General features: G+C 37.3%; 1 protein-coding gene across 4 annotated transcripts; it reads left to right on the top strand.

The window, feature by feature from the left end:
- The first annotated feature begins 3,085 nt into the window (after positions 1–3,085).
- On the top strand, positions 3,086–8,805 carry LOC120077568 (uncharacterized). Of its 4 annotated transcripts, none has more exons than XM_039031498.2 (9): positions 3,086–3,207; positions 3,437–4,099; positions 4,923–5,072; positions 5,369–5,521; positions 5,675–5,860; positions 5,948–6,046; positions 6,131–6,382; positions 7,281–7,618; positions 7,865–8,805. In XM_039031498.2, exons 2-9 carry the CDS (start codon positions 3,598–3,600, stop codon positions 8,564–8,566), a joined length of 2,382 nt encoding a protein of 793 aa, XP_038887426.2. In that variant the 5' UTR covers positions 3,086–3,207; positions 3,437–3,597; the 3' UTR covers positions 8,567–8,805. The 4 variants fall into 4 exon arrangements, with proteins under 4 accessions (XP_038887426.2, XP_038887429.2, XP_038887428.2 ...); XM_039031500.2 differs by having other exon boundaries at positions 3,125–3,207; positions 3,525–4,099; XM_039031501.2 differs by lacking the exon at positions 5,369–5,521.
- Positions 8,806–63,776: the final 54,971 nt, after the last annotated feature.

Genomic DNA, 63,776 nt, shown 5'->3' with positions numbered 1-63,776 from the left:
AAGAAGAAGGAGAAAAAGAAGAACACAAAGATGTAGGTGGTTTGACAAACAAAGACCTACATCCACGGGAAGGAAAAATTCACTTTGAAGCCTATTTACAGATGAGTTTTCTTTTTACAGATTTCTTATTCTCCAACTCTTTTAGTTTGAATGAATCTCCTTTTAAATGTAAAGAAGAATTTATGGATTGAGTTAGTGATTTTTAAAAAAAAAATGTCGTTGGAAGCAATTTCTTCAATTCTAAATAAGGATTTAAATTGATAACACTTATGAAAGTCTAGAATTTAAATTAATACAATTATTTAGTTTAGCTTTAAATTGATATGACCCAAAGTCTATGAAGCACAAACACAGTATACAGCTACACGATACGGATATGATTGGATATGGCGATTTGTCAATTTCTAAAAAAAAATTAAGATATGAATACGTTTAAGGATGCGTCATTTTATATATATATTATTTTAATATATATTTCTAAAAAACGAGGATACTGATATGTTGAAAATATATTTTTTTTAATAGAAATCTAGGATATAGATAAATTTAGCATACAAGTTAATAATAATAGCACAAAATAGAATACAAACACTGAAATACAATACAAAAAAAAATAACATCTAAGATGTTGAAGTATAATAGTTAATAAAATGCAATAGAAAAGTGACTCATATGACAAAGAAGAAGAAGAAGATTAGAGGGAGAAGTATGAACATAAACGAAGAATTTCTTCATTGAATTGTTGAAGATATCCAAATGGTTTATATTTTGGTGGACTTTGTAGGGAATCAAATGTGAAGATGGAGACTAGATGATTCTAGTCTAGGGTTTGGTCCGTTATTTTTTTTTTCTTTTAGTTTTGAACTCGAGTAGTGAGCTTTTTAAATAGGTTGCCTAGTTTTATATTGAAAAATATTAGATGAATTACTTGTCTTTTTTCTTTAAAAAAAGTACGCGCAGAAATAGATACGTCAAATCGCGTGTTAAATATGTATCTGAGAAGTATCTGGAAGTATCGATATCCGATATGTGTCTGATACAGATTCTTTGTCTCACATGAAATATCTGGAAGTATCGATGTCCGATACGTGTTTGATACGGATTCTTTATCTCACATGAAGTATCTATGTGCTTTATAGGTCAAAGTTTAGGGTTATGAATTTGATGTTTTTCAAAAAAAAAAAAAAAAAAAAAGAACAAAACAAAAATAAAAATCTATTACTTTCGATCTATTCAATATTAAAATAAAATGACAACAAATTGACTTATAAAAAATTGCTTCTATCCATACATGTGTGAATTTGTAGAATTTAAATTCGTTTCCAAAATTGAACTTTATATATTTATTTTCTACTAATAACTTCGAAAAGTTTGATTCCACTTAGGTGAAGAAATGTCGGTGTAAATTAAAAGATGAGGGTGTTCATTATATATATTATATATACATTCTTAAAGTAAGATACAACTTGAACCTTTAACTTTGTTAAAGAAAACACAAATGAATGATTAATTGCTTCACTCTTTTAAAAGCACACCAACAGCATAACTCATTCTCACGAAATTAGATCATGGCTTCAAATCTAAGTTGCCTAACCAATACAAATCTATTATATATTTTCTTATAATTTCGAATCATCTCGTTTGATAACTATTTTATCTTTTATTTTTATTTTTAAAAATTAAGTCTATGACACTACTTCTACTTCCAAATTTCTTCCCTTTGTTATTTACTTTTCACTGATGGTTTAAAAAATCAAGTCAAATTTTAAAAATTAAAAAAAGTAAAATTTTAAAAAGTAATTTTTGTTTTTGAAATTTTGCTAAAAATTCAACAATTGTACTTAAGAAATATGCAAATTGTTGTAAAAAATGTGAATGAAGTAGGCATAATTTTCAAAAACAAAAACAAAAAACAAAATAGTTATCAAATGAGACCTTAATTTTTTTTTTTAAATGGTTAATATTTTATCATAATCTCTACCATAATGTTCAATATCTAACTATTGATGTCTTGAGTCTTAACTAAATTTCAAAATAAAAAATAAGTAAAAAAGAAAAAAATCAAAACTATTTGGTTAGATTTTTTTTTCAAAGGTATTTTATTTTTATTAAATTGCACCTCTTACACAAAGTTGGAAACCCAACACAGTAAATGAAAAAAATATCATTTGAGTTGTATCTCTCATTATCGGTTAGAATATCTTAAATTTGTTAATTGGTGCTTTGGAAGAAGTAAAGATTATTCTGAACGATTCTCCCTCTACCTCATGAATATAGTTAATATTAAGTTAATAAATCACGTAAATCTATATGTTGATTTTATCGTTTATGTTTTCTATTTATTTTTTTAATATTGATTTGTAACAAAAACACATTTGCCACAGCACGAGCCTTCTTTTACATGGTTGCCCCAAATCAACATTGCAAGTTTATAGAATATCTATATTTGTACTTTTTTTTTTCTTTAATAGTTAAAGATAAGTACAAACATATTGTCATACGTGATTTGGATCTGACTAAATAAGTCAAAAAATATCAAATAAGATTTAATCCTAGCTAATTTGGATTAAAAAAAAAACTCATATCTTAATCTTAGAAGATTAAGATAAATCCTATATCAAATCTCTTATAAATACATCATCATAGCTTCATATGAGGTAATTAAACTTTTGACTTCTTTTCTCTTTTACAGTACACTATCTCTAACTGGACATTGGAGTCATTGTTCTAATTTGTTTTGTCTCTTTTCTACAAATTACAAATTTACCATTGTTATCGCATTCATATTTTGTCATCAAACACATATATTATCTAAAAATCGATCAATGCCTTTTTTTTCTTTCTTTAAAATTTAGCGTTCATCTAAAAGGCTAATTATTAGCCTTAAGAAATGCTTGAGGTTGAAGAAGAGAATTTTTGCATAGGTCGAAAAGCACGATTCTAAATGTGATCTTGCTTTTTCTTTTTAGATGTAGACCCAAATTTGTAAGAGTCCTATAAATAAATTTGATAGAAAAAGAAAGATAATGAGAATAAAGAATAATATATAAAGCACAAAGCATCCAAAGTATAGGAGACATGATGGTAACATATCTATCTATAAATACAAACCAAGCAAGGCCTCGGGTAACTAAGATATCCAAACCTTTTTCTTCGAGAAATTAATCAAATCAAGTGAGGAGATCAAGCTGGGTTGGAATATAAATGGTACATGACTCTTCATTTAAAGTTACATCCTTTCAATTTCATGAGTTGAATCCTTTCATGAACATATATCTCTTTTCAAAACTATTCAAATATCCAAGATCTAGTTTATAAATACGTCTCTTCTTCAAATCTTTTTTCATATTCATTTTTCTCGCATGAAACTTTATCCCTTTTATATGGTCGATGAAGTTCGATTTATATATAAGAAAGATAATTTGTTCTATTCTAGGGAACTATTACTCTCTTAAAACTCAAGCACTAGTGGAATGTGAAGGGTGAAGATTCGTGTATATTGTCTAAAGGTTATAATGGTATAGGAATCAACCGAAATTTAAGGGTATTAATTTGGGTAGAAAGCTAGATCGTTGCATCGGGAGATCGAAGAAGAAGATGAACAGGAAAGAAATTTTACGAGATTTTCTATACACAAACGTGAAGAGAAGGAATTGGGCGGAAGTGATAAAGAAATGTGGAGAAGAAATAGAAGCTTTGTCTATGATGCTGACACAATCAAAGGACACGACGTTGCATTTGGCTGCGTATGACAATAATATAGAAGTTGTTGAAACGTTAGTGCGACTGATTTGTAGCTCTCAAAGAGAGGAAATTTTTAAGAGTAAAAATGAGAGAGAGAACACTCCTCTCCACGTGGCGGCGATTATGGGATGTGCTAGAATGTGCCACGTCATTGGTTCGGTCAATCGGAAGCTAGTCGATGAGAGGAACATAGACGGTGAAACGCCGCTGTTCTTGGCGGCGCTGTATGGCCACACCAAGGCGTTTTATTGCCTTTACGACTTTTGTAAAATGGATCTCAATCGAGCCCGGACCAATTGCAGAAGGAAAAATGGAGACACCATTATTCATCGTGCTCTTAAAAACGAGCGATTTGGTTAGTTCTTCTTTCTTTTCTTTTAAGAGCATCCTGCCACTTAAGTTACGTTCATGTTAGCTTGTTCTTTTTCTTTTAAACATACTTTTAATAAAAACTATTTAAAATAAAATCTTTTCATGTATTTGACAACTCTTTTTAAAAAATATTTTTGCTCATTGTTTGAGGTGGTGAAGGTTGTCACTGGAGTTGGATAATTTCAAATAATTTTAAATAGTGGTCCCCAAAGTTAGTTCTTTTTTTCTCTTTTCTTTCTTTTTTTGATCAAAAAATGAAAATATGTTACATTTACGGTCTGTTTGGATTAATTTAGGAAAAAAAAATATTCATTTAAACACTTTTGACAAAAAAAAGAAACTATTACAACAAAAACACTCGTGTTTGGTAACTTTTTCTCAAGAATGTTTTATAAAATAATGGTCGTCGAAGTTGGTGACTACAATTGGTCTGTGATGGTGGCGGAAGTTGGAGTTTACTAGTAGCGACCAACAACAACATAGTACAAGTGATATAGATAATTTTTAGGGCTTTTTGATAATTTTAGTCATTATATAAATTAGGGAGAGATTTGATTAACCATCAAACACTTGTCATTTTTTTAAAACTCGAATTTTGAAGTGTTTACCCCAAACAAATTATTTTCAAAACTGTTTTGAATGGCTACTGAACATTTGAATTTTTTTACTTATTTTTTAAGTTAAACACTCGAAAAGATATTTCAAACACACTCTAAATCCAAAATTTATATACGCAAAATCATATATAAAAAATGAGTATCGAATAGATAGAAGGTTGAGTTTGGGTTAAATGTTTGAGGTGACAGATATGGCATTTCAATTAATTAACATGAACAATGAGGCTGCTACCTGGGTAGATACAGAAGGCTACACCCCTCTCCATGTTCTTGCAACTAAGCCATCTGCCTTCAAAAGTGGAGCCAACATCGGCCTATTGCAACACATCGTCTATCATTGTGAGCAAATACTTTTGAAAATTTTCATTTATTACGTATTGTGACAAAACTGTTCTTCAAGACATTCTTAAATTTTTCATACTTCCTCTGTTTATTATATATATACTCTTTCATCTTTACGTGACAAAACTGTTATGCTCAGACAACCGAGTGTGGGTTAAAGTACCTATATTATGTTATTTTTCATATAGAAAATGGAGAATTGTTCAATTCATTTTTCTTTTTCTTTTATTTTTAATTCGAACTCATAGTATTCTTTTTTTCTTTTTTTCTTTTTTTTTTTTTTAAAAAAAAAGGTATTTCTGTGGATGAACTAAAGCCTGGATCAGCAGCAGCTTGTCACCAAGCAAAAAAACCAACCAAATCAACGAGAGTTGCTTCTTTTTTTCCAGAAAACTACGCCACTTGCATTGCTCTTCTTACAAATTTGTGGGACGGATTTTTAATGAGTTCGTAATCCATACCTATTAATTACAAATATATAAAACTTAGATTAAACTCTCCAAAACTATGAATAATGGAATTATCATTTATACATTGTGTTATATTTGCAATTTTTTAAAACTGTAGCTAATGGTAGCAACCTCCTCGAATGATTTCAGTAATCACTTCTAAACCAGCATGGAAGAAGAAGAAGAAGAAGGAAGAAGTGAATCCGTGCGATTACAATAATGAAGCTAAGGGCCCAGATCTCGAGAAAGATGCTAACGAAGAAATTATCAGAATCCATGAACCAGACATTCCCTTAGATACTCATCTTCTCAAAAGATCTGGTTGTCATGAATCAGGTATAAAACAAGCTAGATAAAACCATTAAGAATAACAATAATATATAATAAGTATGGTATTTATGTATTCGTTGTTGATTATTGCAGACACGAAGCCCCCAAGTTCCATTTTCCCACAAAATTATGATACGTGTATCAACTTTTTGCAAATTTTTTTCTCAGCCATCATGATCATTCTGGGATTTGGTAATCAATTAAAAAGATCAGTGTAATATTGAAATAAGTTAGTATTGATTGATTAATTAATTAATTAATATGTGTTTTTGTTAGGATCTGCTAAAATTAGAAAGCTACGAGAGAAGAAACAAAAGAACAGATGGTCAGTTCAAGTGATGGAGAAACTTCTGGAATTGGCTCCACCAGATAAATATGGACAAAATGGGGATACTCCCATGATATTAAATGTACAATCTGACGAAACGCTTCCTTATATTGTTCGAGGAGATTCAATTGGCTTCAATGAAGAGGGAACAGATGATCTAACTAAGCCAGACAACAAATCCAAACCTAATAACGTCCCAGGTAATTAATTATTTTTATATAGAAAAAATAAACTACATGTTTGTGTGATTTTGAAATAATTGAAATTACTTTTGTTATTTTCAAAATCGTCTTATAAATAATCTTAATCATTTTAAAATCACTTTTCCAAACACGATAAAAGTGATAAAAGTAACATGGTAAAAATGACTCTTAACCATTTCAAAATTACTCTTCTAAACATGTTTGACTATATATATATATAATCTCGAGTACTATCCCAACGAAATATTACCCTTCAATAAATTTTTGTGCTACTTGGGCACATCAAACTCAAAAATATTAAAGACGAGAAGAAGCTTAGGGTGCGTTTGGGGTCCCTATTAAGGAGGGATAAAAGTGAAGTACGTTCATAAAAATCAGTTTCTTGCAAGCTTTTGAATTCTACTAAAATCATGTGCAATTTCTAATTAACTTTTAACTTTTAATTTTATTCTTTAAAATTAAGATTTATTTCATATGTTTATTTCTTTCCCACCTAATTAAATCTACATTTTCCAATCTTAAAACAATTACACCATATTCAAGTTTCATGTTTAAATTTATCAAAAACCAATTTACTTTATTTCATAGCCATAAACATAGTTGTTAATAATTATTTTAAAAGCTTATAACAATCTCAAATGAAGTCTTAATTGAGTTAAAAAAAATGTGTGCACCCGAAGATGATGCATGCAAGTATTTCTTATTCAACTAAAGGGTCGTATCGGTTATGAATAGGATTAATATGTAGACAAGAACGAAAGGGAAAAAAAGAACGTTTTGAGAGTACACATGATACATGAACTAAAATAACTAAAATAGAATATTATTTGAAAATTTCGTTTGTTTAAAGTGTATATAACATGAGAAATTTGAATTGAAAAATGATTGAGGACAGAAAATAAAGTGCATAATATTGCAAAAGAGACGCCGATGTTATTAGCAGCAAAGAACGGGGTGGTTGAGATGGTGAGAAGATTGTTCGAACATTTTCCACTGGCGATTCGTGATAGTGATCCAGACAAGAAGAATGTGGTTCTTTTGGCTGCAGAGTATCGGCAACCAGATGTATACAAGTTTTTACTTAAGAAAAGGAATCATCTTGAACCCTTGTTTCGAGCCGTGGATAAGAACGGTGACAGTGCCTTGCATCTCGCCGCTCGCCTCAAAGCTCATAAGACTTGGCGCATCAAAGGAGCCGCTTTGCAAATGCAGTGGGAAGTTAAGTGGTATCGGGTAATTAACCAATAACCTTTTTATCCTATGAGTTTTATATTCACTTTTAATTATAATGTCTATTAATTAACGAAAAATTTTACATTATAATTATTTTTAAACTAGAAAGTTAACATCAAAGATCGGAGATTGAAATTATAAAATATGAAGATTTAAGGACCAAATGAAAATCAGACTTAAAACTTATGAACCAATTTTGTTTTCCTTGAATTTATTATTAAATATGTATGATGGGATGATTAACAGTACGTGAGGGATTCAGTGGAACCCCATTTCTTCGCGCAATACAACAACAAGGGAATAGTTGCAAAAAGCATTTTCCACACCACCCACAACGAGCTAGGGAAAAAGGGTGGGGAGTGGCTAACCAGCACCTCCGAGTCATGCTCTTTGCTTGCTGCCCTGGTTTTGACGGTAGCCTATGCTTCAGCCACCACCGTCCCTGGCGGCAATGGGGATGACGGGACTCCGCCATTCAGACAGGAGACTGGATTTTTTATCTTCTCTCTAGCTTCTCTCATCGCTCTTTGCCTTTCCACAACTTCAGTGATCATGTTCCTATCAATTTTGACCTCGAGATTTGATGAAAAAGACTTCGGCTCGAAGTTGCCTGGGAGATTGTTCATTGGCCTTTCCTCACTTTTCTTATCCATCGTCGCGATGTTGGTTTCGTTTTGTGCTGGCCACTACTTTCTGCTCAGCTATCGCCTTCCAAAAGTGGCGGTTTTAATCTATATTGCAACTTCTCTCCCCGTTGCATTATTCTTTGTTATGGTGCAACTTCCTCTTTTCTCTGATTTGCTCTTTGTCATTCTTAGTAAGACTCCTAAAAGGAGCAATGACGTCATCTTAATGGATGACTCAACCCTACGCGAGGTGGAGAATCCAAAGAATGAGGAGGGAGATAAGAAAAAAACCAATTACCTAAAAGGAGACAAGGTCCTTTAATCCTCGAACCCGACTCCTCTCCCGCTTCCATTTTACTTTTTTGTTTCCTTAAATACATATATAGACATGTTATGTTTGAATCATTTGTGGTTATGGATGATAATATTTGAATTTAAAGTTTTGTTCTTCAATGACTAGATTGTCAGAATAATGTGATATATTGGAACCATACTTTGAACTCTTATATGTGTATAATTAGATGATTTTATATGATCATTTTCTTTTATGCTTTTTTGTTAGAGGATTGAACATTTTCTCTTTGAATGATTGAGATTTTTATAAAGAAATTATTAACCATTTAAGTGAGATTTTTTGGTTTGTGAATTAAAAATTGGAAATTTATTTTGGAAAGAAAAAAATCAAATAAAGAATAGTTTTACCACACTACTACAAAATTTGATATAGACTATGGTCATATGACTGTGATTTATAGGATTAGATTATGGGTTTGCAACTATTATAAAAGAATATAGACAACAAGAGATAGTAGAGAGAATGAGGCAAAAACTCGATAATAGTACCATTGCTTCCGACAATATTTAAAGGTAGATAGAGTACCACATGGCAGGCACGGATAAGGATAGAATAACAGAAAAGAAATAAAGGGAACGAAAAATCAAAATAGAAAAGATTATGAAAATAAAGGTAAAAATAAAGAAAAGAACAGTAAAAAAAAAATTAATTCATTCTATCATCCCCTCGCAAGTGAAGTAAGGGCTGAGGCCACAGTGAGCTTGATTCTTAGGCTGTTAAAGCGAGGAGAAGGGAGAGCTTTGGCAATTTTATTAGCAAGCTGATCATCAGAAGGGACAAACTTAACACAGAGTTGTCCTCGGGCAACCTTTTCACGAATGAAGCGATGATCGATCTCAATGTGTTTTTGTGATTATGAAGCACCAGATTAGCAGCCAAGAAGGTGTTGGGTTTTATGTCCTAAAACTCGTGGTATGTAAACAATGAAACTTATTCTGAAAATTCAATAAAGGTGTTATTGAATAGATCTATTGCTTGAATAGAAATCCAATAAACCTAAAAGTCCCTTGACTATTGGATGAGTACTTGAACTTTATGTGGAGACATAAAAGTGGATCAAGTTCGAGTAAATAGTCAAAATGATCTATAGTATACGGATAAGGTTGTGTACCTTATTCTGGTAACACTATTAAATGCGGTCCACTGTGTAGTTGTTACAAGGAGTTTTAAAGTGCTACAAATGAAGTGATCCTAATTCGTTCATATTGGACATGAGAAGTGCGGGTCTCCTTGTTCAAAAGAGTTTGTATAAGATCGGACCACGAAATGAGGCATTCTTACTTTATAACGTTGTTTACTGTTTAAAACTGACTATTTGAAAGCGATGACTTAGGCAACTTGACCTTAATCCTGAGCTAACTATGAACTCCTGTTTATTCGGGATTGCCCTTAGATTTGCATAGGTGAGGGTTGGCTCAACAGCGCAGCTCAATAAGACTCCCATTTCAGGGATAAGACCGGATATATAGCTGGGGACATAGGGTGCAAGAGGGAATTCACTCCTACCTGTTTTAGGGATAATAGAGAGGTTGTTCCCTTAAGTGTTGTTTAGGGCTTGAACAAGGGATCTCGCCCTCTCATTTGAGAGGGATTCGGTTTTGTTGATTGGATCACAAAAAAAATTGATCATTAAGGGATCAGTGGGGACTTAAGGAACAATAGGTAATTTCGGGGGTAAAATAGAGATTTGACCCAGCCGTTATTACGAACAATCTGTGAAGGGTTAACTTACTAATCATGGTTATATCGAGTGGACATAATATATCTATAGTGAGGAGAGTTCAACTATGGGCTTTAATGGAGTGACTCATTAGTTAATGAATAGGGGTTAGATCGTCTAATGAGTTTAGTCGATTAATCTCAGATCGTTGGAGCCCATGATCTATAGGTCCACAAGGTCCTCCTACTAGCTCAGAAATGGATTAGCTCTAGAGTAGTATGATAAGTTAATTTGAAAAGTTCAAATTAGAATCAAACAGAATTGGAGAGAATATATTTAAATATGATTTAAATATATGAAGATGAATTTGTGTAAAAATTAATTTAATATTTTAGAATTATTTAAATAATTATTTATTAATTTTATTAGAAAATTAATTTATGAAATTAATTTGTAAATTTAATAAATTTTGATTTTAGAAATAAAATATTATTTTAAAATCAAAATGAATTTTGGAAATAGAAAATTACCCAAAATTGAAAAATGGGTTTTTTTCATGTTCATCTTCAAAGTAGCTCAATAGAAACCCACCTCTTCCTTCATTAAACTCCAAGCATGAGTTGTATCCCATGCAGCAAATCTCTTTGCATGATAGTCTATAATATATTGAAGAGACTGGAGTAAAGTGAAGGTGATGAACCGATTGATTTTTTCCTAAAAAAATCGGATGAAGAAGGTATTCTTCATTTTGGGTTGTTGCAGTGAGCTATCTCCAAATTTCCTTTGATTCCAGCTTATTTTGTGTCCACAACTCAATTTAGAGCACCAAAAGGATAGTAGGGAAGATCTTGTGGTGGTCTACACAAAGATTTGGAGAATTTAGCAGCTGGAAATAGAGATTTTAATGGTTCAACCAAGGTATGTTCTTGAAACCCATTCAACTCTGTTTTAGCATGTTTCTGTTTATGCCAAAATTAATGAATTAGAGTGCTTATGGATCCTGAACACTTTCGTTACGTGCTGGTGTCGATCCAACAGAAGGTGGCACTCACATTGTCACAGAGCAGCAAAAAGGGGAGGAAGATTACATAAGCCAGTTTCAGATAAAAGAGACTGAATTCATAAAAACTCAACAGCGACATTCGACAATCCCCTATATTCTGCTTCAGTGCTTGAACAAAAGATAACACGCTATTTAGAAGAACTGAAAAGGATCAAACTTGTGCTAAAAAAAACGGAAAAACCACTTGTACTACGTCTGTGATCTGGGCAACTAACACAATCTGTTGGGGTTGATGCCCTAAAGTCTCATGTCCTATAGTTTGTAAATAGTTTGTACGAACACTTGTGATGTATAATATATGATATTTTACTTCGCTTCTTGATTTTGCTCAGTTGAATGTTTTATTTGCTTTACCACAAACCAATAAACCTAAAATTCCTAGTTATCTTTATGTATCTTAAGCATGTATGTGGTGACTACTTGAACATGTTTATTTCATAGAAAAAAGTTGTTTATGAGCGAACTTAAAAAGATGACTTAGACTAATATCAGTAGCCAGATTGTCTAGGTTAATGAACCACTATGTAGAACATTTAGTGGAAGGTAATTAGGGCATATGATGCTTCATTTAAACCTTTCACATTTCTTCTATATAGTACACACCATGAGATCTACCCTCGGGCTCGTGGCACCCTAGAAGTGTCCCCTTAAAGGATGGTGTTTGAATAGGTCAATATCAAGGTGGATAGAGAGAGTGTTCATAGTAAGTGTATCCCACAGTCTCCTTCGTTGGATTGAATAAAGTTTCTGTGCATCGCCTCGAGGCACCCTGGGAGTGTCCCCCTATAGGATGGCAGTTTTGAGCATTTCTTTATTTGATCTCCTAAAAGAGGATAAGGTTACTTAGTCTCTTGTCCTAATCTACTTCTTCCCTATAGTGGGCTTATTAGGGCGAGACTATGGCGCCGAAAGTGGGGGGTCAAATTTATGCAAAATTGTTAAAGGTTAACAATTCTGGACCAAATAAATGGTGGTTGTTAAGTTAAGTTCAATTGGTTGATTCTGCCTAATGGTTGAGAAGGTCTCATCTTAGTGAAAAGGCATTTAATCACCCTACCGATGACGTTTGTCCTACCTCACTGGGGCATCATTGCAAAATAGAAGTCTTTAACACTTAGGGTACTTGGAAACTGTTTTGCAAAATTAATTGGTTAAAATGTGGTTTAGAAAAATCTTATAAAGTTTGTTCATTTTTTCAGCAACAAGTTTTTTGAAAATGGCCACAGCCACTTAGCATTGCTTAGCATCGAGAAACTAACTGGCAACAATTTTTCAACATGGAAACACATTATCACGACTATTTTAATCATCAAGGATCTCATGTTTGCTCTTACGAAGGCCTGTCCTCCTATTCCAACTCTGAATGCCACTTGAAATGTTTGGGAGGCATACGAGCGATGGACACGGGCAAATGAGAAGGCCCGATTGTATATCTTGGCAAGTCTTAATCACGTCTTGGCCAAGAAGCATGAGCCCCTGGTCTAAGTGCGTGAGATCATGGAGTCCCTGTGGTGAATGTTTGGACAACCGTCTGAACAGCTCAAGCATGAGGCTCTTAAGTATATATTCAACTCCAAAATGGAAGAAGGCACCTCTGTTTGTGAACATGTGTTTAACATGATGGTCCACTTCAATGTGGCGGAGTGGAATGAGTCTACTATCGATAAAGGCAGTCAGGTTAGCATAATCCTGTATTCTTTGCCGGAGAGCTTTCTGCACTTTGTTAGTAATGTGATTTTTAACAAAGTGAAATACACCCTTACAACTCTCCTCAACGAGTTGCAGATATTCCAATCTTTACTGAAAATTAAGGAGAGGAAGAAGACTGAGTTAAATGTTTCTTCATCTTTAAGGACGTTTCATAGAGGTTCGACCTCAGGAACGAAGTTTGTACCTTCTACTTCTAACTTTGTAAAGATGAAGAAGAAGAAGGGTGGTAAGGGAAAAGGGAAGGCAATTGCTAACCCACCACCTATCACCCCAAAAAGGCGTCCACCGTCGGTTGAAAAAGGAAAATGTTTCCATTGCAATCAAGATGAACACTGTAAGAGGAACTGTCCTAGCTGGCTGAAGTAAAGGAAGGTCGCTCAGGCTAAGGCCAAGACAGATAATGGTAAATATGATTTACTTGTACTTGAAACATATTTGGTAGAGAATGATGATTCTGCCTGGATAATTGGATCGGGCGCCACTAATCACGTTTGTTCTTCTATTCAAGGGATTAGATCCTGGCGACAACTAAAGGCTGGTGAGATGACGATGTGAGTATGCACCAGGCACGTCGTCTCAGCTGTAGCAGCAAGAAGGATCTAGTTATCTTTACAGAATAGGTTTCTAGTTTTACATGATGTATATATTGTTCTAGAACTTAAGAGGAATCTTATTTCTGTAAAGTGCTTGCTGCAATGTAAATACACTCTTTCTTTTAATGTGGATAAACCATTTATTCATAAAGATGCTGTTAATATTTGTACAACGTATCTGGAAAGTAACTTGTATGTGCTAAGACCGTTAGTCATAAGTTCCCTCCATAACACAAAAGTTTTTTAAAATTGTCGTTACTCAATTTAAACGTCAACGAATTTCTCTAAAAGAAAATGTCCAACTTTGGCACCTTCGATTAGGGCACATCAATCTCAATGGGATTGAGAGATTGGTGCAGAAGGGACTTCTAAGTGAATTAGAATAAAATATTTTACCGGTTTACGAATCTTGCCTTGTGAGTAAGATGACTAAAAAATCTTTTATTGGAAAAGGTTTTCGAGCCAAAGAGCCTTTTGAGTTAGTACATTCTGACCTTTGTGGTCCTATGAACGTGCGAGCCCGAGGTGGTTATGAGTATTTTATCAGTTTTATTGATGATTACTTTAGGTATGGGTATGTTTATCTTATGCAACGAAAGTCTGAATCCTTTGAAAAGTTCAAAGAGTTCAAGGCTGAAGTTGAAAATGCATTGGATAGACGGATTAAAATACTTCGATCGGATCGAGGTGGAGAATTTTGGACTCATTATTCCAAGACTATTTGATAAAACATGGAATTTTTTCTCAACTCTCAACGTCGAGTAAACCTTAGTAAAATGGTGTAGCGGAGAGGAGAAATAGAACCTTGTTGGACATGATTCGTAGATGATGAGTTACGCTTCCTTACCAGACTCGTTTTGGGGTTTCGCAGTGGAGACCACGGTATATATACTCAATTGTGTTCCTTCTAAGAGTGTTGCAAGAACACCTCTAGAGTTGTGGAACGAGCGTAAATCTAGTTTACGTCACTTCCGCATTTGAGGTACCCTGCCAATGTGCTTGAAGAAAATCCCAAGAAGTTGGAACCACTATCGAGATTATGCCTCTTTGTAGGCTACCCCAAAGGTACACGAGGGGGTTAATTTTATGATCCATCGTAAAATAGGGTGTTTGTTTCCACGAACGCTACTTTCCTAGAGGAGGATCATATCAGGAAGCATAGTCCACATAGTAAAGTTATGTTGCGTGAGCTTTCCAATGAAACGACTGAAACTTCAATAAGAGTTTTTGAAGAGTCTGTTTCATCAACAAGAGTTATTGATGGTAGTTCATCTAGTAGGTCGGATCCACCTCAAGAGTTGAGGGAACTTCAATGCAGTGGGAGGGTTGCGAACCCACCCGTTTGCTAATGAAAATCTTTGCTATGGTAGTAGATGGCGATGTTGAGAACCCGTTATCTTATCAGAAGGCAATGGAGGATGTAAACAGAGATTAATGGGTCAAAGCCATGGATCTCGAGATAGAGTCGATGTACTTCAACTCAGTATGGGATCTTGTAGATCAGCCTAATGGGGTAAGACCTATAGGTTATAAATGGATCTACAAGCACAAACGGGGTGCTGATGGGAAGGTGCAAACCTTCAAGGCTCGACTTGGCAAAGGGTGATACCCAGGTAGAGGGAGTTGACTATGAGGAGACTTTCTAGCCTGTTGTCATGTCAAAGTCGATCTGCATCCTCCTGTCCATTGTAAATTATAATTCTATCACAATGACCGCAAAGTGTTAATATCTCGTTATATAGCACCGTTCATGACAGAGACTTCACTTCACTGGGATGACCATAGGTAACATAACCTGAATCCTGAATGAGTTGAGAACTCTTGCCATTGAGGGCGATCCTTTGATTTGCATGGGCACGAGTGACCAGGGTGTCGATTCAAACCTACCACTTTGGGGATTCATCTGATTTGGGAGCTGGGAACTCAGCTACACAAGATAGAATTCATTCCTTCTCTGAAGCATGGGTAAGTAGATAGATAGCTCCCTTGAGGGCTGATTCCAAGGCATGAACAATGTGGCACCACACACCTTCTCTTGGCCCGAGAGGTGTTCACACATAGTTGGACTATGTTGTGTTGTTCATTAGAGGAATCAGCGGTACTTAAGGAGTGAGATGTAACTATAGGGGCAAAACGGTAAATTGGCCCAGCTGTACTTACAATCATCTATGAAGGGTTATCGTACTCATGATTCGTTATATCTGATGGACACAGAAATATATCTGTGGTACGAAGAGTTCATTTATTGGTCTTTCGTGGAATGTCTGGCAGTAGGGTAAGTTGGTAGTTCTTTAGGAAGTATTTTTAATTATATTTAAGAAGTAATATTAATTGGGAATTTTTCCTTACAAACAACGATAATGGTAGGGAAAAAATACGAAAGAGGAAACTAGAAAAACAGTGAGTGTTATTGCGTTATAGTTTCGATATATCGTGAGTGTTATTGCTTTGATAAATAGATGCATAATAGGAACGTTATTATGACTTGACATACTGTGAAGTCTTAGTAAATAAATGTATAATAAGATGTTATTATGGCTTTGTTACGTACTGTTTATATGATATAACATATCTTGAGTAGTGTATAACTTTGGAACGTTTGCTGAATGTATACAGCTTTAAAGCATGTTGTGAATATTATATCATATAGCTTTGATAAATAAAGAAGATTCTGAGTATATATACAGTGTTGATAGTAAGGCATATAATGAATATTTATTTAACTCAATACTTTGATATAGCAATATAAGCATAAGTAGATGTAAAATATATGCTTTTGGTGATATGATGATTGCCATGATATTGTTTGTGTGGTGACTATGGAAACTGAGATTATGCCCGGGATATAGTTAGCATGCTTAACAAAAAGGTGCTTGGCGGGAAAAAAATAGTCAGCTTCGGTCGGCGGAAAAATAATCTTCTTCAGTCGGCGGGAAATAATAGTCGGTGACGACCAGCGGGAAATATAGTCAAGTACCTAAGCATGTCTAGCGGGATAAATAAAAATAGTCAGTGTGCACATTGGCAGGAATTGGGTCATAGAAAAGTTTCCATAGATGATTTTATTGATTAATGATATGATATGCATGCTACGTGTAGCTTTTGGGATAAAGATTACTAGTTGCATGATTATATCTTTGACTGTGCATGAGTTATAATGCGAGTGTTGGCATGTGATTGATTTCCCAAAAAAAATGATGATTTTTAAAGTGAATTCCATCTTAAAAGAACCACTCACTGGGCTTAGTAGCTCACACTCTTCAAATGTTTTCTTACCCCCCCCCCCAAGCATTCAAGGAAGAGTCCATTACCCACCACCACCAGCTAAGAATTTGGTAAACTCTCGGGGTACGACTCAGACCATAAATAGAAAGAAAATTTAATTATATGTATAGATAGATAGGGGGAATGTTGTAAACTTATTAAAATTTGTAATAAATATGGGGGGAAATATTGAACATGAGTATTGTCTTAGGATGCTATTCGTTACCCTCACGCTCCCTTCCCAGTCTTGGGGTTTAAGGATTGGGAGGGAATGTGACAACTTGGTATCAGAGCAAAAGTATACATAATACCTGGGAGGAGATTGAGTATAAAAATTTAAGTTGATACCAACTGGGTATCAGGGCAAAGGATTACGTAAAACTTGGAGAAAAATTAAGAATAAAAATTGAGTCTAGCCTAGGCATAAATAAATGGGATCTAGAAAAATAAGACAAAAATATAATAGAGGGGATAAGTTTAGAGCCACAACGGTCTCAGGAAAAGGCTTACCTAAGGTAGGAAAAGCCAAGTAATAAAATTTAGGATAGGTCAACACTTGGGTATGATAAACTATATTAGGAAAACCTGATATAAAATCGAAAAGAGGTTAAGGGAAAAGGAAATAATAGATGGACATAGGAAATCTTGGGGAAAAAAAAATAAAGGGGAGAAGTGGAAAATGACTAGTAAGTAGTAACCTGAAAAATGTCTACTGTAGGAAATGGATCTGAGCAGAAGAAATTGGTAGGGGAACGACTCCAGAATGCAAGATGGGACCCGCGATGCTAACCCAGGGGATAACCCTAAAAACTTTGAGAATAACATAAATAATAGTGTCATCACTGTAAACAATACAAATCTTGTGGTATCCCGATCTAGCATGGGATGTCCACGCTGTGGAAAGAAACATGGGGGAGTATGTTTGAGGGGAACCGGATATTGCTACGGTTGTGGCAAGATAGGCCACATCTGTAAAACTTGTTACACTTTCCAAAGAAGATCGCGAGAAGCGAGATACCGAGGGGAGCTAACCGGCGGGTCAGGTTCGGGGAGTAGCCATGTATTGCCTGAACTAACAACAGATCAGGAGTGGGACTGCGCAGGGAAGCAAGATATTTCGCGGAGGATCATGATAGAATTTGAGGAACAAACCCCTTACAACTTGCAGGAAGAAGGAATTTACCAATTCTACATTTTCTGCAAGCAGCTGCGGCATGTTCAGGAAAGGTGTATGTGGAGAAATGAAAGAATCCAACAAACCTTTGACAACCTAGGATTATCTAGAAATCCATAGACCACTGGAGGAAATTTACCGCTGTAAATAGTATATAAATCCAACGACTGTTTATGAATAAAATTGTATGTTAGTAACATGTGTTTAATCTAATATAGGAATAAAAGTAGAGAAAATGCTTAGAAGTGGGAAACGTAGAACAGGGCAACCTTCCGGAAACGAGAGTGAAAGTGCCTTGAGCCATCTAAGGGAAAAATCTAGAGAAGAGGAACAAATGGACAAATTCATACAAAGACTTCAAGTAAGCTTAGGAAATATACAACCTGATCCCAAAAAGAAATATGGGATAGAACGGTTAAAAGCTTTGAGAGTCACAAATTTTGAAGGAACCAAAGACCCTTCAGACGTAAAAGCTTAGATGAACCAACTAGAAAAATATTTTCAGGTGATGAGATGCCCTGAAAACCATAAGGTAAGTCTTGCCACATTCTTACTGCAAAAACAGGCAGAAGATTGGTGGAAGCTACTAAAGAATAGGAGAGGCAACCAAGAAGAAATATGTTGGGAGGAGTTTTGAAGAGCATTTTTCGAAAGATTGTATCCCCGATCATACAGGGATATGAAGCACGATGAATTCCTACAGCTCACGCAAGGAAACATGACTGTAACAGAGTATGAATTAAAGTATACAGAATTATCTAAGTATGCTTTAAACATAGTAGCGGATGAAAAGGAACGATGTCGAAGGTTTGAGACAGGATTGAAACAAGAAATTCGAACTCCTGTTATAGCAACTGCAGAATAGGGAGAGTTTTCGAAACTTACAGAAGTTGCAATGCGAGTAGAAAAGAGTTTAACGATGGAAGAAGTAGGACCAGAAAAAGAATCCTTAATGAGTTGGTGGTGGAAGGAAGAATCAAGAAATTTTTCCCCTAGGGTGGAAAGTAGAAGTATACGAAAAAAGAAAGGAATTGCAGGTACGAGAGGGGACTCCGAACAAGAAAATTTGATAAAGAAGTCGATGACAAGTGTAAACCAGAAACCTAGATGCACGATCTATAACCAGTATCACTGGGGAAGCTGTTGGGAGCAAACCCAAGGACGAATCCATGCATGTTATAATTGTAACAAACCATGGCACTTTAAACGAGAATGTCCCTAGTTGATGAATTTGGAAGTCGAGAATATACAACAAAGAAACAACCAGGGAATGAAGCCAACAACTACGAGGGAAAAAGGTAGTGTTAGAGGAAGAAGATATGAAATGGGGAAAAAGATGATTGGACAAATATACGGAATAACACAGACCAGGAAAGAAAATATGCCCGACACTGAGAAAGGTAAAAAGAAAATCTTAGCGGATTAGAGTAGAAGCTAGGTATGTAATTGTACTTAATAAAATGTGAGTATAAAATATTGTCAGTTCAGATTTCGAGGATGAAATTTTATTTAAGGGAGTGGTAACAGAATACCCTAACCCTAATTTAGAAGGCATAGGATATTAATATAATTAAATTATGAGGAATTTAGACGTAGGAAAACCAAGATAAATGAATTATGAAATAACGCAATGGTTTAAGTACTGTCTACGTACTGCGAAGAGCATGCGGTGATGGAAACATTGAACGAAACAATTGTCCTACGCGTGATGCCAAGCGAGAGTGAAGAGAAAATGGGAGAGAGCGAGATTGGTTTGAGCAAGAGAATGGGAGAGAGCGAGATTGGTTTGAGTGAGAGAATGGGAGAGAGTGAGATTGGTTTGAGCGAGAGAATGGGAGAGAGCGAGATTGGTTTGAGTGAGAAAATGGGAGAGAGCGAGATTGGTTTGAGTGAGAAAATGGGAGAGAGCGAGATTGGAGAAGAGCGAGAGTTTGAGTGAGAAAGTAGGAGAGAGCGAGATCTGCCAGCGAGAAAGTGGGAGAGAGCGAGATCTGCCAGCGAGAAAGTGGGAGAGAGCGAGAGCCGCAAGAGCAAAGCCAACGAGAAAGTGGGAGAGAGCGAGAGCGAAGAGAGTAAGACCAGCGAGAAAGTCGGAGAGAGCGAGAGCCATGAGAGTGGAGAGAGCGAGATTGAATAGACAGACGCATTTTCAAGGGGCTAGATGCGTTCATTAATAATTTGGATAATTAATTCAAAAATTAAGCGGTTGATGTGGCAAAGGGAGATTTCATGCAGGAAGCCTTAAGAAAGTAGTGTATGGCTAAGATTACATGCAAATTAAGGTAATTTTGGTTGGTAAACTCAAAATTAGACAACTCAAAGCTCGGTTAGCCCAAGTTAGCATGGGTAGCTTAAGGAAAGCCATTTATATGGTGAGTTGTCGCACAGAAAGGAGTTGGGAACAACTATAAATAAGAGGCCCCGACTGAAAGTTAAACTCATTCCAAAACAAATTCCAGTAGTAAAAATCCTATAGAGAGAGTGAGTGTTTTTATAGGCTTCCGTTGGTCATGAAGGAAGGAAATTCGAAGGAGGTGCTACTCAAATTCAAATTTGGTCTAAATAGGGTAAGCTGGTAGTTCTTTAGGAAGTATTTTTAATTATATTTAAGAAGTAATATTAATTGGGAATTTTTCCTTGCAAACAACGATAATGGCAGGGAACAAAATACGAAAAGGGAAACTGGTAAAATAATGAGTGTTATAGCGTTATAGTTTCGATATATTGTGAGTGTTATGTTGCTTTGATAAATAGATGCATAATAGGAACGTTATTATGACTTGACATACTGTGAAGTCTTAGTAAATAAATGCATAATAAGATGTTATTATGGCTTTATTATGTACTGTTTATGTGATATAACATATCTTGAGTAGTGTATAACTTTGGAATGTTTGCTAAATGTATACAGCTTTAAAGCATGTTGTGAATATTATATCATATAGCTTTGATAAATAAAAAAGATTATGAGTATATATACAATGTTGATAGTAAGGCATATTATGAATATTTATTTAACTCAAAACTTTGATATAGCAATATAGGCATAAGTAGATGCAAAATACATGCTTTTGGTGATATGATGATTGCTATGATATTGTTTGTGTGGTGACTATGGAAACTGAGATTATACCCGGGATATAGTTAGCATGCTTAATAAAAAGGTGCTTGGCGGGAAAAAAATAGTCGACTTCGGTCAGTGGAAAAATAGTTAACTTCAGTCGGCGGGAAATAATAGTCGGTGACGACCGACGGGAAATATAGTCAAGTACCTAAGCATGACTAGCGGGATAAATAAAAATAGTCAGTGTGCACATTGGCGGGAATTGGGTCATAGGAAAGTTTCTATAGATGATTGTATTGATTGATGATATGATATGCATGCTACGTGTAGCTTTTGGGATAAAGATTACTGGTTGCATGATTATATTTTTGACTGTGCATGAGTTATAATGCGAGTGTTGGCAAGTGATTGATTTCCCTAAAAAAATGATGATTTTCAAAGTGAATTTCATCTTAAAAGAACCACTCACTGGGCTTAGTAGTTCACACTCTTCCAAATGTTTTCTTAATCCCCCTCCCCCCAGGTAGCAAAGCAGAGCGTTCAAGGAAGAGTCCATCACCCACCACCACCAGCTAAGAATTCGGTAAACTCTTGGGGCACGACTCAGACCATGAATAGAAAGAAAAGGGGGAATGTTATAAACTTATTAAAATTTGTAATAAATATGGGGGGAAATATTGAACATGAGTATTGTCTTAGGATGTTATTCGTTACCCTCACGCTCCCTTCCCGGTCTTGGGGTTTAAGGCTTGGGAGGGGGTGTGACAATATTGGTGAAACAAGTTACGGCAGGAATGGATGATTTTGACAATACAATCACATGACTAGCTGTGCCTTTCAGATACCGAAGAAGACGTTTAGCAACTTGCATATGAGTGGTGGTTGGAGCATAAAGAATTTGGCAACGTATACCAACAGTGAAGCTGATGTCTGGCCGAGTTAAAGTGCAATATTGTAAAGCACTAACCAAACTCAGATATTGTGTTGGCTTGTCAAGGAAGTCACCATCGTGGAGGGACAGATGCACACCATAGGCCATAGGAGAATGAATGGGCTCGCAATCAATCATGTTTGCTTGAGCCAATAATTCTGTAACATACCTTTACTGAGACAGATACAAAACTGATTTATCACACAAGACTTGAATGCCAAGAAAAAAGGCTAAGTCACCAAGGTCTTTAAGAGAAAAATGACTATTTAAGTAAGAGACAAAGAGTTGAATGAGAGAACAGTTGTTACCTGTTACAATAATATCATCCACGTAAATGAGAAAAATAATTATGGAACCATCCTTACGATAAACAAACATGGAAGAGTCAGATTTGGCACTAAAGAAACCCCACTGAAACAAACAAGAACTGAGCTTAGAGAACCAGGCACGAGGAATCTGCTTACTGCTATAAAGAGCTTTAACGAGGAATCTGCTTATGGCTATAAAGAGCTTTAACGAGAAATCTGCTTATGGCTATAAAGAGCTTTATGAAGTAAAGGCACATGATAAGGATACTTTGAGTCAATGAAGTCGGCTGGTTGTTTAAGATAAACTTCCTCGAAAAAGTCACCATTAAGGAAAGCATTGTGCACATCAAGCTATTTAATAACCAAATTGTGAGACAAAGCAATACTTAAAACAATGCAAATTGTTATAGGTTTAACAATTGGACTGAAGGTCTCAAAATAATCGACACCATACTCTTGACTGAATCTTTGAGCCAAAGCCTAGCCTTATATCGATCGATTTCACTTGATTGCTTTAGTTTCAAACGGAAGACCCATTTACTACCAATGAAATTGTGATTTGGAGGTAAGGGTACCAAAGACCAGATGTTGTTACAAGAATCGTCTCATACTCCTTAGTCATAGCTTATTTCCACTTTGGGTGCAATAAGGCATCCTTATATGATTGGGTTTCACTTTTATCCAAGTCCACAACAATAGAGATCCAAGCCTTAGGTTTGAAGATGCCTGCCTTACATCTAGTAATCATAAGATGAGCATTTTATGGTGGAATAGATTGGCAGATAGGGGATGTGGGGTCAGAGGAAATGGTAGTGGTAGGAGATGGGATAAGACTAGAACTATGTATCGATGTGGGGGATAAAGTGGAGGAAGGAGAAGAGATAGGGGAAGGGAAAAAGTGAGGAAAAAAGGAGGAGGTTCTAAAAACTAGGGAAGGGTAAGGGAGGCGGTAGATACAGGGAAGGGTCAGTAGATGAAGGTGAAGATGGAGAAACGTGGTGTTGAATAAGGGTGTCATTGGTTTGGGCAGAACCATGCCCTACTAGAAGGGAAGAAGAGGGAGGAGGATCAACGAAAGTAGGGAGACTAGAAAATGGTATAGACAAAGGTGGAATAGACTAAGAGGCAAAAGGAAAGACCAATTCATTAAATATGACATGACGAGAAATGTAAATTCTTCCACTTTTGTGATCCAAACAAAGATACCCTTTATAGGCAGATCTATACCCAAGGAACACACATTCATGAGACCGAAATTGAAGTTTATTATCGTTGAAAGGTTGAAGAAAAGGAAAACAAGCAAAATTCGAAAGTTTTAAGAAGGCGGTAGTCGGGTTGTTTCTTGTATAAGACAGCATAAGGAGATTAATGGTGTAAGGTATTAGTTGGAAGTCTATTAATAAGATGAACAATTGTTTGGAAAGAAAAATGCCAGAATTTGTGAGGGACATTGAAGTGAGCTAGAATTGAGAGACAAATCTCAATAACATGCCTATTTTTCCTCTCAACACTACCATTTTGTTGGGGAGTATAGGGGCAGGACATATGATGTATAATACCATGTTTATTTAGGGAATCAGATAGTGAGTGAAATTCCCCACCTCCATCGGTTTGAAGAATTTTCAAGTTTGTTGAGAATTGATTCTTAACGATAACTAGAAAATGAGTGAAGGTAGCTAATACTTCAGATTTTGTTTTCAAAATGTAAATCCATGTGAATTTAGAATAAGCATCTACAAATAAAAGAAAATATTTATTTCCATTGATGGAGGGAATTGGAGATCGGCCCCAAACATCAGAGTACACAATTTCAAAAGGAAAATAGACATGGTGAGAGAATTTTGAAAAGGTAATCTATGACTTTTAGCCATTTGAAAAAAGTTGCAAAAAGGTAGGGTATCACTATGTTTAAATTTTAAAGCACATTGAGACAACACAAGTTTGGCAACATGAGATGAAGGATGTCCAAGTCTACGATGCCAAATAGATATGTCCTTAAGAGTGGAAAGAAAACCAACAGGCCTACATTGAGATTGAAAGTCTTTAAAATGAGTGGAAGATAAAGATAGCTTGTAGAGGCCACCATCAAGCCTACCCTTGAGAAGAAGTTTCTTGGTTTGAAGATCTTTCACAAGAAAAGAGTCGTGGAAAAACTCAACATAAGCATTGTTGTCATAGCATAATCAACTAATACTTGTTAAATTATAAGATATAGATGGAGTAAGAAAGGGAGTATGAATGGAAGGAAGAATTATTGAACCGATATTAGATATAGGTAATGTCTTACCATTGCCAATGACAACCTGTTCAGCACTGTAGTAGAGATGAGGGTGTTGGATGTTAGCAAGAACAAGAGTTAAGTGATGAGTAGTACCGGAGTCCATATACAAACCTTCATATGGATGTGTAGTATTGGAAATGAAAGCTCAATCTGAGGGAGAAAGGAGAGGTCCAGGACCAGGAGAAGACTGAGCAAAATGAGCTTGAGGAGTAGAGGAGACAGAAGATACTCTATACCTTAGATTATCAAGGTTGTAGCAGTTAAGGGCAGTGTGTCCAAGCTTGTTGTAGATTTGACACTGTGGACGATTGGTGGGGTGGGGTGAAGGTCATTTATTATTACACACAGGGGCTCAAGTAGGGAGAGAAGAAAGCAGAGTAGGGGAAGAAAACATACCTGTAGAAGAGAAGTTGTTTGGAGGGATAAACGGACGAGGATCATTAGGCTTACCAGATGTAGGCCAGGCAGGATGACGAGCATTCTATCCAAATGAGAGGTTTGTAAGATGAAGGATCTTGTTTTGTGGAGAATCTTTGCGGAAGCAAATCGTCCAAGCAAACATTTACAGTCAACAATACAGATTATGCATCAAAACATAAATTACAACATGCTTTTGAATAAGAAACAAGAGTTTAGAGATTATATCTTTGAAGAATTTTTCTTCAAGTGAATCCCTCATACTTCCACGAACACTTCGAACAGCACGAAGACTCCAAACAGCAGTAGAAACTTGAACCAAACGGAGAGGACACTACCACTTAGTTACCTTGGTATTCTCGGGGTGAGAATCCAAGAGTGGTGGGCTCTGGCTATTTTGGTTAGGAGGGAGTTTGTGGTTTGAAGGAGAAATACGATTGAGGAAGGTAAAGCTATCGCATAGCAAAGTGATTCAATCATGTAGACTAAGTGTCTATCGCATAGGCTCTCTAACTTGATCGTATAGATTGTCTCAAAAAAATGTGTAGATTAGTTAGGAAAAACAAAATCTTATTTCATTTATCCCAAAAGCCATAAAAAACCACTTAATTTCCCACTAAAGTGGTTAGAGAGAAAAAAAGGATAATTATCAAATAATTAATAATATAAATAAATATGATAACCAACTTATCATTTCATATTTATACCCTATAGATTTAATATTGCATCATATACAATATAAACTATAGATCTTTTTCTTATTTTATGGCATTTAATATAAATCATATTTATATTAAATTTAACAATTATTTGAATCTCATTCAAATATTTATTCCTCCAATTAAACTATATTGTATCAAATACATTATGTCAATTATATCATATATAATTGAATTAATTGAATTATATCATATATAATTAAATTCCCTCTTATTAAACATTTCAAATTAACCCAAAAACTGATTCTCAACTAAATCCTTTTGAGTTACCAAGGGGACCTTATGGACCTGTAGTTTGAAACTCCAACAGTACGTGAATAATTAATTGGACTCTTTAATTACAATATCCACCATCCATTAACTGTCGAGCACTCCACTAAAGACCGATAACTACACTCTTCACACTACATATATATTTTTTGTGCCCATTGGATATAACCAATCAATAGTACGATGATCCTTCACAAATTGCTCGTAAGTACAGTTGGGCCAAATTACTATTTTGCCCTTGTAGTTACATCTAACTCCTTAAGTACCACTGATCCCTCTAATGAACAATAGATCATAGTCTCACTATGACTAAATCCTTTTTTGGCCCAGAGAGGGTAAGGCCACATGGTTCAAGACCCGGAATCAGCCCTTAGGGGAGCAATTTATCTACTTACCCCTACTTCGGGGAAGGAGTGAATTCCATCTTTTGTAGCTGAGTTTCCAACTCTCCAATCAGACGAATCCTCAAAATGGTAGGCATGTTGAGTCGGCGATCTGACCACTCTCACCCATACAAATCAAAGGACCACCCTCATAGGCAGGAGTTCACAACTCACTCACGATTAAGGTCATGTTACCTATGGTCATCCTCGTGAAATGAAAGTCTTAATTATGAATGGCGTTATATAACGAGACTAAATATTTCATGGTCCGGTCTTATACAAACTCCTTTGTATAGAATATCCCTGCTCGCATGTCTAATACATGAATGATCAGGATCAGATCATTTATAGCACTTTACAACATTTGTAACACCTACAAAGTGGGTCATACTCGTAGTGTCACCAAGATAAGGTACGAAACCTTATCCATATACTGCAGACCAGTTAGGTTATCACTTAAACATGATCCACATGTATGTCTCCACATATATGTTTAAGTTACAACGATAACCTTGGATGTTAGTTTATTGGTTTATGGTTAATGAAACTAAAATATCATATATTTCATAAACAAAGTGAATAAAATATCTATTATTAATCACAAAAATATTTGTTCATATAAGGTTTACAAATTATAGGACCCTATGAGATTTAGGGAATCAATCCCAACACAAGGTTGGTTAGGATCAGATTTAGTTGGTCTGTAGCTGTTTGCTTCTCAAAACGGGCCTTATAAGCAACTAGCAGACTTCGAACATCTGTAATGGAGGGGCGATCAGTACGATTTTGAATCGAGGTAACAAAAGCATTATACTCATTTCCATGTCTTCAAGAATTTATCCTAGGTGATCTCAATAGGATAGTGGTTCCCCAATGGCAGAAAACTTATCAACTATATCTTTAATCTGAGCTAGATACTAGGTTACTGAGAATCCATCCTTTTTAATTCTTTGGAGTTGAGCTCGGAGACCCATGATCCATTTTTGCCAAGTAGAGAAGTAGGGATTTACCTGAGTATGCTGAGGATCAAGGAACTTTGGTGGCTAAGGCGATGTCCCATCGATAAAACTCTACAAGTCATAGCCCATGATAAGATTCAATAGTTGTTTTTCAACAATAAGTAGTTTGTGTCCATCAATTTTATGGTGATCTCTGGGCAAGATTTGGAAAAGAAGCTACTGACGGCTAAGAGACGAGGTAAAGGGGGATATTATTGGGAGTGGATATTACAGGCGAAGAAAAATGATTTGGGAAGGGTATAGTCTTTTGGGGAAAGTAGTTTTGAAATGGTGGAGCATTAGGTAAGAAGACTAGAGTATAAAAACTTGATGGAGTTATGGTGTTGTAGACATTGCGATTTGGATGATGTGGAAGTTGTTGGGTAACCCATAGAGTGAAGGAAGAGTTGACTATACTAGTAAGTGTAAAGTTAAAGACATACCTATGGTGGTCACAAGAAGTGTAGCCATTTTTGATGGAATAGTTTCCTTACTAGAAGTTCCTGACATTGATGCCATGGAGAAGAAAAAGAAGGAGAACCTTACAGCTCTGATACCATATTATAAAAGAATAAAGACAACTAGAGATAGTAAAGAGAATGAGGCAAAAACTCGATAATAGTACCATTCCTTTAGACAATATTTAAAGGCATATAGAGTGCCACATAGCATGCACTAATAAGGAAAGAATAATAGAAAGGAAAGAAAGGGAACAAAAAATTAAAACAGAAAAGATTCTGAAACTAAAGGTAAAATAAAGAAAAGAACAGTAAAAAAGAAATAGATTCATTCTATCCACAACCTTGGTGTATTCTAGCATCGTCTATAGTATATAGCATGGTTAACATTGGTCGTGGTCTATATTATGCACCACATCTAACGTCAGTCATGGTCTATGGTCAATAAACCATGGTTGAAGTTAGTTGTGGTCTATGGTCATAGACTATGGCTGACATTAGTTGTTGTCTACAGTATAGACCACTGACGTTAATTGTTGTCTATAGTACAGACCATGACTTACGTTAATTATGGTCATTATTGATAAAACTAACTATAACTATAGTCTATATTAATAAACCACAAAAAAAAAAAAAAAAAAAAAAAACATATGGTCTATCACTACAAACTATGGTTGACATCAGTTGTGTTATATACTGATAGTTCATCCAAATTATATCAATTAAATGAAATCTTTAATTCACACTATTCAACTTTAGTAAACTAAAATCCAATCAAATTATATACATAAATAAAATATAAGAGTACAATAACTTAAAAAAGCACTATTGAGCCAATTAAAACTATTATATATCCGTTCTCTACATAAAAGTATTTTTTAAGAAACTATTTCCACTCATTGTGTACTTTTGAAATCTCAACATGAGCATATATTCTTCTTTTTCAACCTGATAAATTAGAAAAAAAAATAAAAGATAATGTTAGAACATAGAACTTTAAGTTGTCATAATTATTTTCATTTTCTTAACCACAATTATGAAATTTAAGGGTTAAGTGCTCACAATAAGTTTCAGTTTAACCTTTTGAAATGTCTTCAAACGAACATTTTTTAAATAAACTTTCAATTTAAAGTAAAAGATTAAATGAACTATCAATGTACACCATACTACTAGAGATTTTAAGATTAAAATGGATGCTTTAAAAGTGATACGATGAATTGTTATTATATGTTGCAAATCTGATAATTAATTATTTTGGTCCTTGAAATAAAGAAAAGTTACAATATTCTAATTCTTACCGGAAGACAAACAAACACATCATAACAAGTTACCATATTAGAATAAATAATTGAAAGAAATAAAGAAAAGCTACAATATTCTTATTCTAACTAGAAGAAAAAAAAACTAACATTATAAAAAATTATTGTATTAGGATAAAGAAGAAACTTTTGAAGGAACTGTGAGGTCCATTGTGGAAGTAGGATCTTTTCCAATTTCGAAATTTCACAGAATTAAAAATACAGAGAAACCAATTATGCATTTTACATAATCTATAGCATGTTAAAGAATTAACAAAGAGAAAAAGATCTGGATCACTTACCCTTGAAGAAAAAAGTCTTCACAAATTTCCTCCTTGATTTGATCACGAACACCTCGATCTCCAAAAAGAACCACAACAACCAAATGACCACCACCACAATAGAATCTCTTATATTCTTTGTAGGGGTTAAGAATTTGCAGGAATGTGTGTGTTCTACTAGAGGGAGATAAGATTTTCTTAGAGGAATGAGAGTTTTTACAGAATAATGCTTCTTTAAAATTACAAAAAAAAAAAAAAAAAAAAATCTAGACTCCCTGTGAACACCCACTATGAAGAAGATGAAGAAGATAAAGAAAACTAAACAATCACACCTCCACACACGTCTGATTGAGAGAAAAGGAGGGGAGGGAGTTACAACTCCCTCCTAAATTAATTTCAAATTTTAATTTAATTTAGTTCAAAATAATTGAATAAATAAAAAATTATTATATATATATATAACAACCTTATCATATAGTATATATTAAACTATATGTTATATCAAATATAACACATAACCTATAGTTTTATATTGTATCAAATACAATATAATCTATAGTTTATATTTCTCTCAATAATGCATGTCATTTAATATAAATCCAATTCATATTAAATTTAATTATATGAACCTTATCCATACACTTAGTATTTGAATCATACTCAAATATTTAATTCCTCTCAAAATAAACTTTATATTATAATGTATCCAATTCATTATATTAATTATATCACATATAATTAATTCCCTCAATTAATTTGAACAATTCAAATTAATCCAAAATTAAATCTCAATAATCCTAGTTAAGCTACAGAGGGGACCTTATTGACCCATAAATTGAAGCTCCAATTGTATTCAGATAATTAATTAAACTTTTTAATTAAATTAGCCAATATCCGTTTACTGTTGGTCACTCCACTAAAGACTGACAGCTGCACTCTTCGCACTACAGATATATTTTTGTGTCCATTGGATATAACCAGTCAATAGTGCAAAGACCCTTCACAAATTGCTCTAAGAACAGCTGGGCTAAAATTATTATTTTGCCCCTATAGTATATCCAACTCCTTAAGTACCACTAATCCCTCTAATGAATAATAAGTCATATTCTAACTATGACCAAACCCCTTGGCCCAAGAGAGGGTATGACGCCACATTATTCAAGCCCCGAAATCAGCTCTTAAGGGAGCAATTTATCTATTTACCCCGACATTAGAGAAGAAGTGAATTCTGTCTTGTGTAGTTGTGTTTCCAGCTCCCTAATCAGACGAATTCTCGATTAAGTCAACGATCTGGTCACTCTCACCCATACAAATAAGAGGATCACCTTCATAGGCAGAAGTTCACAACTTACTTAGGATTCAAGTCATGTCACCTATGGTCATCTTGGTGAAATGTAAGTCTCTACTATTAACAGCATTATATCTGAGATTATTCATTTCGTGGTTCGATCTTATACAAACCTTTTTGTATAGAACACCCCCGCTCAGATGTCTATACATAAATTATCAGGATCAAATCATTTATAGCAGTTTACAACAATTGTAACATCTACAAAGTGGGTCGTATTTGTAATGTCACCAGGATAAGGTATCCAATCTTATCCATCTACTATAGACCATTTAAGTTATCATTAAAATATGATCCACCTGTATGTCTATACATGCATGTTTAAGCTATAGAAGATAACTTGGATGTTAGTTTATTGGTTTTCTGGGTTAATGCTGCCAAATGTTGAATAAAATACCTAAGAGTTTATTAAATAAATAAATCATTTGTACATTATAATTAAAAACCACAGGACCCACGAGATTTAGGGCATCAACCCCAATAATCTTCCACTTGTCCTAAAGCTAGTGGGGTGTACATCATAAAGTCACACTAATATAAAAGTACACAAAACAATAAACTAGGGCATAAAAGTGTCCAGTACAATATTTTTCACTTGTCCTACACTAGATGTGGCATGTTCCGTAGACCCATACTCTTTAAGTGATCTTCAAACACCTTAGCCGTGAGGTCTTTTGTAAATAGATCAGTAACTTTGTGCGTCGAAACTATTTGCGTGACGATCACGCCCCCTTGATGGACAATCTCTCGAATGAGATGATACTTCCCCTCTATGTGCTTCCCACGCTTGTGACACCTAAGCTCTCGAAAATTAGCCACAATACCACTATTATCACAATAAAGTGTGATGGGCTTTGACATGTCTGGAACCAATGCCAGATCAGTTAGAAACTTTCTGAGCCACATAGCTTTCTTAATAGCTTCACAAGCCATCACATATTCAACCTCTATAGCAGAGTCAGCAATGCACCATTGCTTGGTGCTCCTTCAGACTACTGCCCCTCCATTAGGAGTGATCAAATCCTTAGAACCATAAACGAGCGTGTAGTCCCTCATTTTGAACAGCGTTCTAGTGATCATATCCCGGATTAGACTTATATCTACTGATTATTCCCACTACATAGTAGATGTCAGTAGAGGGAAAGAGGAAAGAATGATCGTATTCAACGACCAAGAAAATGGGAGAGTTTAGAGTCTTATCATATAGACAGGTGCTTGATTGTTTAGAAAAGGTGCATGATCGTTTAAGTAATCGGGTATCATCATTTAAACGATCGTTTAGGTAATCTCACTCTCGCGTGCGATCGCTTAGTAAAAGCTACACGATCGTTTAGTAAACTGCGCATGTACATGATCGTTTAGGAAAAGCACTTAAGTTGTCATGTAGGCTCCCGTTAGCTAAACGATAGACAATGTACAATTTTGTGAAGCAATTATCCAATTCTTTAGCAAAATAAAAACTATTTTTATTTTATCCTTCAGTTATGAAAACTGAATGCAACCTCCCACCTTCACGCACGGTTATGGAGAAAGCCACCAATAATATCTCATAATTATTTTGAATTATAAATAAATATAATAACTAACTTATCATATTATATTTATAACCTATAGTTTTAATATCACATCATATGCAACATTTAAACCATAGTTATTTTCTCCTTTACTTGATATAAATCATATTTATATCCATTTTCCTCCAATTAATGTATCTCATACATCATGTCAACTATATCATATATAATTGAACTAGTTTAATCATATCATATATAATCAAACTCCCTCTTGTCAATTTGAACACTTCAAACTGACCCAAAAACTGTTTCTTAACTTGAATCCATTGAGCTACTAATGGGATCTTATGAACTTGTAGCTTGAAGCTCCAACGGTACGTGAATAGCTGACTAAACTTTTTAACCACGAGATTGACCATCCGTTAACTGCCAGGCCCTCCACTAAAGAACGATAGTTGCATTCTTCTCACTACAGATACATTTTTGTGTCCATCGGATATAACCAGTCAATAGTACAATAACCTTTCATAGATGCTCGTAAGTACAGCTGGGCCAATTTACTATTTTGCTCCTGTAGTTATATCTAACTTCTTAAGTACCACTGATCCCTCTAATGAACAATACAACATAGTCCTACTATGTGTGGACACCTCTCAGGCCATGAGAAGGTTATGACGCCACATCGTTCAAGCCCTAGAATCAGCCCTTAAGGAAGCAATCTATCTACTTACCATTACTTTGGGGAAGGAGTGAATTCCATCTTGTGTAGTTGAGTTCCCAACCCTAAATCAGACGAATCCCCATAGTGGTAGGTTTGAGTCGGTAATCTAGCCACTCGCACCTATACAAATAAAAGGACCGCCCTCAAAGGCAGGAGTTCTCGACTTACTCAAGATTAAGGTCATGTTACCTATAGTCGTCCTAGTAAAGTTAAGTCTCTATCATGAACGACGTTATATAACGAGACTATAATACTTCGTGGTCCGGTGCCCCCTCTCCCCCCTTTTTTTTTGCGATCATTATCACTTTTTTTTTATGTAAGTTTACTAACTTGTCCCCCTTATCTTTTGTAGGAGTTAAAACACAACTCAAGGGAACACAATCACATTTTTCTTAGCCAATCCGTCAATAATCTTGAAGGGTGGGTTTCTCTTCTTCTAAGCTTGGTTTTGTAACAATAATTTTTTTCTCTATTTTTTTGTTGCATAAGGATGACCTTGGTATGGTCTATCTACTGCATGCTCGTTCGTGCTTTCTAATCGTTAGGGGGACCTGCAAAGGCTTATGACCCCCTCATTCGATCACCGACTATCTTCTAGTGTCGTTCGTGTATCTTGACCGTCATGGGAGGGGCCTAGCAAGGCTTACAACTCTCCCATGCTTTTACCCTAGGGAGGATCCCGATAAGGTCTACTTTGTAGCACCGTTCGCATATCCTGATCGTCCTGGAAGGGGCCCTGCCAAGGCTTACAGCTCTCTCATGATTTCACCCTAGGGAGGATCCCGATAAAGTTTACCTTGTTGCACCGTTCACATATCCTGATCGTCGTGGGAGAGGCCCCGCTAAGGCTTACAGCTCTCTCATGCTTTCAACCTAAGAAGGATCCCAATAAGGTCTACTTTGTAGCACCGTTCGCATATCCTGATCGTCGTGGGAGGGACCCCGCCAAGGTTTACAGCTCTTCATGCTTTCACCCTATGGAAGATCCCGATAAGCTCTACCTTATAGCACTGTTTGTATATTCGGATCATCGTGGGAGGGGCCCCGCCAAGGCTTTACAGTTCTCCCATGCTTTCACCCTAGGGAGGATCCTGATAAGGTCTACCTTGTAGCACCGTTCGTATATACTGATCGTCGTAGGAGGGGCCCCACAAGGCTTACAGCTCTCTCATGCTTTCACCCTAGGTAGGATCCCAATAAGTTCTACCTTGTAGCACCATTCGCATATCCTAATCGTCGTGGGAAGGGTCTTGCCAAGGTTTACAGCTCTCCCATGCTTTCACCCTAGGGAGGATCCGATAAGGTCTACTTTGTAGCACCGTTCGTATATCCTGATCGTCGTAGGAAGGGCCCAACCAAGGCTTATAGCTCTCCCATGCTTTAACCCTAGGGAGGATCTCGATAAGGTCTACCTTATAGCACCGTTCGAATATCCTGATCGTCATGGGAGGAGCCCCGCCAAGGCTTATAGCTCTCCCATGCTTTCACCTTAGGGAGGATCGTGATAACATCTTCCTTATAGCACATTTTTTTTTTTTTTGCAGAACAATAGTTTACTTCATCGAGCACGTCTCATCTGATGAGAGGCACCTCGAGATTCTTAAGTCAGCCCATGAAGGAAGGACTCAACCTTCTTGTGGCAAAATCGTTAGTCGGTTCTTTCACTGATCGCTGGCCAAGTTTAAGTGACAACATGATCCTTTCCAAATTATCGACGGAAGTACCCTTGACCCGAAAAGAGCGTGCATGGATCCTGCGATCTTCTATTCATGAGGAAACCCCTAACCCAGATCGGGTGTTAACTCTCGGACGTCGCATAATTGAGGATCAAGCTCGCTGAACCGTTGTGACAAAAGTCCCTGGAGAATTCGGCTTCGTTGACTGTTACTGGGAGTGGCTTGAGGTTGTAATAGGTCAAAACGAGCGATTCCTTCGTGACATTAATTTGCTTGGTGCAGTGACAGCCTCCCTGTACACATATGGTCGCAATGGTGACATAGTTCGAGCTTTCTGTAAAGCCTGATGCCCTTTAACCAACACTCTTCATACTGTAGCGGGCGAAGCGTCAATTTCCTTATGGGACCTCTGATTGTTCAGGGGCCTTCCAATCATAGGAAGCTTTTATGAAGAAGTGATTCCCACCCTTAAAGAGCTGTCACTGTGACAAAGAGAAGTACTTGGCGAAAATGTGCAAACACCTTTTTCGAACGTATTTTTTTTATAGTGTGCTCGCAGAGAGAAAATCACATGACTCCTATGAAACATGATTCCTCGGTGTCTATCAGCACATGGATCTCTTTTTGGTTCCTGGGGGATCACAAATATGACAAGCTCGTTACAAAGAAGCAAAAGAAAGCCTCTCGGTCCCGGTCCACGCAAAATCTTGACGGTACGCAGATCGCGTTTTGAGATTGGTCGAGTAGGGAGATAATGCTATTTCCGGAGCTAGAGGTAGGAGACGAGTTGAAGGACAAGACCTATCTGACCGCCTTTCTATCTTGCTGGTTATGCCTTTTTGTATTTCCCCTGAAGGGAGGTTATCTTCGCCCCAGGTCTTTAGAATGGCTTGCTTGATGGCTCATGGAACTGTTTATAGTCTCGTTGTTCTGGTCCTGGCCAACATCTATCACGGCCTAGGGTTAGTAGCAGAGGCTTCGAACCCCATCGAGCGTCTGGACTTTCACTTCCCCATGCATTATGTCCATGGTTGGCTGGCCCATTACTTCGACACACATTACCTCATTCCTGCAGATGTTCGAGTTCCCAAGATGGCCTATTTTTCTGGTGAAGATGGCTCGATTTACTTCGACGAGTACGAGGCACGAGAATTTATCTAAGTGGCACAAGTATTCAGTGGCATGCAAGCATTCACAATAGGAGCAGGCAGGAACGCCTAACTGATAGTAGAGACCTACCATTCTCAAAGTCCAGTTATTTTTCCAGCATGCGATAAGGTTACTTATCCTTATTATAGAGTGAGGATGTCCGAATTATAGAGTCGTATAGTCTCTTTTGCTTCGATCAAAACTTTGGCTTCCATCAGGACATTCCAAATGATATAAGGGGAATACATCCCGCCCTTAAGCTGAAAAACGTTTTATATTATTGAAGAGTGTGTATGAGACGCAAGCCATTGCCTCAGGTATTTCTATCGGCCCGTACATTGGATCTGCACACCCATGTTACCTCGCGATTTCAAGGATTGGAGGTTAATGAAGCATGGTAATTCCTTCGAAGAGAATCTTCATCTATTAGTGACCAGTGCTATTGTCACACCCCGCACCAGATTACCCTCCTAACCTGGACAGAATAGTGACTGCAGCAGTTACCAACCTTTTTGCTGGCACTTACTGCCTATTTTACTTCTTAACTAATACTCAAACCCTGAATACATATATATTAACTCAGAACTTAATACATTTACACTACAGGGTTCCGTAACATTTATTATATATGGATATTACCACCTAGTGAGCCCTATCAAGAATACTAGTCACTAGACAAACACATGTGTACTAGCTAATATAAGTCTTCAATTACGTTTCCCTCAACCTGTTTCTTTAAGTGGCAGAGCAGCAACAGAAAAGACTTCTGGGAACTGACCGCTACCTGGAAAAGAAAACATTTGAAAACGTGAGCTAGAAGCCCAATGAGTGACTTAATAAAACGTAAAATCTCATACTTCAACTGAAAGCTTGAAAACATAATGCTGGAACTTAAAGTATACCAAGCAGACGTGTACTTAAAACCTTTTAAACCAATGTATCTGAAACCTTAATCTTAGTTGAGAATGAACATTCACTGCTCTAATTCCCAACATCAAGCCATGGCTAGATGAGAACTCTACTTCAACCTGTTCACATTAAACTATGGCTAGAAGAGATCCCTACGTTGATCTCTTTAAATATACCGATGGCATCTCAAGAAACATCCCTAAGACATAAACGTTGATAACAACTTTTATACATCAATAATCATCATTACATCCTGGTTGAGAATGAGCATACACCGCTCTAGCTCCCACCGTCTATTACCGACCAAAACACCTAGACCTCGGCCTCTCATTCAGACCTGCCTACATACACACAGAGTTTGTTACGTATCGTCAACACCTTAGGTACATCTATTCAAATACCTTCCCTACCAGTATCCATACTCATTATGTTTAGAAATACCAACGAATGTACTTTGGCAACTTTAGGCATTTAAAACATAGTACGTCAAACTTCATTCAACCATAGCTTTAACCCTAACACATGTTTCATATTTTATGAAATAAGTTGGATTAAAACATATTAAACTAGCTTGTAAAACCACTAGCATGCGTTAGACATGAAAAACATACTTAGAAAACTCATACATTAGTAAACATCAAGCATTGATAAACATTCACAAGCATTAGAAATTTCAAACTATCCTTCTAGCCTAGAAGAATATATGACTGCCTTTATCCTTAGTTGAGAGTGAACTAATAGTTCTAACCCTCAACGTCAACCTTAGTCGGGGAGAACTCTTTTGCTCAATCCCTCGACGTCATAATACCTACGTGCATGTGGTTATAACTGAGTACCGTCGTACCTTATGTACCTGACTAGGATACCTTCTCATTGTCCTTCAGTATCCTCAGGTTTTTGCTCAGATACCTTCTCAAACATCCTTCAGTATCGAGCTGCTAAGATACCTACTCATATGTCCTTCGGTCTCAATTTAGCCGGACACCTTCTCAAAAGTCCTTCGGTATCAAATTGGCCAGGTACCTTCTCAAGTGTCCTTCGGTACCAAATTGGTTAGATACCTTCTCATATGTCCTTCGGTATCAATTTGGCCGGATACCTTGTCAAAAGTACTTCGGTATCAAATTGACCAATTACCCTCTCAAGTGTCCTTTGATACCTCGTTTTATGTAAAACTAGTCATACACATTTAATTGAAAGGATATCTTCTCATTGTCCTTCAGTATCCGTTACGTAACTAGTCATAACATTCAGTTGAACACTAAAGATTAGTACTCAGATCATCATACTAATTCATCCATCATACTAGTTTATCATAAAAATAAAGTTACTTAAACATGTTGAAAGCATTTGGAAAAGATAACATATCTAAATCATATCAATTCCATGGAAAACATGCTTTACATAACATGAGAGACAGTTCGACAGTTACGTTGCTTGGCACTTCCTCTATATACTTAGCATAAGAATAACTTTAAAGAAATCATAATTTCTAAATCATTAAAAACATTAATTCATTACATAGTTACTCACAGCTTGTTGGTCTCTCAACGGGTTACATGTTTCTCCTAGCTCTTCTTGGCACAGACGGCTGTACTGGTGAGATCCCCATGAGCCACACCAGTGAGATCCTTTAGAGCAACACCAGCGAGATCACCACAAGCGACACCAGTGAGATCACCATGAGCGACACCAGCGAGATCACCTGAGCAAGACCAACGAGATCACCTTAAGTGAGACCAACGAGATCACCTTAAGCGAGACCAGCGAGATCACCTTGAACGAAACCAGCGAGATTACCTTGAGCGAGATCTCATTACCAGCGACACCAGTGATACTCAGCTCCCCAGCGATACTAGCGATACTCAGCCACCCGCAACACTAGCGATACCCACTCACCAGCGACACCAGCAATACTTGCTCAATTCCCCTCTAGAGCGAGATCTTCTTCACAAAATTAGCGAGATCTCTTTCATTAGCGAGATCCTCTTCACTAATTCTCGCTATAATCTCCACTGTGAGCTGTTTGCTTGTTCTTCCCAAGCAGTTGTCTGCTTATGCACAGGTTCCTTATTACAATTTTAATAATTCATAACTCAAAATTCAGACCTCTTTCGAAGAAACTTCCTTCTATAAACATGTTTAGAATTGAGTTAACTTTCTTACTTTAAAATATTTTAGCTACAAATTCCTTATAATTTGGCCTAGAGCTCTCAATATTCACCTTAGGCCTTGATTAACCCAAGATTCTGTCCCTCATGTAATTTCATCACTTTCCATTCTTCTTCTCCTGCCATCTTTCTCCGGCAAGGCAACTTTGAAAATCAAATTTTCTCAGCTTTCAAATGGCACCGATTTCACTAAATTTATTCGTGTAGATTGCCAAAACCAAACTTTCGAAGTTCCTTTTCCCTTTTAATCTTCCTGTCGCCTCCCAAATTCAAGGATAATTCGCCACGTCAACTTATATCTAATGACTCAGCCCAAGCCAATAAGTGAGTTTCTTTATTTAATACGTTTTCTTTTCTTTTCTCCTCAATCTCTATAATTTGCATGGGTTTTCACTTATATGATATTTAATATATCATTCCTTTGGCGAAACATACTTGTTTAGGAACTTAGATTTCGAGGCTTACACTTAGCTTACACGAGCTTATTTCTTCATGCTTCCACCCTCTATCCTTCCTAAGTCATGGCTTCATTCAACTCATTGAGAGACGTCTCATTACTTTCTCTTACTTAAAATAATTAGGGTTCGAGCCTTACAAATTCTTCCCCCCTAAAAGAAATTTCATTCTCGAAATTTGCTCGAACCTACTTATAACTTAGGTTTTGACAACATCCTTTTGTTGTAAAATTTACAACCTTCTTCTTTTCCTTTTTACTACGCTTTCGTTGTGCTACTCTGATATTAACTTTGTTCATATTAAATAATCCTAGTATGTATGAATAACTTGATCATCATAGTTCACTGTATTTGTCACATTTTTCTGGTTACTCTTTCATTTTTCATTGAGTCATAGTATTCGTTTACTACTAAGTGGTCCTTTCCATTTCCCAACAGTACTACTAGAACACTCTTTTCCAGTTGTTATACCCTTGAATTACTTGCTATTTGTGACATCATATTGTGTCAACTAGACTTCTCGACCTAACCGAGGGCACTATTTTTAAGATGTCCTTTCTATCCACACTTGAGGAAAGACATTCTTTGTACTATAACATTTTCCAAGCTATGGCTTACCATACCGTATACATAAGGTTTCCTTAACTATACCAGTCCCTAGCTCAGTTACAATTCAAACTTCCAGCTATTACCTGGAACATCAGTAAATTTAGACCTTTTTCTTTTTGTCTTCTGCTGACCCTTTTATTCCTTACCTTTATACTCAATGTACCCCTAGTACACTTTGAGCTCACTGTTGCTCATTTTTTCCCTCCTCTTAGGAGTAATCTGACTAGGACTTCCTCTAGATTACACCCCTTCCTCTGAATTCACTGGAATAGACTTCACGTTTGCCACCAACCTCTGAACAAACGTGCTATACATTTTATTTCTAGTGAAAAGTCTATGTTTACCTGTATACCGACTTCCACTCAGGTACCAGTAGTGGATTGAGTACCCTGTCAGCCTTTGCCTTCTAGGCTTCACTTGTTGACAAAACAAACATCACATAGCACTTTTCTTATTTTGCTAAACTATACCTTAGTCTATTAGTTTAGAGTGGTCGTTCTGCTCACTCTCTGACATTCTTTTTTGCGTTACCACTTAACTGAGAAGGAACTCTTCTGGTTCTCTTCTTACAATCATAACTTGCATTCTTAGTTGAGAGAGAATCTTTACTCAGTCCCTCAACATCAATTTATGGATAGAATGGAGTGTTCTTAACACTATCAATCATAACTTTTCCCTTATTTGCACAATTCTAGTTCAAATACCATCATGTCTTAGGTACTATTGCTCAAATACCTTCTTCGTGTCCTTCGGTATCGAGCTATTCAAATTCTAAGGCAAAGGCTCAGTACCTTCTCTATGTACTTCTGTACTGAGTTATTGACATTCTAGTCTAAGCTCCAGTACCTTCTTTGTGTACCTCAATACTGAGCTATTTATACTTACTTGCTTGCATATTCTTATCTCTTAACAACTTAGTTGCCCAAACGCATTCCTTACTAGTGCATGCTCATGATCATTGTAAAGCATAGTATATATACAACATTGATGTGAGGTGCGTTGTTTGGTAACTATTTGAGAATAGTTATCATAAATAACTTTCAGTGATTATACCTTGCTAAACATTCATAAGCTTTAGCAATTTACTTAAAACATTTAAAGCATTTAGAGTCACTCACTCCCACTGCTGGGACCATATAACCAAGAAATATAACCTGGTCTAACCAGAAATCACATTTGTTGAACATGGCATACGGCTGCTTTTCTCGTAGCATATGCAAAACTATCCTCAAATGGTTCCCGTGATCTTTCCTACTGCTTAAATACACCAATATGTCATCAAGGTGACACACTGGATCTGTTGTAACTCTTATTTATTAATTCCTGTAACTGAACTTTCAACTCCCTAAGTTCTTCTGGCACCACGCTTAATGGTACCTGATAAGTAGATGTTGTATCTGGAATTAAATCGATAGTAAACTCAACTTCCTGGTCAGATTGTAAATCTAATAACTTTTCAGGGAAAACATCCAGGAACTCTTGTATAATTGGTACATCCTCAGGTTTCATCTTCTCATCCTATGAAACCGTCATATGGCCTTACACCTTTTAAGTTAGTAGCTTCCTAGCCTTCACTGCTATTATTAAGCTTCCAGAAGTATTCCTTTGCTTCTCACAAATACTATCTCTTGCTTACTAAATTTCTCGAACATTATCCATCCTTCAATCAATTCATACGGTTGTAACATTTATTCGGAGAATCCATGCTCGAGAGTGACATCAATTCCAGGAAATCTAATGGAATCACTTCATAACCATACTTATCAACCACTACCCCAAAGCCTATAGAACTCTTATATTGTTACAACCCTTCCACACCATAACAACAACCATTTAGGGACATGCCTTCCACAATCTTTCTTACAAGCAGTGCGACATGCTAAGTAACAATAAGGGTATAGTACCATAAGAAACTAGTTCATAAATATACTAATACCTAAAGTTTCTTTACCATTCACAACATTAGGTGACTCCTCTGCCTCCCGGTAGGACACTTCCTAAAACCTGCCCTGACACTGAAGGCATCCCGTTTCCTTTCTCATTTCCTTCTTTACATCTGTAAAGTCATATCGTATTTTATCTGAACTCCTCGACCTAGCTGGGCATTCCTCCTTGAAATGTCCTGCCTATCCATACCAGAAACATACATTTTTCCCTTTACAACATGTCCCTCAAAGATGCTTCCCTCTAGAGCGAGATCCTCTTCACAAAATTAGCGAGATCACCTTCATTAGCGAGATCCTCTTCACTAATTCTCACTATAATCTCCACTATGAGTTGTTTGCTTGTTCTTCCCAAGCAACTGTCTGCTTATGCACAGGTTCTCTATTACAACTTTAAAAATTCATAACTCAAAATCCATACCACTTTTGAAGAAACTTCCTTTTACAAACATGTTTAGAATTGAGTAACTTTCTTACCTAATTTCAGCCACAAATTCCTTATAGTTTTGCCTAGAGCTCTCAATCTTCACCTCGGGCCCTGTTTAACCCAAGATTTTGTCCCTCATGTAATTTCATCACTTTCCATTCTTCTTCTCTGGCATCTTTCTCCAGCAAGACAACTTTGAAAATTAGATTCTCTCAGATTTCAAATGGCACCGATTTCACTAAATTTGTTCATGTAGATTGCCAAAACCAAACTTTTGAAGTTCCTTTTCCCTTTTAATCTTCCTGCCGCCTCCCAAATTCAAGGATAATTCACCACGTCAACTTATATCTAATGACTCAGCCCAAGCCAATGAGTGAGTTTCTTTATTTAATACGTTTTTCTTTTTCTTTCTCCTCAATCTCTATAGTCTCCTCTTTTTCTTTTTCTTTTTTTTTTTTTTTTGTAGTCACCTCTGAACCTCCTTTTCCAAGGACATGAAGCATCACGAAGTGAAGAATCTTTAGTGAGCCCTTTTGTTGTTGACTCAGTTGTTAAGGGAGTTGGTACCTCTAAACCACTGCCAATGGATCCCGTGCCAAGGTCTTGTCAAGCGTGTGCTATCCCCAGAAACATCCCTCATGCCAATGAGGTGGTGGTTGTTGGGAACATTAAAACATCAGATTTAGTAGCCAAGGAAACTAGTTGCCCCTTGGCATCTGCGGCAGGAAGGGTTCTCCAACCCGGAGAAGCGTCGAAGGTCTTGGCAAGTCCAAGCGACAGTGAGCTCCCGAGGGGAGCAAATAGGGTACTACCTCCAACCATTCTTGAGATTTTCAAATTTGTTGCTACCACTGTAGTTTCCAATGTCCGACGCCACGCAGCCTCGGCCATGTAGGACACTATGCACAAAAAGATCATGCGTACTCCTTTCAAGAAGGTTCTTAGTCTTGAGAAAGAAACGCATGAGATATTCCGAGCCATTTTCGACATTTGTGGTGCCAACCTCCCTCCTCTCAAAAAACTTGTGGATGAGTACTTTCAAAATGTGGAGAAGTATAATCAGTTCCAATTATCCTATTCCTCTCAGTTGACTCAGATAAGTAAGGAGCAATGTTTGGAAGAGGCTAAGTCTAACCTAGAGAAGATATTGTACGATGAGAGTAGTGCTTTTTTTAAACGAAAGGCGCTCCTTGAACGTGACTCTCAGGCCTTACAAGAAGAAGAGAAACTGTAAGAAAGTTGGAGGCCATCAGGGTCGAACGGGCCGGAATATCGCGACTGATTCTTTTGACTCGGCATAAGCTTGAGGCCTTGGAGATGCGAGGGGTGATAAACGAGATTGAGACCACCCCAATCCTTTTTGACAAGGACGTCAAAGCTTTGGATGCCCTACGTTGTGTGTTAGAAGCCATGCAGTAGGAGCTGGGGAGCTACAGCTGGGTACCCTGACTTGATGTTGTTTGTCCTATTGGACTAGGCGTTCCTTATTAGGCAGTGGCCTTGCAGGTTTTTTTTTTTTTTTAACTACTGGAGTCGACTATTATAGCACTGAAGTCTCTTATATAAAAGTTTTTTTTTTGTTATTTCCTCAGCGATGCTTTCTGGCATCTTGTAGCCTCCTTAAAATTTCTGCTTCTCCTATTTGCTTATCTCTCATTGGACTCATGTACATGCACATATATATTTTCTTATCACGTGACTGAACTTAAATTCTTTTAAGCTACCTACGTACCCTTTATAATGATAGGGATCAAGTCATAACATAGTTCAAAAAGAATTTTTTTTTTTTACGCGACTGAACTTAAATTTCTTGAAGTTGCCTATATACCCTTTATAATGACAAGGATCAAGTCGTAACGTAATTCGTACAAAGGTTTTTTTTTTTATTTTTTATATTTGTCAAGCGTAAAACTTCTTGAGAAACTTGTCGTTGAGTGGGTCAATTATTAGCCCATCTTGATTACTATCTTGTACGCTCCATTTGTGTAGACTTCTTTGACGACGTAGGGCCCATCCCATTTAGGTGTAAACTTATTCCCTGTATGTCTTGTCGTGATAATTGGTCTCCTTACGGCGAGAACTAGATCACTAACTTGAAAGGACAGAGGCTTTACATGTTTATCGAACGCTTTAGACATTCGCGCCTGGTAACATTTGAACGCTTGTTAAGCTTCTAATCATTTTTCATCCAGTGCTTCCAACTCTTGGAGACGCAGTTTGGCATTGTCCTCTGTAGTCAGCCCTTCTTGCACCACCATTCTTACCACCATTCTTAGTGATGGAATTTATCTTTCCAAAGGAATGATAGCTTTTACCCTATAAATGAGAGAGTACAGGATGACTTCTGTAGAGGTACGGTGAGTGGTGCGATAAGCCCACAATGCTTCACTGATCTTCTCCTGTCAATCTCTCTTCGACTTGAAAACAATTTTCTTCAGTAGATTGAACAACGTCTTGTTAAATGCCTCAGCCAACCCATTTGCGACGGCATTATATATGGATGACTTGTACTGCTTGAATTTGAATTTTCAAACAACCTGTTCATCAAACTGTTGGAGAATTGTCTCCCGTTATTCGTCACGATCCTATGGGGAATACCGTATCGATAAATGATATGAGTATGGATCAAATCCACCACATTTTCTTTCTTAGCTTCCCTTAGTGCGACAACCTCAAACCATCTTGAGAAGTAGCCAGTGGCTATGAGGATGTGTGATTGCCCTGCTGATGACATAGGCGTTATAAGGCCGACCAGATCAAGCCTCCATGCTTCAAAAGACCACGAGGCTATAGTCAGATGCAGAGGCTACGGTAGTTGATGAATGAAATTCGCCTAATATTATCAGGCTTCACACTTCTTTGCATAATCCATCGAGTCCTGGATCATCCCCGGCCAATAGTAACCCATTCTTTTCAGTTGAAACTATAACTTTGGTCCAGCTTGATGCGTGCCGCATACATCGGAGTGTGCTTCCTTCAAATCTTTCGCTGACTCTTCTTTACTGAGGCATCGAAGGAAAAGTCTTTCAAGGGATCGACAATATAGGACCCCTTTGTAGTAAATGAAATGCGCGGCCCTCCTTCGAACCTTGGTTTTATGGCGGGGGTCATCCAGGAGCCTTTCATGCTCAAGGTAATCTATGATGAGCTGCCGCCAGTCTTCCTCGTCGGTTAGGTAGACTGATATCGCATTCGTTTCCCCATATGCAGTCCCAACCGGAGGTACAACCTATCTCCGCCAAAGCGATATAGTAAGGGGCACATTATCTAGGTTCGTTAAGGCAGTGGTTGATGCTTGGTTTTATGATTTGGAAATGTGGATGATATGCGATGATGAGATTGCATTGAGCACTAAAGTTTCCTCAGTGGAATCCAAGTGTAAACCCCACTGAGTTTCCTGGTAAGTTCATGGTCGAACTCAGGGACTTGGGAAAATAGGTTGCGTTGGTAATTTTTAGGAAAATTTTGCGGTAACCAAATAAATAAATAGTTGTTGAGGTTGTTGTTTACGATGATGAAAAAATTAACAAATGCGGCGGAGTTTGAAAAGAGTTGATAAACTGAAGATGCGATGACTATACGGTGAACGGGTTGAGAAAAGTTTCGGCTAACACTTCCTAGAATGCGTTCATGCTTTGTGATCATGCAACGTGAATACAATAGTAAACCACCTCTTGGTGCGAATGCCACGGCTTCTAAGGCTACAATGCATGCGATGTATGTGCAAAGGTGTCTATAAGGCCTACACATAAACCTCTAATTCTTATCTATGTGATGATACACAAACAAGGCGACCACATATCATCATTCTCATATCTAGGATGCATGCGATGCAAGTTGGCAAACAGAGCTTATCTCTAAGTCCCTATCTCTTGTTTATGCAGTTCTAATCTTGCTCTCTCGAGTCTAGATTCTAACCTGGCTCTCTTGAGTCCTAGGTTCTTTCTTTAAACTCTCTCTCGAGTAGCTCTAAAGGGATATTTGGCACAACATAACTCAAGATAATCGCAAGCAATGAACTTCCTAGGGCATGTTAGCTTAGTTCTTCTCAACCCATTTGACTAGTTTAGCTACTCATGCATACTAAGAGAGTGAACAGATGTAGAATAAGAACTTCCATTGTATGAATATTAAGATGAAGTACAAAACAACAATGCAAGAATAGAATAGAAAGCCTGGTAGCAATCTCTTGTTTCCCAGGCTTTTATACTATCTTTCTACTCGTGTTCAAAAGATAATCTCGCTCTCGCTAGAGTCGGCCCACTTTCTGCTTCTATGCCTCAAGGTTCTATCTCGATTTTCCCTGAGCGATCTCCGGCATCACCACTCTTCTCTTTCTCTGCCTTAAAATGAAAGGAAAACTATGAACAAAAACGTGCGATCTAAACGTATGAATTTTCGAACCCCTTTTCTGAAGGTTGCTTTTGGTATTTATAGAACATCCATGGTGAACGACGGCTTCTCTCTCATGATTTCACAGATGAGACGGCTTTAATTCCCTGATTGATGCGCCGAATATTTGTCACTGAAAAGCGGAATGTACTTGTTATCATTAGCAATTGTCAACTTAATTTGGATTCGACTGTCATCAGCTTTCTGTCCAATTGCAATTAATTAGCCTTTCACCAGATGTGCCCACCATGTCTCGGCGACCAAGTTGTGGCAATCCTTCTTGAGCAAATGTTTGCGAACATGATCACCATAAAGTCTTGCGGTAATGCTGCACTCAACCAATGATTTCCTATGACCACAATTTTCGCCTTGCGTCAACGCATATTCTGCATAAAAATAAAAAAATCAACTGTTCCTATGCGATGAACACATGTGACCGCAATATTATGAATTTGATGCTTTTTGGACGAAATTTAACATGTTTTATCAACGCAAGCCAGCATTGTTTAAGAACTTAGCACTATGATAACGTGCATTTCTGCCCGTTATCAATGGCTAGGTTTTCCAAGGCATCCACTTTCTTGTTCTCCATCCTCAGGACATGTTCCAAAGTCACACTTTCATACTTTTCCATCAACTGGCGAGCGTAAGTGAAATAGGGTTTCAAGTCATCATGCTTCACCTCGTACTGGCATAATAGTTGACTACTTATCAACTTTGAGTCACCGAAGATCTCTATACAAGCTACTCCAATCTCTAAGGCCATTTGGAGACCAATTATCAAGGCTTGGTATTCAAGGACGTTGTTCGAGCATAACTCGGCAAGTGCGAAGCTATAAGGCAGCATATGCTTTTTTGGAAAAATGAGGACGGTACCTGCCCCCGCACCACTTTTTTGTGTCGCACCGTCAAAGAACATGACCCACCGTCCTGAGGTTTCTGTGAAGAGAACTTCGTCATCGAGCAAGTCTTCACTTAACTCTCAATTCGATGCAACTGGGTTATCTGCCAAGAAGTCTACCAACGCCTGCCCTTTAATTGTCCTTTACGGTACATAAACAATATCGTACTATTGAAGCATGATTGCCCACTTGGCTAAACATCCCGAGATGATTAGCCTGGACAGAACGTACTTGATGGGGTCGGCTTTCACAATTAAGTAGACTGTGAAAGCCTGCATGTAGTGCCTCAAATTATCTATGGCAAAGAAAAGCGCAAGACACATTTTCCCTATAGGGGAATAATTGATCTCGACTCGATTCAAGTTTCTACTCAAGTAATAGAGAGCGCGTTCTTTTCCCTTTTCTCTTTCTTGTGCCAATAGTGCCCCTAGTGATCTCTCTTGCGCTACAATGTATAGTATCAACGGCTTGCCCGCTACTAGGGCTCCTAAAATATGAAAGCTGATAAGGTACCTCTTTATGCTATCAAAAGAATTCTGGTAGGCCTCATCCCATTCGAATTTGTCTCCATTTCTCATCGGTCTTTGAAACGGTTGACACTGCCTTGCCAAGTTAGAAATAAACCTCCGGATGTAGGTCAGACATCCCTGCAACTTCTCAACTCATGTAGATTTCTTCATCTTGGCATCTTCTGGATGGCATCAATCTTGGATTGGTCTATATCTATCCCTCGATGTCTCACAACAAAGCCCAAAAACTTTCCTGAAGTTACGTCGAACGCGCATTTGAGGGGGTTCATTTTTAACTGGTACTTTTGCAAGCGATCGAATACGGTTCTTAGATCTTTCAAATGGTCTTGTCATCACTTGGTCTTGACCACAAGGTCATCCACATAGCAGTCCACGTGTTTATGCAACATATCGTCAAACACCTTCTGCATGGCACGTTGATAAGTAGCGACAGCATTCTTCAACCCGAAGGGCATTACCTTATAGCAATATATCCTTTTTGGGTTCGAAACGCCGTCAATTTCTCATCTCCAAGGGCCATTCGTATCTAGTTATACTCGAAAGATCCGTCCATGAAGGATAAGGCTTCATGTCCCATTGTCGCATCGACCATGATCTCTGTGATGGGCAATGGAAAATCGTCTTTTGGACATGTGCTGTTTAGGTCGCGAAAGTCTACACAAACACAAAGTTGTCCATTCTTTTTTCTAATCGAGACAATGTTGGCTATTCATGTTGGATAGTTAACTTCACGAATGAACCCAGCCTCGATCAGCTTATTGACCTCAACCTCAATCAAGGGGATAAGTTCTAGCCGAAAGCATCGTTAAGCCTGTTGAACGGGTTGATACCTGAAGGAAATCGGAAACGAGATCTCCATAAGCAGCGGAACAAAACTATTCCAAATTACAATCAGGAATCAACAAATCATTTACAGTCGACTTTAAACAAACGGTTATGCGATTCATATAGAAATTACAGCATGTAAAATACAAAGGAATAGAGAGTAAAACTCTACACACATAGGCAGAAACGTCTCCACGCTCTGATGCGCACTTTGATCGACCAACAACGACCACGAATACCCGATCTACACGACTACAACACCGTACCAATATAGCACGAACACTTCGCGCTCGTTCTGATCTCCTCGGTCACGAACTCCTCCGTAATCTAGGAGAATTAGGACACCAATCCTAACACTTATTTTATTCATTGAACAATGTGTATCTTTACAAAACAACGAGACTCCGGGTGAATTAGGACACCAATCCTAACAATCTCTCACTTTTCCTAATGACTCGGGAGACTAATGTACAATATACAATAAACTAGGGCATACCCCAGTATCATCTACCATTTACCCTAGACAAGATGTCGCATGTTCTGCAGACCCAATCTCTCTAGGTGACCCTCGAACACTTTAGCCATGAGGGCCTTTGTAAAGGGATCAGCAACGTTGTGCTCCAATGCGATCTGTTCGACTATCACATCACCGCGACGCACAATCCCCCTGATCAGATGATATTTCCGTTTTATGTGCTTACCTCGACAATGACTCTGAGGCTCCTTCGAATTTACCATAGCCCCGCTATTATCATAATCCAGTGTGATCGGAAAATCCATATTTGGAACAACTTCCAAATCTGTAAGGAACTTCCTCAGCCAAACAGCCTTTTTAGCTACTTCACAAGCCGCTACGTATTCGGCATCCATAGTGGAGTCTGTGATTCATCCTTGCTTGATGCTTCACCAAACTACAACCCCTTCATTCATAGTAAACACCGATCCCGATGTCGATTTGCGAGAATCTCGATCGGTCTGAAAGTCAAAGTCCGTGTATCCTATAAAGATTAGATCCTTATCTCCATACACAAACTTGTAGTCCCTCGTTCTTCGAAGATGCTTGAGGATCGTCTTGACCGTCGTCCAGTGATCAAATCCTGGATTGGACTGATACTGACTGACAATCCCTACTTCATAGCAAATGTCAGGTCTGGTATAAAACATTGCATACATCAAGCTTCTTACAGCAGAAGCATAGGGAATCCGTCCCATCTTCTCAACCTTTTGAGGTGTCTTAGGACATTGATCCTTAGATAGAACAATTCCATGCTTGAAAGGTAACAAACCTCTCTTGGAATCCTGTATCCTGTACCTGATCAATATTTGATCAATGTACGATGCCTGAGACAGGGCTAACCGTTTGTTCTTGTGATCCCGAATAATCTAGATCCCGAGAACATATTGTGCCTCACCCAAATCTTGCATTTGGAACTGGGCAGCTAGCCAACTCTTAATGTCAGTCAGATATCCTACATCATTCCCAATGAGTAGAATATCATCCACATACAGTACCAGGAAAGCTACTGAGTTGTTGATGATCTTCTTGTAAACACAAGGCTCATCAACGTTCTAGTCAAAGCCAAACGACTTGACAGCAGTGTCAAATCTGATGTTCCAAGATCGAGATGCTTGTTTCAACCCATAAATGAACCTATTAAGCTTGTAAACTCTTTGCTCTTGATCTGGAACTACGAACCCCTCTGGTAGATGGTCTCCTCAAGATTACCATTAAGAAAGGCAGTCTTGACGTCCATTTGCCATATTTCATAATCAGAAAATGTGGCTATGGACATGAGAATCTGGATAGACTTAAGCATGACAACAAGTGAGAAAGTTTCCTCATAGTCAACTCCCTCAACCTGGGTATAACCCTTTGCCACGAGTCTAGCCTTAAAGGTTTGCACCTGTCCATCTACACCTCTCTTTCGCTTATAGATCCACTTACACCTAATAGGTCTTACCTCATCAGGTGGATCAACAAGCTCCCAGACGTTGTTGAAGTTCATAGACTTCATTTCCTGGTTCATGGCCTTAACCCATTCATATTTATCAACATCCTCCATTGCTTTCTTAAAAGTCAATGGATCCTCGACCCCATCATTCGTAATGACGTTTTGGGCTTCAGTCAAACCCATATAGTGATCCGGTGGGTTCAAACCCCTCCCACTACGTCGAGGCAGTCTAAACTCTTGAGCTGGTTGACTAAACGTTTCGACCTCAACAACTCTTGTTGATCTGTCGATCTGTCCAACAACTCTTGTTGAACCCTCAACAGTATCCGTCTCACTTGAGATCTCGCGTAAAACGAGCTTACTCAATGGCTTATGATCTCTCATGTGATCTTCTTCCAAGAAGATAGCATTAGTGGAAACAAACACTTTGTTCTCACTTGAATCATAGAAGTATCCTCCTCTCGTTTCCTTCGAGTAGCCCACAAAGAGGCAATCCTTCGAACATGGTTCCAACTTCTTTGGGTTAGTCGCTAGCACATGTGCTGGACAGCCCCAAATCCTGAAGTGGTGTAAACTACCTTTACGACATCTCAATAACTCAATAGGTGTTTCAGAAACACTTTTCGAGGGAAAGGTGTTCAGGATATAACATGCGGTCTGCACTGCATAACCCCAAAACGAGTCTGGAAGATGAGCATAACTCATCATAGACCGAACCATGTCCAACAAGGTCCTGTTTCTCCTTTCTGATACACCATTCTGTTGAAGTGTACATATGGTCGAGAGTTTGGACGTAATCTCATGTTCTATCATATAGTTTTGGAATTGGAGGTTCATATACTCTCCACCATGATCAGATCGTAGTGTTTTTATCTTCTTACCTAACAAGTTTTCAATTTTAGCCTTATACTTTTTGAACTTGTCAAGAGCTTCAGACTTACATTGTATTAGAAAGACATACCCAAATCTTGAATAATCATCTATGAATGAGATGAAATATTCATACCCACCTCGAGCTTTAACATTCATCGGACCACAGAGGTCTGAATGTACAAGCTCCAAGCCTTCCTTGGCTCTGTAACCTTTTCCAGTAAAAGGTCGTTTGGTCATCTTGCCTTCAAGACATGATTCATATACCGGCAAGGATTTTTCTTCTAAACTCTTTAGAAGTCCACTTTTCACCAACTTCTTAATCCTATTGAGGTTGATATGACCTAACCTTAGATGCCAAAGATTGGCGTTTTCCTTTGGAGAAACCTTCGGTCTTTTAGTTGTTGTTGTTGTACTGAACATTTTAGTGTTAAACAAGGCTTTTATGACTAACGGCCTTAGTACGTATAAGTTATTTTCTATTGAACCATAACCAATCTCCATTCCATTCTTGAAAATAAACACTTTATTCTCAGAAAAGAAGATGGTATAGCCTTGTTCAATGAGACAAGAAACCGAGATTAAGTTCCTCTTAATATGAGGAACTACAAAAACATTATCCAGTAACAAATAATGTTTCTTGTCAACAAATAACTTCAGTCTGCCTACAGCAACAGTTGAAACAACCTTACCATTACCGACTGAAGAGTCGCCTCTCCCTGTGGCAACGTTTCCCAGGAACTAAATCCTTGGTAAGAGGAACTGACATGATTGGTAGCACCTGAATCAAGGATCCAGGCAGAATCATCATTCTCTAACAAACATGTCTCCAAGACCAATAAATCTCTCCTCTTTTGGAAAGTAGTGAGATGAAGGTCGCTTGCCACGAAATTCGTTTCACACGATTCTTTCCACTGTACATAATCGGCCATTTTTAAAAGTTTTAAACAGAAATACTAACGAGCTGCTGAAAATAAAAACACATTGACCTACGGTAGGTTTTAAGCAAATACCCGTTGTAAAACAAAACAACATCCAATAAGGTTTTAACAAAACTAACATGAACCCTGTGTGACATCTAGTTTCGCAATGACGCTTCAAAGGTTTAGGACAAAAGCCGCCTAAGGGAGGTCAGTTATCCCTCCTCTAAATTGAGAAGTTCTCAACCAGTCATTAATACCAGAACAACTCTTGTTCCTATAACGACTAGCCATCATTGATTTGGCTAAGAGATCATTAATTTACTTAACAATCTCTCGTAAGTATGACCTGCCATTTTAAGCCTTAGAGGTCCGTCCCAAAAGACCAATCCTAAGGGAAAAAATCTGATAGGGACAAAACCTAAAGCGACTCTATCCATTTCTGGAGTTCACCTTGATATTGACCAACTGCACAAAACCCTTCCTAAGGGGGTCGCAACCAGGGCAACACAAGGGCATACATAATGATCTCATGGTGTGAACCAATGACAGAGACCATAGGACGTGATGACACACACCCTTCACCCACTTACTATAAATACTCTCTCCGTTCACCTTGATATTGACCCATGCAAACACCATCCTAAGGGGGATGCATCCTGGGGCATCTCGAGGCCAAGCATGAATCTCACAGTGTGAACATATAAGGAGAAACGTGAGTAGAATCACAGACATATCTACTATGTCACCTCCTCTCACTGAATATTTTATAACCTAGGGTTTAGTTTACTTAGAAAAAACGCGGTTGAGGATTTTAACCAAGTGACTTTTAGGTTTTTCCAAGAGTAACATTTACCTTGGATAGTTGAACAACTTTTGATCATCATCTATTAAACTCTTTAACGGAGCCTTTGACCAAATCACCGCATGCTTGTTAAAAATCTATCTAATTCACCTTTCCAGGTAGGTTTCCGGGTAAGGGTGTTACGTTTCTGTCAACTTAAGAACCTCAGCCTAGCCAAAACCCGCCTTAGACAAAAAGTCCCTTATAGATAGGTTTACAACAAATCTAATCTTTTATTCCAACCAATTTAATTCTATTAAACCGATTTTAAAAGATTAATCTAGGTTATTAAACTCTTTAGAACCATTTGAACTTAGGTCTATCTCAATCCAATTTTAAAACCCTTTTAAAAACCTTGAGTTCACCTTAAGTCTGCATGAAACTCTAAATTAATGATTTTAGGTCTAATTTCTTTTATAACACTTATAAATGGAAACAACGATAACACGAAGCTAACACATGCAAGGCATTCATAACAATTATAAACAGCCTAAGTGTCATGCTCAACGCATTGTCTATTCATTGCTACTTCTTTTATATAATACTTATACAAAACGACAATGAAACAAGCAAAACATGCTTCCATTCACCCTTAGACTATAACACTTATAATAAAAGGATGATGCATAATAATGTTCACTGCATGCAAAATATAACTCTTATATTTCATGATGCATGTGCATGCTTTCAAGTAATTTCTTCATGCAAGATTATAACATTTATAATACATGATGCATGATTAATTGCACAACCTAAGGTGGGTTTTTAACTATATGACAAACACTTTGACATATAAGCACCATACATCACATGTATAAGCAATAAAAGTTGATGAATCGGGTAAAATTGCCTTAAAACACAGAAAAGGAAAGCTAACTATTACAAAGACAAGGAGTCTTCGATTCAAACAGGCGAACCGGGTCTTGAATCGTTCAGCAAAGCATCGCTTCTCCAATCATCGTGTACTAAGCACCCCGCGATCGTCTACACGATAAAACAAACTCTTCGTTCTATCGATTACCAATGCTCCCAGAGTTAAACGATCGTTTAGCATTTACTGTACGATCATCCAGAAAATCCAAACGATCGTTTAGTCATTACAACACGATCGTGTACCTTTACTAAGCGATGAAGCCTGAAGTACACGATCGCTTAGCGCGCCGCACAGCACCCGCCTTCCACGATTGTCTAAGCGACTACGATGTCGTGAAGCACCATCGCCTAAGCGATCGCTTAGCCAGCGCCTCCGTATCGCATACACGCGATTGCATATGTAGTAACTATATGTTAAAGATTGTTAAGTACACGATCCTCTAGCGTGTGACTTCTACTAAACGATGAGCATCGCATGCTCCCACTACGATCGCCTACCTCCAATGCCTACGCGATAGCGTAACCAACGCCACGCGATATGGTAAACAATTTACCCAATCGTTTAGCATTTGCTAAAAAATCGATTAGAAAATACTACACGATCACCTAGAACGAAAAATCTAAACGATCGCTTAGTAAAATCCCTACGATCGTTTACCTGAGGCTACACGATTCGATCAATGCTTGATCTTCTTCTTCATTGAGAACTGCATCGCCATACGCTGAAGCTTCATCACAAACAACTCGATGAACTCGAAGTTTTCGAATTACAGACTCTATTGCGATGTTAATTTCGCCCAAAAACACAGGGGCCTTTACAATTAACACTTTGTAATACTGAAAGCTTTAACAAAAAGGCAATTTAAACCCAAAACGTTCATCAAATTCATCCACAAATGCAGAAAACGGTTAACCACAAGAGTAGAAACCCACCGCGATTGTAAAAAAACGTTCGATTCAGATCTGTAATTTGGAATATCAGATAATCTGGCTCTAATACCAATTGAAAGAAATCGGAAACGAGATTTCCATGAGTAGTGGAACAAGATTATTCCAAATTACAATCATGAATCAAAAAATCATTTACAGTCGACTTTAAACAAACAGTTTTACGATTCATACAGAAATTACAGCACGTAGAATACAAAGGAATAGAGAGTAAACTCTACACATATAGGCAGAAGCGTCTCCACGCTCCAATGTGCACTCTGATCGACCAATAGCGACCACGAATACTCGATCTACACGACCGCAACACCGCACCAACACAGTACGAACACTTCGCACTCATCCTCAACGATCTTCTTAATCACGAACTCATTTGCAGCAGCACAAACACCGCGCTTGTCCACAGCACAAACACCGCGTTTGGCCTCCAGAAAACCTCGACGGTGTCGAGTTGAGTCTGACACCACCAAAAAGGCGACCTTGATATTCTCGGTGTGAGAATCAGAGGGTGGGCTATTCGGACTTGGTATGAGGCAGACGAACAGAGGAAACAACGATTGCGTACACGACTGGGCAAGTGGGATAAGGTTGAGACATATCGTATAGGTCGATGCCCAATCGTTTAGATAAAGTTATACGATCGTCTAGCAAAAGCTATGCAATTGTTTAGCTCTATCTTTTAGCTCAGTCTGTCGCATACAGACTCTACACGATTGTTTACCTTGGGCTAGCGTTCGTCTAGCAAAACTATGCGATCGTTTAGCTCGCATCTGCACAATCGTTTAGCTCACCCAGCCATTATTTAGTAAATCTATATTTACTTGACGACTACCGTGAGTTTCTATATGCTGAGAGAAAACTCAAAATTCTTTTCAATCTTTTGTAAAACTTCTTTTCAAAATAGGAAAACAATTTCCTTTTAAACTCACAGTTACTATGATCCAATAACCACCCACTACTTTGGTTATTTAAAAGAAAAAGTATTAATTATTCAATAATTAATAATATTATAAATATAAATCATAACCAACTTATCATAATAACCAATAGGTTTAATATTTCATCTCATGAAACATATAAACCATAGTTTTTTTTTCTATTCCATGATACTTAATGTAAATCTCATTTACATCAATCCTCCACTAGATGTATCTTACACTTCATATCGATTTATCATATTTAATCAAAATACCTCTTGTCAATTTGAACATTTCAAATCAACACCAAGAACTGATCCTCAACAGAATCCAAGCTACCAAAGGGGCCTCATGGACCTGTAGATCCGAAGCTCCAACAGTACGTGAATGACTGACTAAACACTTTAGTCACAGGATCCACCATCCATTAACTTCCAGGCACTCTACTAAAGACCGACAGCTGAACTCTCCTCACTACAGATATATTATGTGTCCATCATAACTAATCAGCAGTGCGACAACCCTTCACAGATCGCTCGTAAGTACATCTGGGCCAATAACCATTATGCCCTTGTAGTTACATTTGTCTCCTTAAGTACCACTAATCCCTCTAATGAACATAAATCATAGTTCTACAATGACTGATCTTCTCTTCCAAAGAGAAGTTATGGCCACTATGTTCAAGCCCCGAAATTAGCCCTTAAGGGAGCAATCTCTCTACTTATTCCTGCTTCGAGAAAGGAGTGAATTCCATCTTATGGATTGAGTTCCCAGCTCCCAAATCAGACAAGTCCCCAAAAAGGTAGGCATGTTAAGTTGGCAATCTGGCCACTCTCACCCATACTAATCAAAGGACCACCCTCAAAGGCAGGAGCTTCCAAAACACTCAGGATTGAGGTCGTGTCACCTATGGTCATTTCAGTGAGATGCAAGTCTCTAGTATCAACGGCATTATATACAGAGTCTAGTCATCTCGTGGTCCAAGTCTTATACAAACTCTTTGTATAGGACACCCCCGCTCTACGTCTCCACATGAATGGTCAGGATCAACCATCTATAGTAGTTTACAACACTTGCAAGCCTCTATAAAGTGGGTCGTATCCATAGTGTCACAAGGTTTAGGTATCCCACCTTAATCCTTATACTACAGACCGATTTAGGTTATCACTTAAGGCATGATCCACTTGTATATCACATATACATGCTTAAGTTCACATAAGATAACCAAGGAGTTTTGTTTATTGGATATGAGTAAATGCCAGAATTAAATAACACATTTTATTCATTAAACAATGTGTATCTTTACAAAACAATGAGACTCCGGGAGAATTAGGACACCATCCCAAAAACACCCCTATTTGTAGCTTCTATGAGAGCGTAGCTCTTTTTGGGTAGAGTTCAGTCTTTTCTTCTTACAGTGCGCCACAAGGATCTAGCCTTCGTTATCATCATTGTCAGTGCGCTCTCCTCTGTTTTGAGGATCTGTAGCTTGGACCTTTTGGTGAAACCGCACTACCACAGGTTTGAAGGTCCCAAACTAGACCAAACTCTCTCTTTCTTCATAATATATGATCGGTGCCGCCAAGTTTGGTGTTACTTTCACTGCAGCATGATTCGTTTGGACCACCTCGTCTAGATCAAGCTCTATTTTCCTCTCACGAGCCAATTTGAGGATCAACTCCTTTAATACAAAACATTTTTCGACTAGGTGGCTAATGACCCTGTAATACTTGCAATAGTTGGGATCATCCACTTTGTAGGCTTGCTCCAGTCATTTACATTTTGGTAGCTGGATAAGGTGGTTCTCTAGTAGTTGCTCAAGCATATCTGCAACGTCAGAGTTGGGGAATGGGTAGAATTTTTCCTGTCGCTCCTTCAGGGTTAGGCGACATCTTTCTCCTCCTTCGTCTTTCTTATCTATTTTCTTTTCTTTTCCTTTCGAGGAGAACTTCAATGGGGTTGTATTAAAGACCATTGATTCCTTTGTGACACCCTTCACCTCCTCCTTGTCTTTCTTTCGTTCGTGGCTCTGTTGGATTTTATGTCCTAAAACTCGTAGTTTGTAAATTAATAAACATATTCTGTTTTGTTTTTCGATAAAGTTGTTATTGAAATTGTAATCTTGAATCCAATAAACTAAGGTCCTGAGGCTATTTAATGTAGTTTGAACTTTATGTAGTGATATAAATGTGGATCAAGTTCAAATATATAGCCAAAATGGTCTATAGTATATGAATAAGGTTGGGCACCTTATTCTAGGGACACTATGAATACGGCCCACTTTGTAGTTAGTACAAACGATGTAATCCTGAATCGTTCATATAGAGATATGTGAGTGGAGGCATCCTATGCAATGAGTTTGCATAAGACTGAACAATGAAATAGTCAATTTTTATGTTTTAAACGTTGTTTTATGTATATAACTGACTATTTCGTTAATTGATGACCTAGGTTACTTAATCTTAATCCTGAGCTAACTATGAACTCTTGTTCACTTGGAATTATCCTTAGATCTACATAGGTGAGGGCAACTCAATATTACTAGCCTAATAAGCCTCCCATTTCAAGTGTAAGATCAAGTGGATAAGTGGGAACATAAGGTGCAAGACGAAATTCATTCCTACCCATTATAGAGATAGTAGATAGGTTGTTCCCTTTAGTACTGAATCCAGGTCTTAAACAAGGGGCCCCACCCTCTCCTTGGCCCGAGAGGGATTCGGTTTATAGGTTGGACCTTAAACCAATTGTTCATTAGAGGATCAGTGGAACTTAAGGAATAAGATGTAGTCTCGGAGGTAAAACGGTTTTTACTACCCAACCGAGATTACGAACAACCTGTGAAGGATTAGCATACTAATCATGGTTATATCAAATGGACAAAAATATATCTATAGTGAGGGAAGTGCAACTACGGGACTATAATGGAATAACCCGTTAGTTAACGAATGTTGATTAGCTCTGTCTAAAGAGTTTAGCTAATCTCAGATTTTGGAGTCCATGATCTATAGGTCCATTAGGTTCCTTAACTAGCTCATATAGAATAAACTTATAACAGTATGATAGAATAATTCGAATTGTTCGAATTAGGTGAAGAGAGAGAAACCGACAAATATATGTGATATAGTGGTTGGGTTTTCAGTTTAGAGATACAGCTTTAATATTTAAATGTGATTTGAATATCAAGAATATAAATACGTTCATATTCGGAAGCTCGAAAATACTGGAAATGGTCAAAGAGTTGACTTTTGACTTTGAAAAGTCAAACTTTGATCGACCTTATATTCAAATGTGATTTGAATTTTGAGAAAATGAATGCGGATTCATGCTCGGGAGGTAAAAATTAGTCAACACGGAAAAAAACATAAAAAGTCAAAATGTTGACTTTTTTATCAAAGTTTGACTTTGACAAAATGACTATTTTGCTCTTTGACTAAAGTTAGGAGGAAAATCCAAACTTTTATTGGATAATTCCACTAACAAAATAGTGGGCTAGGTGTTGGCTTATAGTGGAGACATTAAGCCCACTTAGATAGTGGATTCTAGGTGTTGGGTTTTTATGAATTGATTTTATGCAATTGTTACATGGCCCTTTTCTATAATATGGACTTTTGAATTTGGATGAAAAACTTTTGACTTTTTGCCAATTTTAGATTTCAAAATGTTGCTAGAAAAATAAAAACCCAAACCACAAAATTTCATTTATTTTTCCATCTTTTTCTCTCTCTCGGGTTCTTCATTCATCAGGTCCCACAACTCGGTTCTGAGTCTAAAGGATAGTAGGTTAACTCTACCAGTGGTCTGGAAGAGTTCGGGTCGAGATGTAGCGAGGAAAAGCATTGTTCGGGATTTACAAAGGTTGTATCCCATCCCTTTTATTTACTGTTTTTTCCTTCAAATTGCATGCTAATTTCCTTTTAATTAAAAGCAATTAGAGTGTAATTAGTTCCTTTTTCCACTGCGTATGTCTCGTGTTCTATCATGTGGAATCAGAGCATGATTTAATTACGCTCAATTTCTTTTGGTGGGTGTTTTTTTCTTTTCTATTCAAGTGTTGAATGAAATATGGACTAAAGTGGATTTATTATGATTTTGGCATTGTTTTTCTTTAAATTTCTTGTGGAAATTTGTAGTTGCTCACATGTTTATGAGCATTAATGTGTGAAAAAGGGTCTGTAAATTTGTTGGAGTCAATAGAGCTGAAATTAGGCTGTAATTGCTTGATTCTGGGAGAGAGGACAACAGCAAAATTGAAGGAATTTTGTCTCACAGACCCGAATTTGGCAACCAGACCCGAGACAAGCTCCCAGACCCGACCCGAATTTCTCGCACACGGTTTGGAGCAACCCTTGTGCACCAGCTGTCGACGAGCGCTCCGGCCCATTCCGCGATCCGCCCGCTTTGAAGCAGCCTCGCGCGACCCGCGTGCTGCCCACTGACCCGGTATCACCACTCGCCTGGTCGCGCTTCCACGTTCCGTTCGTTGACCAGCCGGTCTAGACGGTTTAGACCGGTCTGTTTGACCTGATTGAGCCGGTTTAACCGGTTCAACTTGGTTTTTGGAGGTTTTGGGCCGGTTCGATGGGTTTCTAAGCAGTTCCAGATGGTTCAAAGTGTCTGAAGCCGGTTCCAGGAAACTGGTTGCTGATTTGTGTAATAAATTAGTTATTTATTTATTTTTAAAGCCAAAATCGGTCCACTTTAGTGTTGTTTATCTATTATACATGCTTCCTTCAATCAAACATGCTTTAATATAACACTTATATTAAAACTAAGCATGCATAGTATATATTTTATAACACTTATAATTGTTATAAAATAACCTAGACTTCTAAAATCTATAACAAAGATAAGATGCATGCTCATTTAGGGTTAACCATCGAACAATCCCAATTTTCATAGAAAATAGGTCGATATTTTATAAAATTGAAGTTACAAGAAAACTCACCTGGGAAGATCTTGGCAAAAAGTCAGATAAGATGACTAAGGTTGAAGGTTTTTAAGTTGACAGTTCACAGAACACCTACTACCTGGAGATCGAGCCGACGTCTAAGTTAGGTTAAACCAGTTTTATGAGCATGTGTGAGCGGTGTGAGGTAATAAAAGTTGTTTATCACCTAGACATCATAGGTTAAAAATCCAGTATAAAAGTTATACTCGGATGAATCACCTAGACTAAGGATATGTTTAGTTAGCTGAAATGTATCACTAAGTATTTTATACCCTAATTGTCTAGAACACTTCAGCTGGAGAGAAGTAATGTACTTTTAGCTCTAGCATCCCTAAGAGTTCACACCGTGAGATTCATGCTTGGTTTTGGGCCGCCCTAGGAGCGAACTCCATTCGGAAAGTCTTTGCATGAGTCAATACCAAGGTGAATAGGGGAAGTTGTTCATAGTAAGTGGGAGAAGGAAGTGTGTCAACACATCCTACGGTCTCTTCCATTAGGTCGCATCATGAGATTCCTATAATGCGCCTGCATGTCTTCCCTGGAGCAACCTTACCAATCAGAAGGTTGTATTATAGGATTCGGAACTTTGTGAACTCTAGAAATTGATAGGGTCTCTCAGGTTCGTTTTCATTCTTGTCTTTCCAACTTCAGGAGCATAATGATTCCGATCTTTGAGGTCTGAAAATGGAGGGTCACACTTACGAGAATTACTAAGTGTTAGTAAATTCTTGACCAAAGTAGCGATAACTAAGTTACTATAGGAATAAGAGTTATTCTAGTGATAGTATCTAGTCAAGATAGTCTTGGTTCAACGGAGGAATAGTCGATCACCCCTCGGTGAAGATTATTCTAAACCATTGAAATATCTTTGCAAAATATAATGAAGGGTACATTATTAGTTTTTTTTTTTTTTTTTTTTTTTTGCTAAACTTGATTGGATTTAAAAGATTAATGTTTTTATACTAAAAAGGATATGTCTTTTTCAGCATGAATAGCTCAATAATTCAACTTTTAGCTTCCGAGAAACTAAATGGCGTTAATTACTTAACATGGAAAAACAAATTGAATTCAACACTAGTAATAGATGACTTGAGATTTGTCTTAACTGAGGAATGTCCTCAGGCCCCTGCCTTGAAAGAAGTACAAGGTAAATATGATTTAATAGTGCTGAAACATGTTTAGTGGAGTATGATACCTCAATCTGGATATTGGATTCAGGAGCCACTAATCATATTTATTTCTCTTTTCAGGAAACTAGTTCCTGGAAAAAGTTTGAAGAAGGCGAGATCACCCTCAAGGTTGGAACATGAGAAATTGTCTCGGTCGAAGCAGTGGAAGACTTGAAGTTGTTTTTCAACGATAGATATATCATACTTAAAGATGTTTTGTATGCTCCTAAAATGAGAAGGAATTTAATATTTATCACATGTATATTCGAACAAATATATAAAATATCTTTTGAAGTTAATGAAGCGTTCATTTTCCGAAAGGTATTCAAATTTTTTCTGCTATACTTGAAAACAACTTATATAAGTTAAGACCAACTAAAGAAAAAATTTTCTTAAATACTGAGATGTTTAGAACAGCCGAAACTCAGAATAAAAGACAAAAAGTTTCTTATAACGCCTATCTATGGCACCTAAGACTTGGTCACATAAATCTCAATAGAATTGGGAGATTGGTCAAGAGTGGACTTTTAAGTCAGTTAGAAGATAACTCTTTACCTCCATGTGAATTCTGTCTTGAGGGAAAAATGAATAAGAGATCTTTTACTGGAAAAGGTCTCAGAGCCACAATACCCTTAGAGCTCGTACATTCAGATCTCTATGGACCAATAAATGTCAAAGCTCGAGGTGGGTATGGATATTTCATCAGTTTTATTGATGATTATTCAAGGTATGGTCATATTTACCTAATGCATCACAAGTCTGATTCTTTTGAAAAGTTCAAAGAATATAAGCTTGAGGTTGAGAACCAGTTAGGTAGAACAATTAAGACACTACGATCAGATCGAGGTGAGGAGTACATGGACTTAAGATTCCAAGACTATATGATAGAACACGAAATCAAGTCATAACTCTCCGCACCTAATATACCACAGCAAAATGGTGTATCTGAAAGAAGAAACAGAACCTTGTTGGACATGGTTCACTCAATGATGAGCTTTGCTAAGTTACCTGATTCCTTTTGGGGACATGCATTTGAGACTGCTGTCTATATATTGAATAACTTTCCCTCTAAAAGTGTTTCATAAACACCTTATGAGCTATGGAAAGAGTGTAAAGGCAGTTTACGTCACTTTGGGGATGCCCGACACACGTGTTGGTGCAAAATCCTAAAAGAAATTGGAACGTCGTTCAAAACTATGCCTATTTGTAGGTTATCCAAAAGAAACAAAAGGTATTATATTTTAAAATCCTTAAGAGAATAAAATATTTGTATCGACAAATGCCAAATTCTTA

The sequence above is a fragment of the Benincasa hispida genome, chromosome 5 (assembly GCF_027475165.1).
Source record: "Benincasa hispida cultivar pf3 chromosome 5, pf3_genome.v1.1, whole genome shotgun sequence".
NCBI classification, from domain to species: domain Eukaryota; kingdom Viridiplantae; phylum Streptophyta; class Magnoliopsida; order Cucurbitales; family Cucurbitaceae; genus Benincasa; species Benincasa hispida.
The sequence above is the reverse complement of the archived record's forward strand: the minus strand, read 5'-3'. Positions and strand labels throughout refer to the sequence as shown.

Coding starts and splice junctions, on each gene's coding strand:
- LOC120077568 (XM_039031498.2), top strand. CDS start 3,598: ATGAACAGGAAAGAAATTTTACGAGATTTTCTATACACAAACGTGAAG. Junction 4,100..4,922: donor TCTTAAAAACGAGCGATTTG/GTTAGTTCTTCT, acceptor TTGAGGTGACAG/ATATGGCATTTCAATTAATT. Junction 7,619..7,864: donor GGGAAGTTAAGTGGTATCGG/GTAATTAACCAA, acceptor GATGATTAACAG/TACGTGAGGGATTCAGTGGA.